The following is a 71,448-nucleotide window of genomic DNA, read 5'->3' as shown; positions in this document are numbered from 1 at the left end:
AGAGAGAGGGAGACACAGAAATCTGAAACAGGCTCCAGGCTCTGAGCTGTCAGCACAGAGCCCAACGCGGGGCTCGAACTCACGGACTGCGAGATCGTGACCTGAGCCGAAGTCGGACGCTCAACCGACCGAGCCACCCAGGCGCCCCTAGAAAAATGTTTAAATCACATACGCGATTCATACACCTTACACAAAAATTGGAAAACATAAATAAAAAGAGAAAAGAAAAACAGTTCAAAATCCCGCTCCCCCCGGAAATCACAATTATTACCATGTTGATGCACCTGCCTTTACCATATACATATTTGTACGCACATATTTACATTTTTCTTATTAAAATGGAACCATATCGAAACAACTGCTTGTTTCCTTAACATGCAGGCAGGTTTCCCAGATGAGTGGGGCCTTCACAAGTTCTCCAAGGGGGTTTTCACTTTTCCCATATGAAGCATAGTATGTTTCGGGAAAACAAGCCAGTACATGGGCTCAGGGCATCTGGATCCTGGTCGCCAGTCGGCAGAGTCTTAGATGATCGGACATCTGGTAAAGACACTGTAATTTTCAGAACCTCAGTTTCCCTTTTTGTTAAAAGGGGACAAATGGCTATTACCAGTCGGCAAAATAAGTTTGGTGGCTTCTCCCTTTAGGCACTAAAATGTTACAAAAGAAGCAGCATCTCCCTGCCACCCCTGGCTTACTGGAGACATTCCAGAAACTGCTGACGCCCCAGGAACGGCTGAAGTTCCTGCCATGTGTGTTCAAAAGCCAGGTGATTTACATGCTGATTTACGTTTCCTTGCGGAAAATGCCATTCATTCATCCACTCACTCATTCATTCCTTCTCTCCCTCAACGAATGCCCATCAGGCAGCCATTCTGTGCCAAGTGCTGGGGAGAGAGAAAAAGGTTAGAGAGATGCCTGATACCCACCAAGGAATTGGTCTAGTGAGAGCAGAGAGGCAAAGAGATTAGAAATCACAGCCCGGCCCAGTGATCATTGTGGAATGTGTCAAGGGCCACTAGGAAGGGATGGCTGGACTGCCGGCGTTGACTGGGACGTCCACAGAAAACTTCACGAAAGAAGCGACACCCTGAGTCTTAAAGAAAGAACAGGGTACCAGAGCACAATGATGATGGAGGAGGTTTGGAGAAGACAGACAGTGACAGGAGAGGAAAGAACTTTGAGGAAGGGAAAACTACCCCGTGCAAAAACCCACAGCATGTCTGGAAATTACCAGTCATTCAGAAGCACCAGAGTAAGGAGTGTGAAGTGTGTCCAGCCACAAATGGGACACAGAGTGGGGCAGTGAGCCTGACGGAGGGACACCTGCTTTAGAATCACAAGAAACTCGGTGGGATCTTGGACCCTCTACATCTCATCTCTGAGACATTTCTTTTCTCCAAAATGTGAAGGATAAAACTCACTCCTTGCAGGGTTCTTCTAAGGATTAGAAAGAGTACGTAAAGTGCCTAGCACCCAGGAGACACTCAATATGCTAATGTTGTGGTCACTGTTACTAAAAGTCAGCTGGAGTCAGATTGCCACACTGTAACCAATGTTTGATCCAGCAGGCAATAGGGGTCACGGGAAAGATTTTAAACAGGGAGTTACATAATTATATTTGTGTTTTACAAAGATCTCTGTGGACCATGACCTTAGAACCTCTTGAAATTCGATCTAGGATAGTAGTCTGTGTCATTGTATGTGTGCTTTACTGGAGGAGGGTCCCCCAGTCCTCTTTAGAGCTCAGGGGGCCTGAGGCACAAAAAAGGGTCAAGGACCACTGCTGAAGGGAAGAACGTGGTGAGGGGAGAGGGTGGGGGCGGGGGTTGGAGGAATGAGGAGATGGCATATCATGAAAATACTCGAGGTGACCCATGGAGAGGACCACATGGTAAGTTAGGACTGAGGCCTCCTGCCAACAGCCAGATGAGAGCGCCATCTTGGAAGTGGGTCCCCTCCACCCCCGGTCCCAGCCAGCTTCTTGAGTGCATCCTCCTAAAAAACCCCAAACCAGAAGCACCCAGTTAAATTGCTCCAGATTCTTGACCCACAGACACTGTGTGAAATAATAAACGTCCATTGTTTGAAGACAGTACACTTTGGAGTAATTTGTTACAGACTAACCATTTTCTGATCCCTCTAATGCATTCCAGCTCCATTCCTGGGCATCACTGCCTTTGGCTCATTTGAGAATCAAGTTTTCATGATATTCTCCTTCCTGATATTCTCTTTAAAAAAAAAAAAAAAAAAATATATATATATATATATATATATATATATATATATATAAAATTTATTGTCAGATTGGCTTGCATACAACACACGGTGATCATTCCAACAAGTGCCCTTCTCAATGCCCATCGCCCATTTTCTCCTCTCTCCCCACCCACCCTCAGTTTGTTCCCTGTATTTATCAACGTTTTTTATTTATTTTTGGGACAGAGAGAAACAGAGCATGAACGGGGGAGGGGCAGAGAGAGAGGGAGACACAGCATCGGAAACAGGCTCCAGGCTCCGAGCCATCAGCCCAGAGCCTGACGCGGGGCTCGAACTCACGGACCGCGAGATCGTGACCTGGCTGAAGTCGGACGCTTAACCGACTGCGCCACCCAGGCGCCCCTATCCTCTGTATTTAAGAGTCATCCTTGATATTCTACATGTGGACCCAGGAAAACGAACTGCAGGGCCTAGATCTCAGCCACTGCACTATACTACCTCTTGCTACATAATAACATCACATTTTCACAGTGCTCTACTGTGAACAAAATGTGCTTACATACGTGATCACCCTTCACCCTCACAGGAACCTTGGGGTAGGGGAACTCTTACTTTTGCATGTTTCCATTGGCGATTGATAAAAATGGAGGCTCAGAGACACTGAAGTGATTTGTCCACGGTCACACAAGTTGTTAAGTGGTAGCTGGGGTCCTGACTCAGAATCCCAGACTCTCTCTGCATTAGCTCGTTGAGGCCGTCGTAACAACGAAGCACAAATAAATGTCAAACGGGCAGACACTTACCCTCTCACAGCTCTAGAGGCAAAATCAAAGTGTCCACCCAATTGGTTCCTTCCGGAAGCTCTGAGGGAGATCTGTTCCTTGTCCCTGCCCGAGCTTCTGGTGAGGCTGACAATCTTGCGTGTTCCTTGGCTCAGAGCTGCGTCACTTCAGTCTCTGCCTCCCTTCTCACATAGCCTTCTCCTCCCCTGTGTCCCTCTCCTCTTATAGAAGGACAGCAGCCATATTGGATTTAAGAGCCCACTCTACTGGCCTGATCTTAACTTACTTCTTAATTATATGCGCAAAGACCCTATTTTCAAATAAGCTCACGTCCACAGGTATCAGGGGTTAGGACTTCAACATATCTTTTCTGGGGAGGTCACAGATTAGCCCACACCACTTTCATGAATTACATTCTTGCCTAATAGACAATCCACAGAGAACCATCAGACTGGGCCTAAACCAGAAGTAATCCTTGCTGCTGCGGTCTTGCGTTGCCAGAGCCAAGGTTCCTGGAGAGTACATCGAAGCACCCACAAGGGGGCACCACTTGACCAAGAAAGTAACAAAAATACCTGCGCTCTTATTAAATCCCTCGCTGAATTTGTTCCTCAACTTTTTTTTTTTTTTTTTTTCCTGAGTTTATTTATTTTGAGAGTGTGTGCATGAGCGGGGAAAGGGCAGAGAGGTGGAGGCGGGGAGGAAATCCCAAGCAGGACCTGCCATCAACACGGAGCCCGCCACCAGACCATGACGCGAGCCGAAATCAAGAGTTGGACGCTAAACCGACTGAGCCACCCAGGCGCCCCATCTTAATTCTGTTCTTTAGATCAGGATCTTCAAATAGGACAGCCCAGAGAGATTCAAAGATTTCCTGATTTCCCAACGATGATTTCCAAGTAGCTTCAAAACTCACTGTTCCCGTCGTGTAGCAGTGGATCTGCCCTGTGCTGGTAGATTTTTCAGGAAGAGAGAAGTAGCTCCTCAGGGTCCTTACCACGGGGCACCCTCTGGGGATTCCAGAAAAGCTCAATTAGAGGGGCAAGAATCTTCCACTGAATCCAAGATTCAAGTGAAATCACTCGTGAAAAAATAAGTTGAAGAGTATGATGGCCACCCTTCCAGGGACGGACCAACCTTGCATCTCTGAGCTAATTTTCAATGCTAAGCAAATCTGTCCAAGAAAAGTCTGCATGAGGCCACCACTTCCTTGTGGACCCCATCACTCCACCCCTTCTTCCATTCAGACACATGCTCCAGCCACCTTGTTCCCACACCCCCATTGCACATTTGTTCCCACAGAGCCCCTCAAGTTCCGAAGCCACTTTTCCTGCAAACAAAATTTCCATTCCTTTAAGCTCAGTAGTGAGGAAAGACGCCTCTTGACTCAAACACAGTGTGAAGCCTTCTAGGCTGAGCAAACAAAGGAGGCTGGAAGGAAAACCCATAGAAAGAGCCTCAGTAAAAACGATCTCTGATTCCTACCCCTAAGTCATTCACCGGTTCCTTGGTACTCTGGCACTTAGCCTCCACACAGCCTTAACATGGACTGGTCTGAAATGGTTTAAAGGCTCCATATATTCTCCACGGTCAGCTCTGCTGTTTACAGGTGGTAACAGCATTCATTTGTTCATTCATTCATTCATTCATTCATTCAATTCCACAAATACTTTGAGGCACCTAAAATGTGCCTGGCACTAGGGCAGGTGCTAGTGGGGGGAAAAGAGTGAGAACAATGAAGGTCAAGTCTCTGCACTCAGAGAGTTTACATTCTAGTGTCAGAGGCAAACGCCTTGCCCAGTGAATCCGGAACTCTTGCTAAATTGTGGGGGCAAGCAGAGGAAAAGAAAGAAAGAAACCAGATTGTGCTCTTAAGGAGATTCACCATCTCAACAGAGGATCGAGGGTTAAGTCTTTGAGTCAAGATCCTCCTTAGGAAGGATCAGTCGGTAAAGTGTCCAACTCTTGATCTTGGCTCAGGTCACGATCTCACGGTCCGTGAGTTTGAGCCCTGCGTCGGGCTCTATGCTGCCAGCTCAGAGCCTGGAGCCTGCTTCAGATTCTGTGTCTCCCTCTCTCTCTCTGCCCTTCCCCCTACTCATGCTCTGTCTCTGTCTCTGTCTCTCTCTCTCAGGAAGGAATAAACATTTTTTTTTAATTTTTTTAAAAAGAGAAGAAGCACACTTCACCCAGCTGTTGGATGGAAATGGTATTGACTGCTGTTTGGGCTCAGAGAGCAGCAAACACAAAAGAGATTAAAAGAGGGAGAAGGACAGTCTGTCAAGATGTCTGCAGTCAGAGGAAACAGTGGTTAGTCTCTGCAATGGGAAATCCCTACCCAATCTCATACGACATATTTTCTCATGTGACAGCCAGTAATCCTCTATCAAAGCTTCCTACGTCAGCCCAGAAGGCATTGCAAAGGGACGTGGAAGAAGTTTGTGGGTGATATAAAGGTTCTATATCAAAATTGTGTTGTCTTTTGTCACACAACTACGTATAATTTGTCAAAACTTACAGAATTGTATAGTTAAAATTGTTGAATTTTATTGTATATAAATTATACCTCAATAAAGCTGATTAAAGTAAACAAATCAGCTCATAACATAAAATTCTGGCTAAACGTATTTGGTAATCAGGAGGAAAATCCAAAAATAAAAACCACTCATTTTGCAATCTTTTTTTGAAAAAAAAATTTTTAACATTTCTTTCTTTTTGAGAGACAGAGTGAAACAGAGCATGGGTGGGGGAGGAGGGGGGTGGGGGGGACACAGAATCTGAAGCAGGCTCCAGGCTCTGAGCTGTCAGCATAGAGCCCAATGTGGGGCTTGAACTCACGGTCCACGAGATCATGACCTGAGCCGAAGTCGGATGCTTAACTGACTGGGCCACTCAGACGCCCCTACAATCTTTTTAACAAGAAACCAGACTGGAAATAGGCCAGTTGATTCAAAATGTGTAGAAAAGTTTAGATCTAAAGATTTAGAAAAGAAATGGAAAAATAAAACAAAGATAATTGTAGTTTTAACAGAAAATGGGAAGAAAACACATGTATTCTAGCATCCTCAGTCAGATAGTTAATCTGAGATCTAAAACATGATTAAAAGAGGGGTGCTTGCAAAATGAACAAATCAGGAGACTATAGATGCTGGCGAGGATGTGGAGAAATGGGAACCCTCTTGCACTGTTGGTGGGAATGCAAATTGGTGCAGCCGCTCTGGAAAACAGTGTGGAGGTTCCTCAGAAAATTAAAAATACACCTACCCTAGGACCCAGCAATAGCACTGCTAGGAATTTACCCAAGGGATACAGGAGTACCGATGCATAGGGGCACTTGTACCCCAATGTTTACAGCAGCACTCTCAACAATAGCCAAATTGTGGAAAGAGCCTAAATGTCCATCAACTGATGAATGGATAAAGAAATTGTGGTTTATATACACAATGGAGTACTACGTGGCAATGAGAAAGAACGAAATATGGCCCTTTGTAGCAACGTGGATGGAACTGGAGAGTGTGATGCTAAGTGAAATAAGCCATACAGAGAAAGACAGATACCATATGTTTTCACTCTTATGTGGATCCTGAGAAACTCAACAGAAACCCATGGAGGAGGGGAAGGAAAAAAAAAAAAAAGAGGTTAGAGTGGGAGAGAGCCAAAGCATAAGAGACTGTTGAGAACTGAGAACAAACTAAGGGTTGATGGGGGGTGGGAGGGAGGGGAGTGTGGGTGATGGGTATTGAGGAGGGCACCTTTTGGGATGAGCACTGGGTGTTGTATGGAAACCAATTTGACAATAAAAAGTATTAGAACTAAAAAAAAAAAAAAAAAAAAAAAAGAGGGGTGCCTGGGTGGCTCAAGTCAGTTGAGTGTCCGACTTTGGCTCAGGTCATGATCTCACATTCCGTGAGTTCGAGTCCTGCTTCGGGCTCTGTGCTGGCAGCTCAGAGCCTGGAGCCTGCTTCCTATTCTGTGTCTCCCTCTCTCTGCCCCTCCCCTGCTCATGCTCTCTCTCTCTCTCTCTCTCTCTCTCTGTGTGTGTTAAAAACAAATAAACACTTAAAAAGGTTTTAAAACATGATTAAGGGGCGCCTGGGTGGCGCAGTCGGTTAAGCGTCCGACTTCAGCCAGGTCGCGATCTCGCGGTCCGTGAGTTCGAGCCCCGCGTCGGGCTCTGGGCTGATGGCTCGGAGCCTGGAGCCTGTTTCCGATTCTGTGTCTCCCTCTCTCTCTGCCCCTCCCCCGTTCATGCTCTGTCTCTCTCTGTCCCAAAAATAAATAAACCTTGAAAAAAAAAATTAAAAAAAAAAAAAAAAAACATGATTAAAAGAAGAACCAGAAAACCCTCTTTACTAAATGCAGAACAAAAATCAAAAGGACTCAGGAAAAAAAAATCTCTGAGTACCAATGTTGTTAAATGCAGAAATAAGCAGAGAAGCATTCCCATTAGAACTGAGAAGATTTGCTGGTAACTTTCCAATTAAAAGGTGAAGGTGAGGGACTATTACGTCACCGAACTAAGCACTGTGCCCACAGCTCCAGCCTCTACCCTTCATACTGTTACACGGAACATTTGCAGTATATTCTTGTTGGGTAAACACAAGTCTGTTTGCCTTTAGAAACAGGTTCAGAGACTTGAGTGGAGTACTGGAGAATTGGATGTGACCTTCAGGGTTCATGTTCTAGCTCAGAGCTAGCTTGAGCTTATGCTTAATTTATAGAGGTGCTGAGGGAATTTTTTTCTCCAGGAAACACTTTCCCACTCCTGTCTCCGTCTTTATTTAGCATCATAGTGCAGTAAAAAAAAAAAACAAAACAAAAAAAAACCCTGGCCTGGAGCCATCCTCGACTATACAAGGAGGGTGAGGAAAACCACCTTGTCAGGAGACGGTCAGGGAAGTTACATAAAGCATCCAGTACAGGGCAAGACCCCAAGGGCACTATTTTCCATAGGTTCCCTTCCATTGAACAGTTTGACGCCTTGTGAAGTCACGCTTGTTTGGGATGTTTTTATACTGCATTTTCTTCCCTGTTACACACTGTCGATGAAAAGGAGACGTGTCTACTTTAGCGTGGGTTTAGAGAAAAATCCAAACAAACACACTAGCCCTGAGAATTGGGGCAAACTATATAATGCACCCGGACCTTTGTTTCCTCGTCGACAAAATAGGATAACATCTCGTGAGTCTGTAGGAAGAAGCAGGTTTTGCCATAATACATGTGAAGCAGGAGAATCTCAAGCAGGCTCCGTGCTGTCAGCACAGAATCCAACGTGGGGCTTGAACTCACGAAACTGTGAGATGGTGACCGGAGCTGAAATCAAGAGCTGGGTGCTTAACCAGCTGAGATACCCAGGTGCCCCGCCAAATGCTATTTTAGGCACGAGGACAGACCTGAGAATGAGAGAGATACAACCCCTTCTCTTATAGACCGTGCCATCTAGAGGTAGAGTAGACAACATACTAATAAATGATATATGTGTTAGGTGGTGGTAAATGCTATGAGGGGGCACCCGAAGTAAGGAGTGTATGAAATGCTGCGCGTGGGGCGGGGGGGGGGGGGTGCAGGGGAAGAGGGATCACTGTTTTATATCTGAAAGGGAAGGCCTCACTGATGAAGTGCCATATAAGCAGAAAACATAAAGGCCACGAGGGCACAAGCCATGTAGAGATCTGGCACAAGAGCATTCCAGGCAAAGGAACGGGCACATGCAAAGGCCCTGAGGCCAAAATCTTCTTGATGGGTTCCGAACACAAGAAGGCCTATGTGATCAGAGATAAGAGAGTAAAGTGTGAGAGTGGAAGGAGAGAAGGTGGGAGACCATAGACGATCTTTCAAGCCAGGGTAGGTAAGATGAAGGGTTTTGAGCAGAGTGGCAGGATGGAACTTACATTTCCCTTCCCTCCTTCTCCACCCACCCACCTGCCCCCAACCCTGGCTGCCTTTAAAGCGGTATTGTTCTTCTTGCTTTTGTTTTTGTTTACTTACACTCACTAGGATCGCTCTGGCAGCTGTGTAGAGAACCGACTCCCAGGAGACAAGGACAGAAGCAGGAAGGCCAGTTAGGAGCATAATGCAGAGAGAGGTGACGCAGGCTTGGATCAAGAGGGAACGACACAGGGGTAAAGTGGCCGGGTTCTGGATGTCTTGAAGGCAGAAAACTTGCTAATGGACCAAACGTAGGCATTAGTGACAGTGAGGAGTCGAGGAGGAAATCAAGATTTTGTCCGGCACAAACTGCCACTTAACTGAGATAGGAAAGATTGCACAAGTTCGGCTGGGGAATTTGGATGTTTGCTTTTTATTCTTTTAGCGTGAAGAAGCCTAACAAACGTTCAAGCGAAGGTAGCAAATGAACAACTGTATGTAGGAGCCCAGGCAAGAGAGAACTTCAGGAAGCATCAACTTTAGATGGTATTTAAGGCCCTTGCAGCTGGATGAGATCCACTAATGAGTAAGTGAATTGGACACGGGAGGAGAAGGTAGCACTCCCTGAGCTCGGGAGACGGTGCTGGGAGGCCATGGAAGCTGAGAGGTAGCTAGGGTCCTCAGGGCCCAGTAAGGGAAGGAAGGAGCTGTGCAGAGGCACAGCACCAGAGATTTGAAAGGGTTCCCTTCCCGCCCTCACCTACTGATGGGTGCAGGCACCTGGGGGAAGTACCCAGGGCCAGGTAGAATCACCTCTAGGGGCGCCTGGGTGGCTCAGTTGGTTAAGTGTCTGACTCTTGATTTCAGCTCAGGTCATGATCTAGCGGTCTGTGAGGTGGGGCTCTGGGCTGACAGTACAGGGTCTGCTTGAGATTCTCTCTCCCTCTCTCTCTGCCCCTCCTGCACTCGCTTTCTTTCTTTCTTTCTTTCTCTCTGTCTCTCTCAAAATAAATGAAGATTAAAAAAAAAAAGATCCCCTCTAATTTTTACATCAATCCCCAGCACACACACAAAGCCCAGAAGAATTCCTAATCCTTATAGATTATACATACAATTAAACAAAGTAAACTCCTCAATGTCTGGCATCTAATCAAAAATTACCTGGCACGTAAAGCAGGAAGACACCACCTATAACAATCAAGGGGAACTGTGTCAGAAATTCCTCAGATGATAACATTAGTAGAAAATGACGTTAAGAGCATTATCATAACACATTCTATACGCTCAAGAAGCTAAAGGAGAAAATGAGAATAAGTACTGAACGTGACAGGCATATATGCAAATGGAAGTTCTAAAAATGAAATTACAACGTCTGAAAGGGAAAACACACTGGATAGGATTAACAGAGTAAATATCGCAGAAAAGATTAGCGGACTTAAAGACATGGCAATGGAAGTGATCTAAAATGACACAGAGAAAGAGAAAAGGTTGGCAAAAAATGAACAGAGCATCAGTTACCTGTGGGACAAATTCACATGGCCCGGTATATGTACGATGGAGTCACCAAAAGAGAAGAGAGGGAGGGGCAGAAGAGACATTTGAAGAAATAATGGCTGAAAAAAACAAACCAACGAGCCCCGCGTCGGGCTCTGTGCTGACAGCTCAGAGCCTGGAGCCTGCTTCCGATTCTGTGTCTCCCTCTCCCTCTGTGCCTCCCCTGCTCATGGTCTGTCTCTTTCTGTCTCTCAATAAGAAATAAGTGTTAAAAATTAAAAAAAAAAAAGATAGCATCTTTCAAAAAGGCAGAGATTTAAAAAAAAAAAAAAAACAAATGCAATGCATACAAAGGAATAAAGAATGGCCATAGACTTATCAGAAACAATATAAGCCAGAAAACACTGTGTTAGAAGGGAAAAAAAAAAAAACTTCTGAGAAATCTAAACTTAAGAAAAACATCACTCAAAATAGAAGTGAAATAAAGATATTTTTAGATATATGAAAGCAGAAAGAATTCATCCCCAGCAGACCTGCCCTTCAGGATCTGCAAAGAGAATTACTTCCAGCAGAAAGGAAATGACACCACATGGAATCTGAATCGACACAAGGGATGGAAGAGTGCTACACATAGTAACTAGGTGGATACATTGAAATATTTATTTAAATCGATTGAGGACAGAATTTTCTGGAAACTATGGTATATATGTGTATGCGTGTTTTATAGATCTCATACACACACATGCAATGCACACACACACACGCACACACAGGAACATTATTCATTCTCGAAAAGGAAGGAAATTCTGACACATGCTAGAACATGGATGAACCCTAAGGACATTATGTTAAGTGAAAGAAACCAGTCACAAAAGGACACTGTTTGACTCCATTCATACGCGGTACCAGGTTCTTATGCTCTGCATAAAATGGCATGGCACTTGAAGGTGGACTGTGACAAGTGAAAAACCTGTACCATGAACCCTGAAACAGCCGCTAAGATAACCTTCCAAGAAGGTATTCCTAATCGGCAACAAAGAAGATAAAATGGAATCGTAGAAAATGTCTCCACTGAAAAGGCCCACAGTAGTGACATCCCAGTGGCACAAGCTTAGGTAGACGCGTATACCAAAAATCATCACTTGTGTACTTCAAATGCACTTCAACAAAGTTGTTTCAAACCGAAGCAGACTGAGCTGCCCCGACAGGTACAAAGCCCTGTGGTGGTCATCACATCTTTCCAAATACACCCTCTTCTCCTTTCCTTCTGGGACATACGATGTGGTACTCCCCACCCTCTTCGAAGTCAGGTGTGGGCACGTCACTTGCTCTGGCCCATGAAATATAAGCGGAAACGATTCTATCCATTCCCGATGGAATCTTCATGAGCGGATGCACAATCGGTGCTGGTTCCTTCTCCTGCCCGGGTAATGGTGGAAGCGTGTGTTTATACGAGACTTGGGTCAGCCTGGGTCTATGAGTGCTCACACGGAGCTGAGTCTCTGCCACCATGAGTGGGGCAGGTGGTCTGAGGGATGAACGCCATTGTGTCAGTCATAGGCATGTTGGGAGATCTTTGTTACTGCAGACAATTTAGCCCATCCTGACTGCATATTCCCGAACAACAGGCGTGTCCAATGAGAGATGTAGTCTTGTTCAGCCCTGGAGCGCAAACTGGTCTAGGGGCCTCTGAGGTCTCTTTCAACCTGAAGAGTTATAGGTCACAGGTGTCACCAGCCTGGGTGTTTAACTGAGGTCACCTTTTCAAGCCTCTACCTACCTGGGCAGAACCTGGGTCCTTCTTTTTGTTGTTGTTGTTGTTGTTTTAATTTTATTTGAGAGAGCATGCAAGCAGGGGAGGCAGGGGAGAGGGGCAGAGGGAAAGAGAGAGCGAATCTTAAGCAGGCTCCACGCTCACCACGGAGCCTGACAAGGGGCTCGATCTCACGACCATGAGACCATGACTTGAGCCAAAATCAAGAGTCAGACGCTTAACTGACTAAGCCACCCAGGTGCCCTTCTTAAAGTAACACCAAGGTATTTCTGAGTCTGCAAGGACCCAGACATAAGTTGGCTCGTGTTCTTCAACTCCAGCCATCAAGTAAAGTCACCAAACCACATAGGCTGTAACCAATGCTCTCCACCAAGCCTAGCCCCACCAAGGATGCCATTTCCTTTCATTCCCAATGCCATTACTTTCTGGGCCATCAAGGCTATGCTGGATTCTCATTCCTAAGCCTTTTTAGGGCTCCACGCCATGGGACTGGACCACTGGTCTCGGTCCAACCCTTGCCTAGGAGTCTAAAAGGCCCCTTCAGTCATTGTCCATCTGTGCTCACTGTTCCCTACAGAGACCACTGTCCCTACCCCTGTGGTCCTCTGCTGGTCCTGGAGAACATGAATCCTTGTGAGGCCGGCAGCCCCCTGAGATTCCTAATTGCTCATCTCATGTGAAGCATTGCCAGGGAGCAAGAAGGAAAGTAAAGGAGGCATTGGAGGAGCGGATCTTCTGGAAGAAATCCTTCTCCCTTCATTTCCTGTGGACATATCCCCAGTGTGCTGAGGCTTTTGGAAACTTACTTTTACTCCATCACAACCCCCCCCCCTCGAAAAGAAAGGAGAAAATAACTGGAGAAAACACTAATTCTGCAATAAGTTCTCCTTCCACAATCAACAGCACCTCAAAATCAAAGGCGGTCTCGAAGAGATTTTAGGAGAAATTTGGTTTCTCTCAAAGATCCACAGTTACTGAGATGCAAAGAATCTTCCACACTGCTATTCCAAAACTGTGGCTCCTTCAAGCCTCAGCTTTTGCGTATTTCCTTTTCTAATTGTGATATGTGCCTTTGTATTTGCAAACTAGATTTCTTCGGGTAGTTTTTCCAAAACAAAGACTTTTCCCCAAGGGTCTAAGTCTTCATGGTCCACAGAATAGATAACTTCTCTCAGCCTTGAAACAGCAGCTTAACTTTTTTATGTCTACCACTCTGTCCAGGTTTCAGAGATCTCGAGGTCCAGTTTTAATCAATAACCCAAGCAATCACTGTAACTCGGTGATTTCTTATCCACAAAAACTTCTGGCAGGAAGAAATCTTCGATTTAAAGAATGGGATCCCTGTCTTTCGTTGGAAATAGTTTCCATCAGATGAGCCTGCTATACTCAGGAGTGTACATCCGAATTAACATGCAGAAAACCAAATTAAGAAAGCAACAAAGTATCTCAGCCACCGAACAAGAAATATATGCAAAATAATTCTAGATTATAGTCCTCACAATATTTCAGCATGGGGCTTCTCTGTGATTTAGAAGCAAGGGTATCTATTTGCTATTAAGATCAGAGAGAAGAGTAAAATGTAGAGCCAAATGGCCATTGGGGAAGAGGGGAAAGTTCTCAAAGTCTGATGCCAATTTATGAGGAGGATGGAGCCAAAGGGACTCGAAAAAAACGTATTTACTAGCCTTTTCCCCACAGTGCACGTTACTTGCGAGCTTAGCCAAGGCATATTTTAGTATCCTACTATACCTTTTGAATAAGGTTGGGTCTTAGGACATAGGATGTGACTCTGGTCATGCTCAGTCGAAGCAAACTCCCAGCCAAAATTCTCTTCCTAATAAACATTTACCTCTGCACTTCCAGCAGAAGGGGACTCTGAATTCAGCTTTGCGCCTTAAATCAGAATACCCAGCCACCGAATCCTAACCTAAGCTGAGGTCCGGGAGATGCTTCTCGGCTGCCCGTAAGCCAGATTCCCCTAACATGGGACGCAGAAGGGCCAATGTCTACAGTCTTCTGGGGACTCTCTCCAGCACCAGGGCACCTTAAGTTCTGACCGTTTTCTCCAGATACCAGCTTAGCCCTACAGGAGAGGGCCTGGCAGGTCTGCGTAAAGCTGTTTCCCGGCTAAGCCAGCCTCCTCGGCCACAGGGGCTGGTCTTCTAGCTGGACGACTGGGGCTACCGCCTCCTAGTTACCCATTAACCACGTTCCCCGGTTGACCATAATAGTTTAAAGAAGTCTTTTCCTGCCTGAGAGCCGCTAACGACGACGACGACAAAGTCTTTACCGCGGAGGGCCAACCCGGCAGGACTGTCTTCCCACTGCAGGCATTTTGCCGTCCCTGCCCAGGAGCTAGACCCCACTGTCCCCAACACTCGGTCACCCCACAAGCCTGCGGATCGCAGGCCCCTCCCCACCCCTGCAACCCGACCTCGGCCAGCCGCAATCCCCCGTCCGCGCCCTGCCCCACCCCCGTGCTCCCACTCCAGCCCCCGCCTCCCCGCGCCGGGCGCCCCCCGCCCCCGCCTCCCGGCGCTCCCCGGCCCCGCCCCTGGCCCGGGCCCCGGCCTCCCCGCGCCAGCTGCCCCCCGCCCCCGCCGCGGTCTGCGTGCGCACGCGCGACCACGGAAGGGCCGGGCCTCGCGCCCCCTTTCCTCCTCCTCCTCCTCCTCCCAGTCCCCGTCCGGGCCCGGCGGGGGGCGGAGGCCGTGCGCCTGCGCGGAGCCCGCAGTCCGGCAGGGCCGCAGCCGCGGGGTGGCCGGCCGTTGCCGTGGGGACCGCGGGCCCCTCCCTCCTCCGCTCCCCTGCCGCTCGCCGTTCCCACCGAGGCGCGGAGGACGACCCCGGCCCCCCACGCCCGCCGGCCCGGCCGGAGCTGCAGCCGGTGACCCGGCGAGAGGCGGTGCCGCTCCCAAGATGTCGCAGACGGCCATGTCCGAAACCTACGGTACGAGGCGGCCGGGCGAGGCGGGCGGGTGCGCGCGGGGCCGCGGGTCTCGGGGGCGCGTCCGGGCCGCGGGAGGTCGGGGGCGGCCGGGGCGCGGGGGCGCGGGCCCGGCCGTGCGCCGCCCGTTTACGTGATCTGCTTTCTCAAGTTTCCTCCGGCCTTTTCTACGCGCTCACACGCGGAGGGTTTTCCAATTATCAGGAGCTCCGGGTCTGGAAAGCCAGTTGAAGACTTTCCTCTGCGATGTTGTCCCCGGCGAGGGGCCGTGAAGGACTTAGGGCGACGCCTGTATTTCAGTGTGTTCTTCGAATATTCCAGCATGACCTTTCCTGGGTTGGAATTCCTTTCTTTGCCCTGGGATTGCAGTGAGAAGTAATCGATAGACTAACCCGTGTCTTCGTGCGGAGACCTCTTGCCTCATTTATTTCTCTCTTGCTCCGTCTCTCGGGTGTTTAGTCCTTTCTGGGTTGCATTATGGCTGTTTATAAATGTGCCTTTTTAAAATCCTAAACACCCTGGAAGCAGAGCCCTATCTGCTTAATCTTTGCTGCCCCTGTAGCACCCACACCTGGATGCTATAAGGGAATCATTTTTTTTGAGTAATCGAAAGCCTTCCCAATTCATATACTGTGTTGTTGTGCTTGGTTTTAGTCCTGCGTGGTAAAAATAACTAATATCGTACACGTCTCCTTTGCATCAGGCTCGAGATGTTTACCAGTCTCTGATTACTTGTTCGGAATTGTGCGTTCTCAGATTAAGACTTTGATTGGGAGTTTTACAATCCCAGGGAGAGGTTCAAGTTCAAAAGTATGTGCCCGGACTCAGATCACTTGTGGTGGCCCGCTGCTCCTTCAGCAGACACGCGTGGAATGGCAGGGTGGAGCCAGCAGGGTGCTGCAAATACCGCAGGCCACGCGACAGGCGTGGTTCTGGGCTCATGGAGCATGCAGTCTAGTGGCGGATACAGGGTTAATGCCATCAGGACACTAACAAATGAGTAGTTAAAACTCCGGGCAGGAGTTCTGGAGGATTGTGCCTTCGGAAAGTATGTTAGAAGGAACCCTGGCCCAGAGTGGGGAGCCTAGGAGGTAGCAACTGGTCAGGGCGGCAGAATGGCAGATGCCCAGGGCTGGGGAGACATGGAGTTCCAATAAGGGGAGCCTAAACAGTGGTACAGAGGTGAGGGCGAGGTGGAGAGAGCCTATGGAAGGTTCCATCTTTCTCCTAAGAGGGGTGAGGTCACAGTGCATTTGCTTCACCTTCAGCCTCTCCTGTGACTTGTGATTGCCCTGTTCTTGGTGCCCCTCGGGGCATTACACCCATTCCTAGAAGACTTAGGACATCCTCCAGGAACCCGATGGCTTTTGAAGTGTTGTCAGAGCCACAAATGGTCCCGTTCATCCATGTGGTCGGGTCCTCCCTGTACAGAACCACAGTCGGGAGATTTTGCAAAGAAAATACGCTTCTCTAGCGATTTTTGGTTGTCCTTGTGCTTTTCTTTGTTTTCGAGTGCTCCTTACCCCACACTTTTTTTCTCTGACCTGGATAGGAGCCTTAGGGAGGGGTGGAAAGTCTGAATAAGAAAACCAGGTGGGGATTATGAATGAGGAAGAAAGGACTGGAAGAGTTCGGGAGACGGAGCTTTTACATTTCATTTGTGTTATATGAACTAACCTTCATAAAATATCGCATATCTCTATTACACTTTAGATGCAGTTAATTGAACTTTTGAGCATCACAGATTAACTGATTAAATTATGATCATAAGGGGGCGCCTGGGTGGCTCAGTTGTTTGGGCGTCTGACTTCAGCTTAGGTTATGCTCTTACAGTTCGTGGGTTCGAGCCCCACATCGGGCTCTGTGCTGACAGCTCAGAGCCTGGAGCCTGCTTCGGATTCTGTGTCCCCTCTCTCTCTGTACTCCCCTGCTCACGCTCGCTCTCTCTCAAAAATGAATAAATGTTAAAAGAATGTAATAAATAAATAAATATCATAAGGCTTTAAGCAACAGTGTTCTTTTGTCATGATTCCGTCCAAATATGTTTTTACTCACAATTTAATCTTTTTCTCTAATAGAGAAAGTTAGAAGAAACTAATGGAATAGAAAATTGGTTTTTAGGGGCACCTATGTGGCTTCAGTTGGTTCAGCATCGGACTTCGGCTCAGGTCACGATCTCGCGGTTTGTGAGTTCGAGCCCCGCGTCGGGCTCTGTGCTAACAGCTTGGAGCCTGGAGCCTGCTTCGGATTCTGTGTCTTCTCCTCTCTCTCTGTCCCTCCCATGCTCATGCTCTGCCTCTGTCTCTCAATAATAAATAAACGTTAAAAAAGAAAAGAAAAGAAAAAGAAAGTTGGTTTCAGAAACAGCAAATGTGGCAGTTGAAACTGCCAGCCAAAAGTCGTAAGCTGTCACCTTCATTTATCATTGACCATATTTGCACAGCATTGTTCCCCAAAAGTAAAACAATCGGGTTCCACCTTCCAGACGTGTGCCTCTTGGCTAGCTGGTAAAGGAATGTTTGCCTAACCTTTAAACTCCTTTGTGCTCTATACTTATTTTCTCTTCCAGAAAAGGAGGCTCTGTGTAGCTTAACAGCAATAGGGTGAAAAATAAAGAGCCAGTGCTTATAAAGTACTAGTGATGAGCTATATCTGCCTTTAATGCTTTTTAGCAAATTAAGGCAATATGTCTTCTTCCATAGACTGAGTAGTAAACATTTTGCCCGCCCTGAAACTAATAACCACATGAATACTGTATGTAAGATTGTAACACACAGTTAAAATCTAAAACAGATCTGTTTCCGTTGGAAACCCTTGTCTAAGTATATCTAAACTGAAACAGTGTTTCCCCAGTGTAGATTTCAGAGCATTCTTAAAGCCAGTTAGTATGGCTAAAGAACTCCAGCCATCTGAGACTTGGGAGGTGACACAAATTGGCTTTAAGTAATTCCTGACACCAAGATTTGCGAGACAAATTAACAAGTGGATTAGGTAGTCCCAAGCAATGATGGCCAAAAGGGGGCTAAAAAATATAAGTGGTGCAGAAAATGCTAGGGGAAAAAAAGTAAGGACTAAAGCAGGCTAAGACTGAGGGAAAAAAATCTAAGATCAGTCTCTACACTTTGGACTTTATGCTTTCTACAACGAACACGGTTTAATGAAACAAGAACGCAAATTGTTAGTCGTGTGCTGAGTTTATTACAATATAGTCTTCATATTTTTATTTTGTGCCTTATTTGGAAAGCACAGTATTATAGTATTTACCACATCACTTGGAGAATTATCAAGATGTTTTCTTTTAGAAATATTTCATTGTAGGCCGTTGCGGGTTGAATTGGATCCCCCAAAAGATACGCTCATGTCCTAACCCCAGGTACTTGCGAATTGTGACTTTATTTGGAAATAGGAATGATGTAATCAGGTTAAGATGAAGTCCTGTTGGATTCGGGGAGGCCCTAATCCAATGACTGCTACCCGAATAAGAGGGGAGAGATTTGGGTATAGACACGTGCAGGGAGAATGTGATACGAAGGGCAGGCTGAGACGGCAGTGGCCAAGGACCACAAAGGGGGTGGGCACCCACCAGAAGCTAGCAAGAGGCAGGGATGGGTCCTTCCCTAGAGCCTTCAGTGAAAGCATGGCCCTCCTGACATCTGATTTCAGACTTCTAGCCTCTAGAACTGTTGGACAATAAATTTCTCTAGTTTTAAGCATCCGGCTCATGGCATTTTGGTATGGCAGCCCTATGACACTAAAACATGGGCCTTGGTAGTCAGAATATGACTCCTGGAGAAATTTGGGCTTAATAGGGGAAGTAGAGTAAGGACATTTGGGGTAAAGGAAGTAACATCTTCAAAGGTACGTGGTGCCAGTAAAGTATAAAATAACTTACTGTTAGAGAAATCACCAAAATAACCATTACCTGAATTTCATAAAAGACATAAACGTCAGTCAAGGAAGCGTATAACAGCGGCATAAAGGACCTTTCTCCAAATCGAATCTATTTGTCATTTCTAACGTCTGTGTTTCCTTTCCTCATGTGCTGAAAACGGGTGACCATTTAAAGGACTAGAACGTGGGGAACACTGCACCAGAGGTCCTCAAACTGCTGGGCCCCCGAGTCCCCTGGTGCGTAAAGTTGCAGTTCTGATTCAGCAGATGGGGGGTGGATGGCGGCTCCACGGCTGATCGGCTCCCAGCCCACGCAGATGCTGTTGGTCCGGGGACCTGATAGAAGGTCGAGATCCTGCGCTATGTAACGGCTCCCGTGCCCAGACCTTTGAAAACTTGTTTGTTCGCTTTTTGGTGGTGTGTTTGTTTGTTTGTTTGTTTGGGGGCGGTCTTGAGATCAAGGCTGCCCTTTATTTTTTTTTAATTAAGTAATTTATTTTCCAATTTATATCCAAGTTGGTTAGCCTCTGATGCAACAGTGATTTCAGGAGGAAACCTTGTTCTTTAGAAAAGCAAAAGTGGACGATAATTTTCACAGTCACTTGAACTATAAAGCATTCCCTCCCAATCCTTGCCTGTGACTTCTGCCACTCCTGAATCTCTGTTTCCAGTCATATCAGTCCCTCAGGCTTAAGAGCCTGTTTTGAACTCCATACCTAACTATTCCATTTGGATGGCCTGGGGTATCGTAACACACTGCATCCCAAACCCAACCAACCCATTCCTACTCCCCAGCCTTCTCTTTGTCTCTGGTACCCATCTGCCTGAGAGAAAGTTGGAATCTTTAATTCTTCATCATCCCATCTCCTGAATCCAGTTGGTTTCTGTCTTTTTTTTTTTTTTCAAAATTTTTTATTTATTTTTGGGACAGAGAGAGACAGAGCATGAACGGGGGAGGGGCAGAGAGAGAGGGAGACACAGAATCGGAAACAGGCTCCAGGCTCCGAGCCATCAGCCCAGAGCCTGACGCGGGGCTCGAACTCACGGACCGCGAGATCGTGACCTGGCTGAAGCCGGACGCTTAACCAATTGCACCACCCAGGCGCCCAGGTTTCTGTCTTTTAAATAGACCCCTTAACGTAGTTCAAGTTACTGTTAACCCTAGAGGAGGCAAGGGAAGGTTAGCGGGGGGGGGGGGGGGGGGGGGGGGGGGGCCAGATTAGTGGATTATAAAACAATGCCTGTCTCCAGGCACAGCAACCTGAGTAGTTGGACCAGTTGTTTGCTGCTGGTGGTATGGCGTCCTAGTAACTGGCGGTAAAAGCAACCTCTGTAGCTCCCGCATGCAGGAAGGGAAACCGACCGCCTGGGCAAGGGTGAGGTGGGTTCCGGTAGGGGTAAATTAGAAGGGGTCCTGGTAAAATCTCTCCGGGGACCCCGACTACTGGCAACTTAGGCCACAGCTTCACGGGAATATCATCATGATTTAAGTAAATGGTGTTTCCAAAGCCTCTTGTGCTCCATGAAAAATAATTCCACGTAAGCCTAAAATGTGAACTTTCCTTCCTAACTTAGTAATAATAGTAATACCTCTTCTGTTAAGAACCACGTCACTAATGTGTTTTGAAAAGTATCTCACACTTTGGGCCCCGAGGCATGGAATTAGCCGTAACAGGATTCTTTCCACTTTTAGCATATCTAATCAGGGAAGCGTTTTGCTCTGAATATTTCTTTGGAGTGAGGAGAAAGCTGATGTTGTTTCTTGAATGTCTTCTCATAATCCACCCTCTAGAGATTGGTTAGGCTAATGGAATAGATTTGCTTTTTTCCCGTTCCTGAAAACTCCGTTAGGATACATGCCAGTGAAAATAGTTTGAGAGAAAAACCTTTGAATCCTCTGTGCTCTGTGTTCTCTGAATATCGCTGCTTTCTCTACCAGTCTGATCTTAGTAATGGACCATGCTCTGTATGTTTGAAGAATACTTTTGTGCTTCTCTGTAGCTGTGAATGTAATTTAAAAGCTAAAATGACATGCAGGGTACTGTTGTTTAAAGGGTGGATAAAGTTGGGTAAATGTGAAGAATAAATAGCACTGCAACATATGAATCAAATAAACGCCGTGTAACTACAAGTTTTCTCCCTTTGTAATCCCCCTCTGAGCTCCCCAAACCAGAGTAAATTAATGTGGAGAGATCAAGAAGTCCCTGATAATGATGGCTGTGACACCTGGAGAAAGACTGCTTTGTACTCTGCCACAGCCAAGTGCATTCCTGCACTACTCAGGATGGCAGACTCCTTTATGACAACGCGTAGTTATCTTAGTCTTCGTTTCTTTCTGTCTCTCTTCTGTGCTGTGTCTTTGGCATCTAAGTCCTTAAAAAAGCAGCTAACGATATTTAGGTGTGCAGGGTAGGGTACACCGTTCATCAAGGGCTACTAAATTATGGGCGAGTGGACGTATGTTAGAGGGAGGCTTGTAATTTTTCAAATGTGAATTTTTAAGCATGCAGAAAAAATTTGGAACTTAAAAACAAAGTATCTCTCTCTTTTGTTATCATTTAAAATGTCACTGTATGTGGTGTGCTCCCTTAGTTATAAGACTGTTTGTCTTGTTCATTTGCTTATGCCCTGTTATTGCAGAAGTCCTCATAAAATACATACTATCTTTGCACTGGACTTTGCATGTCTTTTTTTTTTCTATGTTTATTTTTGAGAGAGAGAGAGAGAGCAGAGCATGACCGGGGGAGGGGCAGAGAGAGAGGGAGACCCAGAATCCGAAGCAGGCTCCAGTCTCTGAAGTGTCAGCACAGAGCTGGACACGGGGCTTGAACTCACGGACTGCAAGATCATGACCTGAGCCGAAGTCGGAGGCTTATCTGACTGAGCCACCCAGGTACCCTGCATATCTTTTTTTTTTTTTTTAAGATTTTATTTTTTAACCAATCTCTACACCCAGCGTGGGACTCGAATCCACAAGCCCAAGGTCAAGAGTTGCATGCTCTACTGACTGAGCCTGCCAGGTGCCCCAGGACTTTGCATATCTCTTTAATAATCTGCTCAAATCTCAGTTGCGACAAAGAGAATGTTTCTTTCAAGATGAGACCATGAGCTCTTTGAAAGCAGGGGTCTGCTGAGACGTCTCTGTGTCCCTGGTGCTCCTGGACACGGCCTTCTGGGACTGCTAAAAGCACCTTTGATTTGATTCCGTTTGAGAGGTGGCGTTTTTCTTCTAAGTTACAGAGTATGAAACAAAAGGCCAGGTTAATAGGAAAACCGACTTTAAGACATAGTTTTTTTTCTTTATGGTAGAAACCAAGCAGTCTTTACATTGTGTGTAATATAAACGCGAGACTAATTAAAACGTCTTCCACAGACCACGTTTGCTTGACTTAAAGAGGTCACACAGGGCATCCTTTAAAAAATAGATTTCCCTTCTGAGAACTCGGATCTGAAATCAGTTCACAGTGCACGGGGGCCAGAGAGTTGTGGAGGTACTTTCACGGCTTTCTGGAGCTTCAGGGCCTCACGGCTGCCCAGTGGTGAATGTACCTAGGGAGAAAACAGGTTGATCAAGTGGAAGGAGGTTGGTCGACCGTGGAGGTGAACGAGCCTTGAGGGCAGGCTTTGGTGTATCCATCAGGCACTTCAGGGGGAGACTGGCACCCTGCTCAGTGGCCCGGGAGCACTTGGGGGCAGACGTAACCCTGTTGTGATGGCAAATGTCTCAGACGATCTGAATGTGTGGTTCCTAAGCATTCAGATGCCTGGCACTGGGTAGTTACCAAGTAGCCAGTGGTTGGGTGAACTCCCCTAGTCCTAAATCCCGGCTTACTTGACCGCCTTTTGATTTTAAACCGATTCTATATGACCAAAAATAAAAGAATTTTTGAAATTGTGCGTACCACAGTTTCTGTTTAGTCGATAATAGGTGATGAGCCCTTTGGGTCATTTCATCAGGCGGAATGCTTCCAACTGCAGGGGGCAGAAAACCCAACTCACAATGCTGGAGGTAATATGGAAATGTATTTTTTTCAAATAACTGTCAGTGAGGAGGGTGTTCAGGGTTGGCTGAGTTGGGAGCTCAGCTGTGTGGGCAAGGACCTGTAGCACTGTCATCCTCACCCCTGCAGAGCCATAAAATGACTACTCTGTAATCCGAGTTCCTTCCTTTCCTTCCTTCCTTCTTTCTTTCTTTCTTTCTCTTTCTTTCTTTCTCTTTTTCTCTTTCTCTCTTTGTTCTTTCTTTCTTTCTTTTTCTTTATTTATTTAGAGAGAGACAGAGAAAGTGCAACCGGGGGAGGGGCAGAGAGAGAGAGAGAGAGAGAGAGAGAATCTCAAGCAGGCTCTGCACTGTGAGCGCAAAGCCCCACTCCTGGGGCTCAAACTTGAGAAACTGAGATCATGACCTTAGCCGAAGTCAAGCGTCAGATGCTTAACTGACTGAACCACCCAGGCGCCCTTCGGTCACTTTCTTGTTACGTCCGTAGGAAAGAGGAGCTCTTCCCTGCATTGATGGAGTAAAAGTTCTTCCTCTCCACCCGGTTGAGCCACATTGGGTCAAGTCCCTGTCCCTGGACCCATTATGTGGCCAGGGTAATAACACTTTGCACTGATTAGCTTAAGGCTGTATATTTTTCTTTTTAAAATTTTTTTAAGTTTATTTTGAGAGAGAGAGAGAGAGAGAGAGAGAGCGAGCAGGTGAGGGGCAGAGAGAGAGGGAGAGAGAGAATCCCAAGCAGGCTCTGCACTGTCAGCACAGAGCCCAGTGTGGGGCTCAAACTCATGAACCTCAAGATGATGACCTGAGCCGAAACCAAGAGTCTGACGTTAACCAACTGGGCCACCCAGGCGCCCCAAGGCTGTATGTTTTTCTAATCCAGTCTGGCAGGGAGGAGGGGGCTGGGAATGGCCATAATTGGCTTAAAATAACCAATGCCTGTCTCCAGCTTTGGGGTCACATTCACCTGTTCCTTTGGCTCCTTGGGGAGTAGCTGTTAGGCAGTTATCTGCTACGATAGCATCTACCGCAGCCTCCAAAACATGTAAGCTGCAGTTCCCTTTCAACTGTTTGTTCCAAGTAAGGATCTTCCCGAAGAAGATGATGGGCTTAAACGTTCCTTCACGCCTCCCCTCCTCCGGTGAGGAAGCAGTCCGAGAAAGCAGCACAGTAGTAGAAAGCGTGGGCTTCCACGTTGGCCGTATGCACACACGTTAGAATCCCTTGTCTTCTTAGAAAACAAGAAATTTCTCCTGTCGTTTTGCAAACGGGATACACTTGCACTCGTTCTTAGTTCTTACGGTCTTTGTGAATGCATTAAAAATATTTGGTGTTTTGAAGACTAACGTTCCTCTTCAGAGTCACTTTGACCGTGGTAATATTTGGGGGGGGAATGGAAGTTGCCATTTGGTGGCCATCGCTATTTTCCCACTTTTCGTATATTAGCACCTTGAATAATTTTGTCATAAATATGTATATAATCTAGGATACTATATAAGAATGAAGTCCAGGGGCTCCTGGGTGGCTCAGTCAGTTGAGTGTCTGACTTCGGCCCAGGTCATGATCTCACAGTTCGTGAGTTCAAGCCCCGCGTCGGGCTCTGTGCTGACAGCTCAGAGCCTAGAGCCTGCTTCAGATTCTGTGTCTCCCTCTCCCTCTCCCTCTGCCCCCCCACTCTGCCTCACTCACGCTCTGTCTCTCTCTCAAAAATAAACAAACATTAAAAAAAGGAGAATGAAGTCTATATTTTAGATTATCCTTTTTTCAATTTCATGGAGAACTCCATAAGTCTAGACATTGACTGGTAAAACTTTATTGGTAAAATTGATTTTGAAGTGTCTTTTGTTACTATGTAAACAAGTTCCTTTAAACGTTTACAAGTATAAAAACATGGTGAGTTAGAAGTGACCCATCTCTGTATTTCCTCTGGGATGTATTATACAATAATAATTTTCCCTGTTACATTTTGCCAAGAACAGTGTTATTTCTAGCTATTGCATGACCAAAGAAGCTTTTAGGTCAGTATCTTTGAATATGTACTGATTGAAGATTCTTCTGGTATTAACGTGTTGCTCTGTTTCCATGGTTGTACAGGAAATTTTTCCTTACTGAAAAACCGATGGTGTGCCGAGCCTAAATTATAACTCTTACCTCTGGATAAAGATGAAGTTAGGGCACGTGGTTGGTTCAGTGGTAGAGGATGCACCTCTTTTTTTTTTTTTAACGTTTTATTTATTTTTGAGGCAGAGAGAGACAGAGCATGAGCAGGGGAGGGTCAGAGAGAGAGGGAGACACAGAATCTGAAACAGGCTCCAGGCTCCGAGCCATCAGCCCAGAGCCTGATGCGGGGCTCGAACTCACGGACCGCGAGATCATGACCTGAGCCGAAGTCAGACGCCCAACCGACTGAGCCACCTAGGCGCCCCGAGGATGCACCTCTTGATCTCAAGGTTGTAAGTTGAAGCTCCACGTTGGGTGTAGACATTGCTTTAAAAAAAAAAAAAAAAAAGATGAAGTTCTAATAATCTATGCAGAATAATCTACTGGACTTTGTGTCCAGTGTCTCTGATCCTTACAACAACAGTGTAAAGGTAAACACTATGTCCCACTTACAGGTGAGGAAACTGAGAGGTTCGGTGCTCTGCCTGAGTCTCAGAGCTGGGAGTTGTAGAGCCAGAATTTGGGCTCCAATTTGCCTTGTGTCACATTCTCAAGGGTAGTTAGGTTTTTACTCTGCATGTATCTTGTACAGAAATCTCTTCCATAAAACCTCCGCTCAGTGGTGACCCAGATTAAACATGGCCACTGGATGTCATTGCTCCCCTGCATGTTCTAAACAAACATGGACATTTAACATGAGTCAAAATCTGTCTCTGAACTCAGGGTAAAACCGGGGGGTGGAGAGTAACGGGGACCAAAGCTTATACCTTCCAGACCAACGCGGAAGACCTTTAACATTCACAAGGGATGCTTTCACAGATGTTTGTAAATGTGCAAATACTGTTAACGGTATTCAGGTTTGCTCCAAAGTCGCAAGTCAGAAAGACAACATTTTGTGTATGTATCCTCCAATAAAAAATTAACTGTTCACCTTCTCTTTTTTAATTACACCAGTTGGAGTGTTCTCTGAAATATTTGACAAACCACTTGCCCTTACTTCTTAATATGATTTTATCTTCTCATGTATCAGAATCAAATGGAACATCCTACTCTTGGAAGTATCCAGAACACCTGGATGGCTCAGTTGTTGAGCACCCAACTCTTGATTTCAGCTCAGGTCATGATCCCAGGGTCATGGGACTGAGTCCTTGTCAGCTCCGTGCTGAGTGTGGAGCCTACTTAAGATTCATTCTCTTGGGGCGCCTGGGTGGCACAGTCGGTTAGGCGTCCGACTTCAGCCAGGTCACGATCTCGCGGTCCGTGAGTTCGAGCCCCGCGTCGGGCTCTGGGCTGATGGCTCAGAGCCTGGAGCCTGTTTCTGATTCTGTGTCTCCCTCTCACTCTGCCCCTCGCCCGTTCATGCTCTGTCTCTCTCTGTCCTAAAAATAAATAAACGTTGAAAAAGATTCATTCTCTCTTTCTCTCTCTCTCTCTCTCTCTCTCTCTCTCTCTCTCTCTCTCTCTGTCTCCCCCTCTCCCCCCCCTCCCTTTTCCCCCTCTCTCTCTCTCCTTCCTTCTCTCAGTCACTCCCCCACCCCTCCCCCACTCCTGCATGGTCTCTGTAAAACAAAATGAAAAAAAAAAATGCTTGAAGTATCCAAAACTTGTTCCCTGCTTAAAGATGATTGTTTTTATCAGGTCTCTTTGTCTCTGTGCACCGCACTGGTCACTGATTTCCTTTTCGGGACAGTTTTGCACGTTGGGAGTATTCTTTCTGTTTTTATGTTATTACATCACGTAGAAAGCAACTAGGAACTCACAGCTTCAGTGCTGGTGGCTGACCAGGCTCATTCACCTGCTAACTACCTTGCATCCACACCCCCGGGCCCCACAGTGGATTTGATCCAAATGAGGTCTTCTGCAAAATCACAGAGCCCGTCACCGGACCTTGAGCAACCATCAGTCTGTGGTGCAAATGTTAAATCCACAGACGTCACGGTTCCTCTCTGCTGGCATTTAACTCAGAGTACCAGAGTCGGGCTTTAGGCTTTGCCTTCTTTCCCACCTCCCTTGCCTTATTTTTACCTGCCCTTCACAGGTCACGTGTTCTTCCACCGCCCAAGCCATCTCTCTCTCCCAAGCCAACACTTCAAGCTTTTGCAGCTTAATTCCTGCCTGACCAGCGTTACCAGAACGTTTTTCTCTTTGAAGCTCGTGCCATCTTGCGTTCTGTGCCCTACTCGATCCTGCTCATCGCTGTGACGTGATGACCTCGGGGCTATCCCTTATTCTACAGGGTCCCCTGGTGTAGCATCTCATGCCCCACCCCCGCGCCTCACCGCTCCTGGGTGACTGCAGCGTCCGTGCAGAGGGGTCAGTCCGCAGCTTAGTGTCCATTTCGTCACTTCGTCTCTAGGCACCTTCTCTTCCCCGCCCCGCCCCCAGGTACTCACTTCCCCGGCTGCTCATTGGACACAGTCCTTCCACCCGTCCCTTCTTGGTCCTTCAACCGTGCAGATCCCCGGCCCTGGCTTCCCAACCCGCGTGACCTGCCACCGTGCAGACAGAGCGCTCTTTAGATTAAGCTCACTGCGGATTTGGGGTCTGCTTCGAAGGGGCTCTCGGTAGTACTTGGCGATCCCCTCTCATCCTGGCCATCTTGCCCTTTGTCCCCACCTTCACTAGACCCCTTGTCTCCTGTCCAGTAGAAGACAGGGGAGAACGTGCCACGCCCAGGAAACCACCTCTCCTCCCCTGCCCTTCTCCAACCCGTGAAGTGACTTACCTCCACGCTCGCTCGTCCTCCACCCTTCTCTTGCAGTCTTGGAAGAAGGGAGGTCTCTCTTCCTGTCTGCGACCAAGCCCTCCCTCCCACCTTGGACTCCCCCCTCGAGTCTTCAGACTCGCGCCACCGATCCACCCTGGAAGTTCCACTTTGTTCGCCCTACACTCTGCAATCCCCCCGGACGCCCAGGCTCCTTGTAAGGCTGTCAGTACTTTTCATCCACAGCGTCCCGCCTCTAAATCTTCAGCCGACTGGCTTTGCCCCGTCTCAGGCAAGGATGAATTCACCTGGGGTGCTGGGGCCTCCTCCCTTGGGAGCACCGCTCCCCCCACATCTCCACTGTGTCGGCTCACCGGTATTTTAAACTTCACCTCTCTGTATTTGCACTCGTTATTTTGCCACGAAATGGATTCCTCTTCCAAACCTTCAGTATCTCTTATCACAGGTGTTGGTGTCCCACACCAGCTGGTTGCCGAAGCCAGAAACCAAGGAATCCTCTCAGATGGCCCCACTGTCGCAGCACGCCACATTTCTTCTGCCCGGAAGTGAAACGTGGAACCGGTCCTGTGGCCCGGGCCACCAGCCCTTGCCTCCTTTCTGACCTTTGGAAATCTTAAATGCCAAACCATTGCTCATGGGAGAAACTAGGAAGGCAAAGGCCATCTTGTCTGCTCACTATGACTTAATTTTCTGGAAGACTCAAGGTCATCGTTGGCAATCAATTGCTGAATAAGTGTGCTGTGCTCTTAGAGGCACTTCCTGGCTCATTTCCTGGTCCGTGGTTGCCTTTGCTGTGAGCACTTGATTGTCCTTGTGCCTGAAGTTCACAGTCCTACTTAGTATATATGCTTCTAACCTGCTCTGGTCTGAGAAGTTAGAGGTTCTTGAAAGGAATGTAAAGACAAGTCAGCAAGTCCCCAATGAGTGAGGTTTCTCCCATAGAGTTAATCCTTTGGCTCTCTGTTAGCTATTTCACTTGGCATGGAGGCCATTTGTTCCTGATCTGTACTTTGTCCGTGTTCCTGAATTGCTGACTTTTAAATAGGAACTGATTTTTATTTATGTGATACCTTTCCTATTATCACATTTAAATTTCTTGTGAAAAATTAAAAGTTCATTGGTAGCATATATTCATTTTAGATTTTCTACTTTGGGATATGGTCTTTCTCCCACTTCTAGGCTTAATTCATGCCAAGGAAACCCTCATCAGGTGAATGTAATTATCATAGATTCGATGCAGAAAACTTTTTTGTGATTTTGAGCCCCCAACTTAGCAACCATTCTAATAAAACTACATCAGGTCTGCTTGAAGTAAACCTAATTATTTCACAAGTTCTCTTTAGGTTATCTTATACAACCCACCTGGGCATTTTTCCTTCCTTAATTACTCTGTAATATGGTTAGTTACCTGCTCCTAATTAAAGCCTTTTGTAGCCGTTAAGCACCGTCCGCTTGACATATAAAACGTATATGTACTTTATATTTGATGTGTATGTCCTTCAGTTTCAAAGAAAAGAGAAAAAGAAAGTAAAACCCCACGGTGATAAAAAACAAAATAAGTCAGTAAAATCAATTCAAATTCTACCCTACCATGGAATGGGGGCATGAGGCCATCAGACCTCAAATACTACCTCTCTGAAGAGAGAACATCAGGCTGTACTCCTGACCCCGGGGTTGAACATGAGCACACGGGGCTCCCGTCTCCTGGTGCTCAGTTACAAGGAGGTGTGTGAAATCCAGATCCCCTTGTAAACAGGAGGGGCATTAGCTGAAACTCCTCACAGAGTTGGATTCTTCTCACCTACAAAGAATAACTCATTACCCATTGTGGTGCTTGGTTTTATCTGTGTTAGCCAAACACCTCTATCTCCAGGCAGAAAATAACATACTGACTGGACCGCTTGGCTTTGTAGCTGCCCTCCTTCCTTCTGGGTACCATTTCCTTCTTGAAGTACATCCGTTGGTAACTCTTCCAGTTTAGGACTGTGCATAGTAAACTTATAGAATCATTATTTGATATGTTACCTATTCTTTTTTTTTTTAATTTTTAATTTCTGTTTATTTTGAGAGAAGGAGACAGCACATGCAAGCACAGGGGAGGGGCAGAGAGAGAGGGAGAGAGAGAATCCCAAGCAGGCCCCATGCAGTCAGCACACAGCCTGACATGGGGCTCCATCCCCCCAAACCCAAGATCGTGACCCAAGCCAAAATCAAGAGTCAGATGCTTAACCAACTGAGCCACTCAGGCGTCCCTGTTGTTTTATTTTTTATAAAGCTTTTTATCTTGAGATAATTATAGATTCACATGCAGCTTTAAGCAAAATTACAGAGATCTCATGTCCCCTTTGTGTTTTTCCCTGGTGGTAACATCTCGAAAAACTTGTAAGACACCACAACCAGGATATTGATGTGGCCACAGCTGCAGGTACAAAACATTCCTATCAGCACAAGGATCTATTGCCCTTTATAGGCACACACTGTTCCTTCCTGCCCCCACCCCCTCTGGAGGCCCTGGCAACTACTAATCGGTTCTTTATTTCTATAATCTTGTCACTTCAACGATGCTGTATAAATGGAATCATGCATGCATTGCGTAATGTCTTGGGATTTACTTTTTCATTCAGTGTATTTCTCTGGCGATTCCTCCAGGTGACTGCATATGCCAACGGTTCATTCCTTTTTACTGCCCAGTAGGATTCCCTGGTGTGAATGTACTAGAGTTTGTTCACCTGCTAAAGAGCATCGGAGTGTTTCCAGCTTGGGGCTATTACAAATAAAACTGCTGTAAACATTCATGTGCAGGGTTTTGTGTGAACATAAACCTTAATTTTTCTGGGATAGATGCCTAGGAGTGCAATTGCTGAGTGATACGGTAGTTGCACGTGTCGTTTTTTAAAAACTGCTGTTTTCCAAAGCAGCTACACCATTTTACATTTCCACCAGCAGTGTGTGAGTGCTCTGGGTTCCGAGCATTCTTGCCAGCATTTGGTGCTATCACTATTTTTTATTTTAGCCGTTCTGATAGGTGTGTAACAATACCTCACTACTGGTTTCAATTTGCATTTCCCTGATGAATGGTTAATGATGAGAGACATATTTTCACATGCTTATTTGCCATTTCTCTATCTTTTCAGTGAAATATCTCTTCGTATTATGTGCATTTTCTAATTGGATTATTTGAGTTTTTATTGTGGAGTTTTGAGAGTTGTTGTTTGTTTGTTTAACGCATATAACCTAGATGCTAGTCCTTTGTTGGATATATGTTTTGCAATCTTTTCTTCCATCCTGTAGCTTATCTTTTCATTCTCCCAACAAAACTTTCTACAAAGCAAAAGTTTACAGTCTTGAGGAAGACCATTTGATCAGTTTTTCCTTCTCTGGCTTGTTTTGGTTTGTGTTGTTGTTGTTGTTGTTGTTGTTGTTGTTGTTGTTTTTCCGAGTCAAGTCTAAAAACTCTTTGCTTTTTCCATAGATCATGAAGAATTTTCTCCTAATTTTTCCTAAAAGTTTTATAGTATGATGTTTTACCTTTAAGTCTGTGATCTGTTTTGAGTTAATTTTGCATAAGGCATGAGACTTAAGTCAAGTGTCATTTTTTCCCCTTATAGATGCCCAGTTGCCACAGCACTATGTGTTGAAAAGGCTAACTTTCTGGCACTCAGTTACTTTTGCAGTTTAACATCAGTTGGATGACTTCGTGTACGTCTATTTCTGGGTTCTTGATTCTGTTCCATTGATATGTGTCTCCTCATGTCAATACCATTCAGTCATGATTACTGTAGCTACATAATAAATTTTCAAATCAGGTACAGTGGTTCCTTCCACTTTATTCTTCTTGTTCAAAGGTGTTTCATCTATTCTAGTTCCTTTGTCTTTCCATATAAATTCTAGAATAAGCTTGTCTGTATGTACCGAAAAGTCTTGCTAGATTTCTAGTAGAAACTTTATTAAACATATGTATCAATTTAGGGAGAATCGACATCTTTACTGTGTCCAGTCTTCTAATCCATGAACATGGTATATCTCTCCCTTTATTTAGATTTATTTTGGGTTTTTTTCCATTATCATTGTATACTTGTCAGTATAGAAGTCCTCTACATGTTTTCTTATATTGAGACCTAAGTATATTTTTTGGGTGATTGTGAGTGGCATTATATTTTTAATTTTGATGCCCACGTGTGTGCTGTTAGTATTAGAAATACAGTTGATTTTTATATTCTCTAATCTTCACCTTGATGAATTCGCTTATTGATTGTAGGAGGTTGTTTTGTTTGAGAGTCCTTGGATTTTCTGTGTATACCGCCATATCGTCTGCCAATAGGAACAGTTTTATTTCTTTTTGATCTGTGTGGCTTCATTTCCCTTTCATGTCTTATTGCCCTGGCTGGAACTTCCTGTATGATACTGAATAATAGTGGTGGCAGCAGATATCCTTACTGTGTTCCTCATCTTGGGTGGGGGGAGTAATCTTTCATCATTGAGCATAAGGTTAGCTGTACAATTTTTGAAATGTTCTTGATCAATTTGAGGAAGTTCTATATTTATTTTTTTGAGGGTTTTATCACAAGTGAGCATTGACTCTTGTGAAATGCTTTTTCTGCACCAATTGGTATGATCGGCTGGCTGACTTCTTTTTAGCCTAAATAGAGTAGTGACATTGATTTTCAAATATTGAACCATCCTTTTATCCCTGAAATAAAGCCTACTTGGTCATAGTATATAATTTTATTTAAATTTGTAAATATAACATTACCGAATTCAGTTTCCTAGTATTTTGTTAAGGATTCGTGGGAGATATTGTGCTGTAGTATGTTTTGTTTTAATACTGCCTTCTTCCGGTTTTGGTGTCACTGTAATATATGTAAATAAAAATTTTTAATATTTTTATAATATGCAATTATGTATTTAATAATACATACTTAATATATTTTTAAGCTTAAAATATGTATATGTATATAAAACATACCATTTAATATATAACATTAAATATATAACATTAAAATATTTAAATAAAAATGTATAATAAATCAGGTAATAATAAACATCAGCTTCATAAAATGACTTGGGAAGGGTTCCCTCTTCTATTTTCTCAAAGAGGTTATATGGAATTGTGTTCTTTTTTAAAAATTTGGTAGAATTCTCTAGTGAAAGCATCTCAGCCTGAATATTCCTTTTTTGTGAGTTTTAAAATTACAGATTCAATTTCGTTAGTCACTGGAGGGCTATTCAGATTGTCTATTTTATGTCGGGTGAGTTGTGGTACTTTGTGTTCTCAAGGAATTGGTCCATCTCATCTAAGCTGTCGAATTAATGCGTATAGAGTTGTTCATGTTATTCCTTTGTTATCTTTTTGATGTCTGCAGGGTCTCTGGTGACATGCCCTGTATCATCCCTGAGATTGACTATTTGTGTCGTCTTTTTCTCCTTGTTATAGAAATGGGTTAAAGATGGCCCTGTATATTGGTCCCTCTGTTGTTTTCTTCCTCCTGGCAAGCTGGGACATCCGTTCAGAGTCTACCAGCACTAACCTCAAATTCTTACACACTCAGTTGCTTAAAATTCAGCCCAAATAAGCATATTTTTAGCCATTTAGAGACTTCCTGCTTTGCATACCCTGTGAAATTACAGGCACCATCTGCTAACCTTTGACAAACTCAAGGGCTATGAAGGATCTCAAGCTGCTAGCTGCCCCGCCAGACTGCTGGCGACATCATCTAGACACATAAATCCCCTCTCAAATCCCTTCTCCCCCAAAAGTCCCCTTGCCCTATTCCCCTTCTGGGCATCTTGTCTGGAAGTTCTCCTGCTGAGAGGGATATCCCCTCCGATGCAGCCTGTCCAAGTGTGCCCAAAAAAGTTTATTGTGCCATCTCACAGTCTTGCCTTTTTCCTTGGTCAGACCTTAATTCCTTGAACTCATTACGGTTTTGCCAGAAGCTTATCAATTTTATTGATCTTTTCAAGGAGCCAGCTTTTGTTCATGGGTTTTCTCTTTTGTTCTCCTATTTTCAGTTTCATTGATTTCTGCTCTTTATTATTTCCTTCCTCCTGCTTGCTTTATTTTGCTCTTCTTTTTCTAGGTTCTTGAGGTAGGAACGTAGATAATTGCTTGTGACTTTCTTTTTTTCCTAATGTATGCATTTAGCGCTCCAAGTTCACCTCTCGGCACTGCTTTTGCTGTATCCCACAAAGTTTGATAGGTTGTGTTTTTTCTTCCATTCGGCCCAATATACTTTTTCGATTTCCCGCAAGACTGCTTTAAATCATAGATTATTTAGAAGTGAATTATTTAGGAGCACCTGGGTAGCTCAGTGGGTTGAGCGTCCAACTCTTGATTTTGGCTCCGGTCATGATCCCGGAGTTGTGGGGATTGAGCTCCACGTCAAGCTCTGTGCTCAGCATGGAGCCTGCTTAAGATTCTCTCTCTGTCTCTCTTTGTTTTCTCTTTCCCTGTCCCTCTTCCCCACTCGAATTCTCTCTTTCTCTCAAATAAAAATTAAATAAATGTTAAAATTTTTTTTAAAGAAGTGGATTATTTATAAGTATCCAAGTATTTGAAAATATTCCTTCCGTCTTCATCTTATTGATTTCTAGTTTGATTACATTGTGGTTGTAGAACACATTGTATATGATTTCAGTTCGTTTAAATGTGTTGAGGTTTGTTTTACGGCCCAGGATATAGTCTAACTTGACGGGTCCCTGAAAAGAATGTGTGTGCTCCTGTTGGGTGGCGTATTCTATAAATGCCAGCTGGGTCCTGTTGGTTTACTGTGTTTTTGTTCTTTATGCTTGCTGATTTTCTGTCTCGTTCTCTTGGTTGTGAAGAACTCTCGGTGGTGTTGAAGTCTCCAACCATAATTGTGGGTTTCTCTGTTTTTCCTTTAAGTTCTCTCGGTTTTTGCTTGATAAGCTTTTTAGCTCTGTGATATACACATTTAGGATTCCTAGTCTTTTTTTTTTTTTTTTTTTTTGAGATATAAATGACATAGCATTGTATTAGTTGAAGGTGTGGATTCCTGCGTCTTACTGGTCGATTTATCCTTTTATCGTTATATAATAACCCTTTTGGTCGTAGGCAGTTTCTTTGCTATGAAGTCTGTTTTACCTGATAATAATATTGCTTTCCTTTGATTAATGTTTGCATGATACGGCGTTTTCTATCCTTTCACCTTCAGCCTGCCTGGGTCATTATAATCAAAGTGAGTTTCTTGTAGACAGCCAATAGTTATGGCATATTTTTAATCTAATCTGCCAATTTTTGTCTCTTAATTGCTACACGTATACATTACCCAATTATTGTAATTACTGATATATTAGGACTTATTTTTGCCATTTTTTGTTCTGTTTTTCATTTCTCTTTCCAGTGTTCCTGTGGTTTATGTGAACATTTTTAAGAATTCTTTTTTATTTATGTATACTATTTTTGAGCATCTCTCTTTGTATAGCTTGTTTAGCGGTCGCTCTAAGTATTACATTGTGTATACATCTCAGTCTACTGGTGTCACCACTGTATGCATTTGAGGGAAATATAAAAACCTTACCTTCTTTGACATCCCTTTACAGTAACCCACCTTTAACAAAATTGTCTGAAATGTTTCCTGCACTCATATTTAGAATCACATTGGACAGTGTTAATCATTGTTGCTTAAATAGCCAGACATAATTTAGAAAACTCAACAGGACAAGAAGAAAAAGCCTATTGTAGTTATCCATGGTTTTGTGTCCCATGGTCCTCCTTCCTTTGAGGATAGGTCTGTTGCTGACAAATTCTGTAGTGTTCCTGCCCCCCTCCCCAAGAACATCTCGATTCCCCTCTTCATTCCAGAAGGTCACTTTCACCATATATAAGATTCTGGCTAGAGAGTTCTTCTGTTCCAGCCCTTGAAAAATATTGTGCCACTTCTTTCTGGCCTCTCTGGTTTTTGATGAAAACTCTGCTGTCATTGGATTACTTTTTTCCCTGTTAGGTAAGCTGTGATTTTCTCTGGCCTGTCATTTTTCTCTGGCTGCTTTCAAGATTTTTTTTCTTTGTCTTTAGCTTTCAGAAGTTTAGTTATGATGTACATTGGCATGGATTTATTTGGATTCATCTTCTCTGTGATTTACTCAGCTTTTCAAATCTGGGTTTATGTCCCTTGCCCGATTGAGAAAGTTTTCAGCCATTGATTCGTTGAGTATCTCTGCAACCTTGTTGTCTTTTTCCTCTCCTTTTCTGACTCCAGTGACACAAATATTAGAGCTTTTTTTTTAGAGTCTCAAAGGTCTGTGAGGCTCTACTTATATACTTTCAGTCTATTTTCTCTTTGTTGCTCAGAATTGGATATTTTCTATCATTTTGTTGTCCAGTTCACCAATTGTTTCCCTGCCCCTTTCCATTTTGCTGTTGAGCCCATCTGCTGAACTATGTATTTCAGTTACTGTATTTTTCAATTCTAAAATTTCTATCTGATGGTTCTTCCTTATGTTTTATTTCTTTGATAAGACCTTCTCTTTGCTGAAGATTTGTTTTTCATTTGTTTAAAGAGCAGTTAATGTGTAAAAGTTTTCTCTCTTGCTAGGTTGCCCTTGCCTAGTCCTATGGCCAGAGAGAGCTGACTTTTGTTTATGTTTTTTATTTAATGTTTATTTTTGAGAGAGAGAGAGAGGCAGAGCGTGAACAGGGAAGGAGCAGAGAGAGAGGGAGACACAGAATGTGAAGCAGGCTCCAGGCTTTTAAGTTATACTGAGCAGGAGGAATAGGGAAAAGTCTCCTATTCTATCTCTTGGAAGCAAAAGTCTACCGTGGCATTGAGTATAATAGTGCGTGCATTGAATTCTACATTAGACAGTTTTTGGTTTTGTGCTCCTTCCTTCAGTACTGGGAAGGTATTATCTCATTGCCTTCTCCTGTTTGGGGTAAAGAACTTAGTTTCTTTATAGGGAGTTTTTCCATTCTTTCTGATCGCCTTTATAGTGTTTGTCTGTAGTTTCACTATGGTAATGAGGTGTTTAAGTGTGGATTTACTCTCCCTGACAGTCCCGTATCTGGGCCCCTACTGCTTTTTTTCTGTTTCTTCTCTGTTCCAAGCGTCTAGAATTTTCCTTTCTTTCCTGAAAACTCCGCTGTGCATTTTTTGGGGGGGGTGGGGGGAGCGGGAATGTGATCTATTTTATCCAGCATTTCTAGATGGTGACACAAAAGGGTTTTCCAGCGAAAGGGTTTTCCACTAAAGTATGAATACTTAACCTGTTTGAGCTACAAGACAGAGTATAAAGAGTTTTTGGAGGAGCTTTTACATCTGGAGACTACATATCTTTTGTCCAGCAAGGTGCAGCTCAAGCTCCTTTTGCCTTTTGGAGCTATGGGACAACCCGGGTAGCAGTTACCGTAGTAAAGTACATTTGGCAAAATTTCCAAAGGAGAAGAAAACAGTGGAACAAGAGTCAAGCCAAAGTCTATGTTTAGCTGTCCGAGTTTTTGTTCCAGGAGCACGTAGATTTGTGATCCTCAGTTTTCTGTGTAGACATAACACATAAACATTTCAATTTGCATATACAGATTCTTTTCTTTTTCAGTACTTACTGTTGCCTGCATATTGGCAGCATCTTTATTTAGCCCTCACCCTTTTCTGTTTCTAACTTATAGGGTTGACTCTCGAACAACACAGGGGCAAAGGGTGCCAACCCTCTGGACAGTTGAAAACCTTCATATAAATTTGACCACTCAAAAACTTAACTACTAATGTCCTCCTATTGACGGGGAGCCTTACTGATAACATAAAATACCAGTTGACATGTATTTTCTATACTGTACGTGTTATATATCACGTTCTTATGATTAGGCAAGCTAGAGAAAAGAAAATGCTACTAAGAATATCACAAGGAAGAGAAAATACGTTTACAGTACCGTACTGTTAAAAAGATCCACACGTAAGTGGACGCACTCAGTTGTTCAAAGGTCAACTGCACAATGATCGGGCTTTATATCTTAAGAAGAAGAAGATATTGAACAAGATTGAAAGATTCCAGTGTTTTCATTTTAACCTGGCAATCTTAACCATCTTCCCTTCGACGTCTTAGGTTATAGAAGCTGTTTGATGAAAATGATTAGATTTGGCATGTTTTAGTGTGTGTGTGTGTGTGTGTGTGTGTGTGTGTGTGTGTGGTAGAATTACGTAAGATTTGCCATTCCCCCCATTTTTAAGTCTGCAGTTCATTTGCATTTAGCACATTCACATTGGAGTACAACCGTTACCACAGTCTGTCTCCAGAACTTTTTCATCTTTCCAAACTGATGCTTGTTTCCATTAAACAACACCTCCTCGTTTCCCCTCTTCCCCAGCCACTGGCAGCCACGGTTCTACTTTCTGTCTCGGAGTCTGATTACTCTAGGTACATTATAGAAATGGAATCATAACAGTATTTCTCCTGTCGTGACTGGATTGTTTCCCTTAGCGTAATGTCTTTGAGGTCCATCCGTGTTGTGACATGTGTCAGAATTTCCTCACTTTCAAGCCTGAGTAATATTCCGCTGTTTGTATGCACCGTATTTTGTTTATCCATTTATTTATAAATAATGCTTCTTTCTGACTACTCCGAATAATGCTGCCGTGAACCTGAATGTGCATGCTTTCAAAACACACAACGAGAAGCATAAAACTTGTTATTTTTAAGCGCCGACAAGTCTCATAGCACTATCCACTAAGCTCATTGCCTGTAACCTTGTGGAAATCGTGAGAGGTTGAATTGGCTTAATCTGGGAGTGATGATGAATATAGGTCTTAAGAAACAGGGCTAGGCTAAGCTTCAGCAAAGAAATGGGCTGTTTGAGCTTCCTTGGGGGAAAGAGGGAGCCAGGGCTCGGAGCGCTTGGTCTGGGTTCGGAAAAGATGTATGGAGGCAACACTTTCAGAGGTGCAAACCAGGGAACCCGCAGTACAGACTCATCAGGGCCACGCAGTGAGTCCAGCAGCATGGGGGCTAGCGGTCGATGGGTTCTGATCAAAGTGGGAGGGGTCGGGGTGGGAGGGGTCCTCTGCAGCACCTGGGCTCCGCATAACTCAAGTTCTTTGCTAACAGCAAAAGCAAAATGGATTACTAAGGCATCGTGGGGCTACCGATGCTACATCATGCTGATTAAATAACAAATTGCACTGGAGAGTCTTCATTTCCATTTCGTGTAAAATAATATCCCAAATTAAACATATTACTCTGTAAAGAAGAAATGAGAAATTCTTTCTACGCTGAATGAGACAAATTTCACCCTTGGAATACTGACTCAAACTTGGCTCAAGCTGTCCTTCCCACAAGTTACAGACAAGGGGATAGAAGCAAGACCACAAAAATCCGCAAGGGCGGGGGGAAGCGTACCTATTTTTTTTATCTTTTTAAAAACTTTTTTTAATGTTTTTATTTTATTTTTGAGAGAGGGACAGAGTGCGAGTGGGGGAGGGACAGAGAGAGGAGGAGACAGAATCCGAAGCAGGCTCCACGTTCTGAGCTGTCAGCGCAAAGCCCGACACGGGGCTCGAACCCACAGAGTGCGAGATCACGACCTGAGCTGAAGTCGGACGCCCAATCGACTGAGCCACCCAGGCACCCCTGGAAAGCATACCTATTTTTAAAAGGAAAGGAGTGAACTTCTCAAAGCCTAGAAGTTTCCCAGGGTTTTCCGTTTGTACAGAAACACTTGAAATTTCTAGGCTATTTTTTCTTGTCACTGCTTATGCGTATTTCTTAGAATAGTGACTCGCAAAGGGACAAATTTTATACATTACAAGAACAGTCGCCAGACTTCCAACATGAAAGGAAGTTGTCCCAGGAGCACAGTTTGGGAAACCACTGAATTGGCATGTAAGCCAAATATCCAAGAGGTGAAAAGGTAAGTTGACACGTGTATTGTTGTTTTCACAGGGTAGTTACCTCTCTTTTCTGTTAACAAGTCAGGTCTTACTAACTTTTCTTTTTTTTAATCATAGTCTAAGAATAAACATAGCACGTTTTAAAGGTTTTTTTCATAGTCTCTTTTTGTTTTTCAGATTTTTTGTTTAAGTTCTTGGTTATTGGAAATGCAGGAACTGGCAAGTCTTGCTTGCTTCATCAGTTTATAGAAAAAAAATGTAAGTGACATCAAATGGTCAGTGTTTCGTGCATGTCTTTTTCTGAGAGTGCTCCCTTGCTCAGATTTGTTTGTAGTAAAACTTGTGAATATTATTTCAGCAAAGAGTTATAGTTTAAAATGTGTTAAAATAACGTTAAAAGTTTATGTCGTATTAAGCTTTCAGCAACATGCCTGTGGTTTTCGTCAAGTTATTTCAGTTTGATGATGGCTCATCATTCGGCATATTATCATACCATCCATTTTCCCACATACTCAGATACATTCCAGACACTGAGCTACAACATGGTGAAGCGGAAGGCAAAGGAGGAATGTCATTCCCTGACAGGGAGCCAGCCGCCCAAAGAGCCCTAGCGGCACATTGTAGATAAGCCAGTCATGTGGGGTCCTCGGCAGCCTTGTACTACAGTGAAGGCAGCTGTTGTCCTCAGTTCCGTTCCGCAGGTAAAAGGCGCAGGTTTAGAGAAGTGGGTGTGTGCTCTTGGGACAGTCATCCCACCACCTTGGGAGGGTAGTTGATTAGACTCAAGCCCGGACCTTTTGACCACAGACCCATCTTTTTGCCATTGACTTGGCGCTCTTTTGGTAAGGGAGGTTGGATTTTTTACTCCGAGGTATTGTAAGAGACTTGGTTAGACCTAGAGACCCTGAAAATAAACAGTGCTCTTAGAGCCATGGAAAGAATGGTGGGGAATGACCTGTTTCGCGGCAGGTGGGTAAAGGCACGGAAGCAGAATTAACTGCCCTTGCTGAAGTGGGGGTGGGTAAAATGGGCAAAGAGACGGCAGAGGGTATCCAGGCAAAGAGCTTCGAGGAGTAAAACTGTAGAAGCGTATTCCACTATTTCCATTTTCAATCTCCAAGGACTTGTTGGAACCTCTGTCCAGTGACACGGCCCCAGCATGGATTAGTCACAGAGCCAGTCCTTACCGAGTGGAACACATATTCCCCCCCCCCCCCGGGGGCCCAGGCCCCCTCACAGATTGCCAACACTGCATTGTAGCATCTCAGAAGAGAAGGCCCCCAGGACATTGGGCCCACTGCCCACCTGCTTATTAATCCTTGTGTCCTCTCTCTGTGGCGAGCTCTCCCTTGATCGTCCTACCCTAAGGCCTCGCCACAGAGACCGGTACCTGTGTGGTGTTAGTCCGCGTGGTCTAGAGCATCACGGGAAAGGTTTCACTTTATTCCTCTTGTGGCCATGTTGTAATCAGGATGCCCTCCGACCTTAGCCATCACCCTTTGAGCCTTTTACTCCGAGGTTTCTCGGTAGCTTAAATTCTAGAACGTCCACACTAGCTCCGCACTGTCTGGGACAGGCCTGTGTGGTCAGTATGAACCTGTTTTGTGCACCCACATGCGCGCGCGCGCGCACACACACACACACACACACACACACACACACACACCAGGAAACTCAGCACCCCGTCACGTGGCATCCCTGACTTTGGCCCTACGGCTGTAAAGTGGAAGCCAGTCACAGGCCATGGAGCCACAAAGTGGAAGCCGGTCACGGGCCGTGGAGCCATCCTCGGTGTTCATCACCACAGCAGTGTTCCTTCACAGACCGCTTACTCAGGGTGGGCTTAGCAAGCTGCTTATTTTGCCCGCCTCCTGGCACAGAGAGTATTGACTTCTCCAACAAGTTCACTCCAAGTTATTGCCACACAGTACTAAAATCCACGATAATATGCATAGAGGCTTTGGGTTTGGGGTTTGTTTGTTTTTGTTTTTGTTTTTGTTTTATCTTTTCCTCTTTTTCCCTTCATCTCTGGTGTCCATCAAGTTTCTTTTGGGGGCTACGGTGTTTTTCCTCCCCTTTGATTTCTTTGGAATATTTATCCATTCAAATAGTGGGAATTCTCACCTCTTCATTACTGACTGAGGTGCAGTGGGCCATAAGCCCTTTCGGGGGGCACCCGGGTATTTTATGCAGTCACCATTTGTGAGTACCCTCCCCGTGGACGGGTAGATGTGGTTCTCATGTGATGTAGCCATTTCCAAGCCTAGACTTTAAAATGTATGGTTTGTTTTGGGGCTCCTGGGGCGCCTGGGTGGCGCAGTCGGTTAAGCGTCCGACTTCAGCCAGGTCACGATCTCGCGGTCCGTGAGTTCGAGCCCTGCGTCGGGCTGTGGGCTGATGGCTCAGAGCCTGGAGCCTGTTTCCGATTCTGTGTCTCCCTCTCTCTCTGCCCCTCCCCCGTTCATGCTCTGTCCCTCTCTGTCCCAAAAATAAATAAACGTTAAAATGTATGGTTTGTTTTGGGGGTCTTGCAAAAGAGCCTTATCGCCTCCTTCAGAAGAGGAAGTGTGTGTGTGTTCTGTTTAAAACAGTGAGTGCTTCGTATCAACTGACTGTTGGAAAAATGAAAGGCTACAGTAAATTACATTTCCGTTGACTTTAACCCTTGATTTCACTTGTTTAAATCTGTAAGCCTGTTTCCTTAATGTTCTAAAATTAAATATCTTGTTCTTTTTCTTTTTCAGTCAAAGATGACTCAAATCATACAATAGGAGTGGAGTTTGGTTCAAAGATAATAAATGTTGGTGGTAAATATGTAAAGTTACAGATATGGGATACAGCAGGCCAAGAACGATTCAGGTAGCTTTCTCTCTACCTTAATAAAAATATTTGAAAATTGGATTTGAAATAACCAATTATAGCCTTTTAATATGTGTAGTTGTCTTCTCCCCTACACAGATTTCAGAACCTTCACCTCTGGAAGCTTAAAGAGCAGCTTCTTGTCTTAAAGGACTGTTTTCTCCAGGTGACACTGACTTGCTAAAGAACGCGTTAGAATCTCTTTTGAGCGAACGCATCCTAACGTAGAGGCTGAGTTATTCTTTGGGACTAGCGAGTACATTTGGAGGATGTGACCTTGTGTATTCTGCAGTATACTTTGAGATTAAAATTAAGGCAAAGTAATAGCACAACAATTTCTTCTCTGTCTTCCACTTTTAAAGGAGAATTTTTAAAAACCTCTTTTGCGGTTTTCTTTTGTTTTACATTAACTAGCACGTGCTGATGGCTGGTATACGTTCCACCAAATATTCTCTCCTGCACATTTTTATTACACTATAGTCATAATTGATGTTTGAAATTATGACCCCAGATCACTGCATAGGAGGTTACATGTTTAATAGTCTGTAACTACTAAAGCAAGAAAGTAGATTGATATTTTAGGTGTGTTTTTTGAACAGATACACAAAGTCAAAACAGAACGGATATTCACGGTCTTAAAATTCAGTTAAGTAAAACTCACTCTCACTATAAGCATTTCATTTCATTAAAGTCAGGAGTATATTATATTTTAAATGTTCAATAATTGTTTGCTTCAGAAATATCGAAACCATTTTTAATCACGATCATTCTTCTGGAACCACTCATCAAACACGCAGACTTGTGTTTTCTCAGCCCCGAACCCTCACCGGAATGACTATAAAAGAACAGAAATGGCATTAACTCGCAAACACCCAGAAAGGGAGGGTACGTGATTAGTGGATGGTGACTGACTAAAAGCTACATCTAAGTGCCCATAATGGGGGAGGCCAGGTTGCTGGAGGCCACATCCTCCTGCTGAGTCCCAAGAAAGGTCAGGATCTGGAAGCTTCAGGTTCTACAGGAGGGAGGTTTAAAGTGTTTATGTGTGCGCACACACACACACACACACACACACGATGAGAAGTTCAGTCTCTGAGTTAAAGCAGGGTCTAGACGCGAAGTCATAAGGCGCAGCAGAGGACAGGGACGAGGGAAGGACTGAAAAGAAGGAAATGGGTGAAAGTCTGCGAACCCTCGCCCTCTTCTCCCACCTCTTCCCTGGCTGCTGGCCGCCAGGTGCGTATTCAGGAGAAACAATTTTTCTCTGCAGAAGAATGAGTCTTCTTTAGGCCTTTAGGAAAGGCCTAAATATATTAACATGTTGGCGTCTCCAATGAAATAGCCCAATCTCTGTGATTTTTCTACCGAAGAAATGAGATTCCAGATGTATCGGGCCCGCCTTAGACCAAATGCGAATGAATGGGGCAAAAAAACCCCAACCAGCGTGCGTGTCGTGTGAAATTTCAGAGGACAAAGAGGTAGTGGAGATACAAAAAGATCCCCAGAAGAAAAACACAGTCACATTAAAGGAGCAGAAATGGGGATTGCATTTCACCATTCAGCAGCAGCAGGCAGAAGCCAGAAGATACTGAAGCCTCACCTTGCCAACTCAGCATGAAAAATCCCATTCCGACCTTCGAAACTTAGCCAAACTATCAATCAAGTGTGACAGATAATAAAGTCAGAAGACCTTCAGATATTCAAGAGTAGGGGAAACAAAGGTTGTCTTCCACACACTCTTTCTTAGAAACTTCGGGAGGGTATGCTTCATCAATACAAAGAAGTAAACCCTGAAAGAGGATGGTGAAGTCCATCCACCCAGCTGGGGAGAAGAACAAGGAGGCACCGCAGGCCGGTTGGGGGCAGGCAAGGGTGCTCCCCGGGAGGAAGAGGAGACGGAGGGAAGGGGGTGGGAGGTTATGAGTGTGCTAGATTCTTATCAAAGCAGGAAAGCAGTAAGCCCTGAAACTCACAAGTCGAATAGTTTCGTAAGCATTTTACAGAAAGATGAAAGCAAATGCCGGAGAAAGGAAACGAAGATCCATGAGAGTAGGGACGTTTGTGCGTTTCTTTGTTGCTTCTCCAAAGCCCTGGGGAGAAGATAGCACGTAGGTGTTCAACATGTATTCTGTTAGTGACTTCATTTCGGAAAAAAGTCAAGTGCAAGGGAAGGAACTCGCCTCGGGAGTGGGGCTCCCAGGAAGAGTGAGGCGGGAGACAGTGGAGTTTCATGTTGAGACTTTCAGCGCTATTTCCTTTTCAAACTATGTACCTGTATTACTCTGTTTTAAATGACTTTTGAGAAACACTAACTGCCTCAAAAAAGTACTCTTAAATGCTTAAATTTGTATACTTGAATAATTTGTTAGACACCACATGTCAAAATACCGTGTTTTAAAGTGAATGACGCAGCTGATAGAATTCAGTTTATCTTGAGGAAAACTCTTACCCCTTTCTCTGGAAACTAGATGTCTGCTAGTTTCTGGAAACTAAAATAGAAAAGAGTTGCCTCCGCGTATGTGGAGAAGAGGCCTCCCTCCAGTCCGAGAGGTGGCCCCAGGAAGCACTCACAATGCGGCCCTTCCCACGCTGCACCTGTCCGCCAGGTCTCCAAGCATATGCCCTGCAGAGCGCAGTCTACGGATAGAAGGGAAAAGCCTACAAGCTATCTATGTGCCTTTGGAGTTTAAGAGCCGAAAAATACATTTAAAAATAGCTGCCCTTTTCAAAGTATCAAACTAATCATGAGTCATCTTGTTTGTTTTTGATAAGTTCCCCAGTTTTCTTTTTGCCCTAAAGATAGGCACTGTTCTGTGATGTGTATTTTCTGACACCAAACGGGGGGTTTTCCACACCTGTTCTCCAGTTTTCCGATACCAACTCGGTGTCCAACAATTCAACTCCAATTCTGACTCTCTCTGGAGTTAGCATCCGACCCCACAGGCTAAGGGGTCCCACAGACCTGCTCCCACTTCATACACTAGTCCTAAATTAGGTGCCCAGGCCATCCTCCCTTCTGCCCAGCAAAATACAAATTCACAGGTTCCCACAACACATCCCCCAGGTTCAGTAATCTGTTAGAACAGCTCACAGAACTTAGGGAAGGACTGCATTCACTGTCACCAGCTTATTATAAAGGGTACAACCCAGGAACAGCCAAGAGATGCATTGGGCAATGTATGTGGGAATTGGGTGCTGAGCTCCCAGGACCTCTCTGGGTGCTCTGCCCTCTCTGCCCCTGCAAGTGATCATGAACTCAGAAGCTCTCTGAACCCTATCATTCAGGGGTTCTTACGGAGGTGTCGGTGGGTGAACACGGTTGATTCAATCATCGACCGTTGGCAGTTGAGGTCCATTTCCAGCGTCTGAGCACAGGAAGCCTTGTAGGTGTTGACGAGGAATTTGGATGCTCAGGAAAATGGACCAGGGGACACAAGTGGCCGTGGGGACACGCGTGGTAGTGGGTGACTGCAGGGATCCAGGCAGAGACCGGTGGTTTGGGTTAGGATGGCCCTGGTGAAGCTGGAAGAACATGGACGATGCAGGAGATGTCAGTTAGTGAGCCAAGACCTGACTGGTGGGTCCAGTGTGGAGAAGGTTGAGGATAAAAGCAGAGTTTTCTGGCTGATAAACAGAGGGGTGGTGGCGTTCCCCACCCCCCAAACCAGAATGGACGTGGCGGGTAGGAGCCAAGACGTCCTGTCTTGTAAATGTTAAGTGTGACATGTTCATTAGGCAGTCATGAGGGGTTGTTGGGGCAGCAGCCGGATCTTCCAGAAGTAGCCCGAGCCGCAGATTACTCTCGGGTCAAGGTGTGACTAGAAGAGAGAACCCGGGACTGAGCCCCAGCTCCGAGGAACTCTGGGACAAACAGGGCAGGCTGGCTCGCGAGAGTGTGACCCCGAGCTGAAGGAGGAGAAGTGGCCAGTGAGGGAGGAGAGGGGGGCGGCTGGTTCAGGGAGGGGTGAGGCGGGGTGGAGGGATGAGGACCCAGAAATGCCGCCGGACTCGGAGGAGCGGACACGGACTCCAGAGCAGTGGTGAAGAGAAGGAAACAGCTGCTGGGGACAACTGCTTTGGAGGAATTGGGGTGCAGAGAGGAACAAACAGCGGGACGGTAGCCGAAAGGACTGTGCCGCACGTCTTGCTGTTCGAGATGGGACGTAGCGGAGCACATTTTATGTTGCTGATGGGGGGTGGAATCTAACAGAGAAGGAGAGACTGATACTGCTGGGGAGAAAGCGGGTTACTGAAAGAAAATAATCCTGAGGACCGTGAGAACGGATAAGATGTGTCAGAGGCACTCAGTTGGCATAGGCGAAGCGGCCTTTCCTTGTTAGGAGTGGGGAGGGGAAAAGAAGGTGAGTACGGGGGCGGGGGGGGACAGTGGCTTCCCGGTTGGAAGATGGAGTGGCTTCCCACCCGAGGACTTCCCTTTTCCCGGGAAAAGAGGGGGGCAGCTACGCAGGGCCATGGAGAAGGCCTGAAACTCCCCAGAGGAAGCAGGGCAGGAGTGCTGGGTGCTGAGCGCCCGCCTAGGGGTTCTGATGGCTCCCTAAGACGCTTTGCCCCTCCTTGTAAGTTCAGAGCCTATCTTGGGTGCTGGGGGAGAGCTTCATCTACCTGTTAGGAAATGTCATCGTTGTCTCAGCCGCACGTCCCCCCACCTCCCCAGCGTTTCCGTGACGTGATTTCAGACAGACGAGCTGCCCCCCCCCCCCCCCCCCGTGCGCTCGCTCAGATGTCTGCATCATTTCTGTTTTAATGCAACACCTGTCCCTGCGTGGTGGTCTGCAAAGCAAAAATAGGTGACAGTGTTCAGTGGGAGAGGGTCTTGATTGGCCGGAAGTAAGAGTAGTGTAACTCTTTCAGGTCTGTGACGAGAAGTTATTACAGAGGTGCCGCGGGAGCACTCCTCGTCTACGACATCACCAGGTAACGTGACCCCCCCCCCCCAATCCCCACCCCCGGTGGAAGAGGCAGCCCTGCTCCCCGGAGCCTGGTCTTGCCAAAGCGCACCTACGTGCAGTGTGTGCTTTGTGCCTGGGATTCTGGAATCCCCTCTGGCCCCTTCATCCGGGGCTTTAGAGGTGTCTGAGCCAGCCGCCGCCGCCCCTTTGCCACGTAAGGAAATGCAGCAGTGAGGTTTTAGATAAAGCATCCCCAGCGGTTCATTATGTTTCTTAGCTTGATGCTTTGACACATTCCTCAAGGTTCCCAAAGTGAACGTTTCCGTGTGGTAAATTATTAGAAGTCATCGATGTCGACGAAAGGTGAGGGCCCAGGCTCTGGGCTCTGACCCGGGTTCACATGCAGCTCTGGGCGGCTAGCTGGGTGGTCCTCGGGGAGGGTGCCGTAGCGTCTGGACTTCAGTGTCCTGGTCCCTTACAGGGAGCGCTGATAATTGCGTAAGACTTGGGAGGTTTGCAGCTGGTTAAATCGGTTGGTGTTAAGGCTCTTGGCACATCATAAGGATCTGAGTGCACTGTCACCCACGTATCACGAATTAAATTAGAAATCTGGTTCCTTGGTCTCACTTGCCCCATCTCGAGGGCTCAGTAGCCTCACGGGACTGGTGGCTGCTGAATTGGACGGTACGGATTATAGAACATTCTTGTCCTTGCAGAAGTCCCATCAGACAGCACTGATCTCAGTGTGTGCCGGCACCACCTTAAAAATGTCATCTATACCCTATCATCTGGCAGCTCTTTCCGGTAGGAACTTGCCCAAAGAGTATCACCTTGCTGCTGTGACACCCGGTCTGTGTGTTCGGAAGGAGGCACCCTGGCAATGAGGTGGCAGCTCCTGGCCCGGCCCTGCCTCACTTGCTCAGGCAGTGAAAGGCTCAGCTTGCCAACTGCAAAGTCATCAGGCTAAGTAATCTGCCCGCAGGGCAGATGTGTCCCTGAATGTATCAGGACAGAAGACGGCAGATGGCGGAGCTGGTCCTGGAGTCCGACGGACCCAGTCAAGTCCTGGCTCCGCCACTGGCTGCTTGTGTGACTTTGGGCAACTTAATTAATCTCTCCGGGCCTCAGGCTTCTCATGGAAGAGGGAGGTAGAGTTTATGCACAGAGTCTTTATAAAGAATGTGATAAACTCCTACAAAGTACGAACATGCCGCACAGACCTGCTACATGATAGCAGCTACCTGTTAGAACTTGCTTCCCCACGTTGCACACAACTGAGCCTAGAGCTAAGAGCTCAATAAATATTAGCAAAATGAATAAAGGAACTTCTGTTTCCTTTTGCACCGATTGGGCAAAAACAAATAGCAAAATATCTGACTTGCTGTCGCCATTTTTCTGGAAGAAAAACAAACCCTATGGCGTGGTGTGTAATTGAGCATTCAGGTTACCTGAGTAACCTTAAAGGTTGTTGACATTACCCTGACATGTTTAAAAGCAGTGTGAGTAGTGTGAATGATTGGAAAGAGTTGCTAGTTTTATAAAAAACATGTATTATTTTCACAATCTTATATTATGCAGCCGAGAAACCTACAATGCGCTTACTAATTGGTTAACAGATGCCAGAATGCTAGCGAGTCAGAACATTGTGATCATCCTCTGTGGGAACAAGAAGGACCTGGATGCAGATCGTGAGGTTACTTTCTTAGAAGCCTCCAGATTTGCTCAAGAAAATGGCAAGTGACCTTTTACTTAATATTACCGCTTTTCAAATGGGCGGATCTGGGGGTAACAACATTGCTTTGGGTTTACCGTATCTACTGAAATTTTAGGATTAAGCCGTACTTAAGAAATGTGAGATCTCCTGTGGTTTTTAGTAAATTTAGACTTACTTAACCTATTTTCACTGTATTCTGCCCGCCAGGTTACGATGAGGATAAAAGCAAGTGTGCTAATACTGTGTAATGACCTTTCAGTGCAAGGTCTTTGAACAGCCCAGGCTTTGGTCTAAAGTGAAATTTATACTAATAATTTTTAAAGGCCCTAATCAGGTGATGTCCTGTCCTTTTGTTTTTTTTTTTTTCCCCTCTCTAATGTAATTTGGAGCTAAGTTGGTAAAATGTTAGATCTAAATAGAAGAGGAAGCAGTGGAAGAGATACTAGGCTTATTGGCTTTATTTTAGTTACATTAAATTAAAGTCATTTGGTTCTAGATGCCTTTGAAACCTCTGTGATTTTCCATACAGAACACCAGAGAGCGACACATAAAATTAATGGTTGCTTATAGATCACAAAACGATCAGAATTTAGACATTTTAAATAATTTTTAGAACCAGTCAAGAACTAAAATATCCTAGCGCCAATTGTCACTTGGAGTCTAGGACTACCAAATTATACTCTTACAGATTGACTGGTGTTGTGCTAAGAAAATAAGCATGGGAGAAGAACCTGAGCCATCGTGAGTTTGGAAAGAAACCATTTAGAAATACAGAAGCAAGGCGAGCCCGCCTCCCCACTGGGGTAGTAAGCGCCCTGGTGGATACGAAGAGTGTTAATTCATAGAAGGCCTCTTCGCCGTCAGAATGACAAGCTGCCATGTAGTCCCCTCCAAAATGAAAAACCTTTCGGTTGTATCCATGGTGACATGAAGAATATTTGGAGGATCTCCATCTCGTGTCGACAGCTGGGCCCTTTCTAGCAGCCTGCTTCCTTACCGAACGCTGGAGCTCGCACGGTCTCTCCAGTAGACTTAAGTGCTAGCACAAGGCGTCTCCCGCTTTTCAGGAAAAGCGTAGATGTCTTCTGACATTTAAAAAGCCGTATTTACATTTATTGATTTTATTTGCAGAAATATGTGGTTCGTAAGTAATAAATTGCTTTTTTGCCTGCCGTTCGAAGAGAATTCTGAACAGGCTGTCCGTTATTGAATTGTGATCGTCCTCTAAACATGGCTTCGTGTTTTGTTTGATGTCACTTTTAGAGCTGATGTTCTTGGAAACAAGTGCACTAACGGGGGAGAACGTGGAAGAGGCCTTTGTACAATGTGCAAGAAAAATACTTAACAAAATTGAATCAGGTAAAAAGTTTTCCATCAATAAACTTTTCTTCAGCATATTTTACTGTCTAGCCCGGTAGTATCACCTTTTAGTTTTCCAGGAGTGATTTAGTCCCGGAGTATTCTCTCTACATCCGCCAACCTCACATTGCCACTTATGGTTTTGAAGGCGTTGTGCACGTGGCTGAGGTGAAACCCCACCCTTGTTCATAGTGGCTTCCGTGGCCCACTGGTGACAGAGGATGGGCAGTCGGGGCCTCAGTGGGTGTTGGCTTTCAGAACCCCGGCCCTTTTGGGATCCATCGCTTCGAGGAGGAAGATTGGAGCTCTGTTCGCTCTCTGACAACAGCTTACTATCCCTGCTGGGCCACGGTCATGTGGCGTGATGGTGGACCGCCTGCGTGAGGTTAAGGAAGTTATGGGTACATGCACGATGTTGGTACTTGCAGCTTGTACCTCGTGGATAATTTATTTCTGAAGCTAACCGAGCATGCTTCGGTAGTAACGCGTCTCGTTATTTTGTTGTATTTGTCGCTTCAGTAAAAATGAGTTTAAAATAACCTGGGGCTCCGGGGTGGCTCTGCCAGTTGAGTGTCCGACTTTGGCTCAAGTCATGGTCTCACGGTTCGTGAATTCGAGCCCTGCTTGCGTTCTCTGCTCTCGGTGCAGAGCCTGCTTCAGATCCTCTGTCTCCCTCTCCTCGCCCGCTTGCACACACTCTCTCTCTTTCTCTCTCTCTCTCAAAAATAAACAGTTTTTAAAAAAAAACATAAAAAAATAAAATAACCCTGGTTTAGGCAGCCGACAAAATAGTATGTAGTTGTCATTATAAAAGTTGAGTTTTGTTAAGATACCGAAATTATATGTAGACGTTCACTTTTTAATCGATTCACTCAAATATCCGAAGGTTGGTTCTTTGTCAGGTGCTAGGATACAAAAACGAATTAATCACAACCCTTGCCCTCAAGAAACTGTCTTTCATGAGACACATCAAAAGATCATTACAATACGGTGTGGAGGATACAATAATTGGGAGGCGCATAGAATCCTGGGGTCGCACAGAGAAGGGGACCCTGCCCAGCCAGGTCACGGAAGTGGTGACCCTCCAAGAGGAGGTGATAACTGAGCCCAGTCTTTCAAAATGTAGGAATGAGCCAACCTAGGGAGTGGAGAGGAGGGTAGTCCAGCAGAAGGGACAGCAGGAGTTGAGACTGGCAGAAAATGACCGCAAAGTTGAAATCACTAGAACAGAGAGACTACAGTGTGTGTGTGGGGGGGGGGGGGGGGGTGTGGCAGAGGAGAAGGTTGGAGAGAGGCACCCGCCAGGCCAGTGATTCTCATCCAGGATCTGGAACTTTGTCCTGTGGGTTACTGAGTCTCACCTCTGGCTGTCCACTAGAATCACCTGGGACACGAAACTTCAGATCCCAGGCCCCACCTCTTGAGATGCTGATTAATTGGGCCAAAGCGTAGTCTGGGCATCAGCATTTCTAAAAGCCCTCGTATGTGATTGACTCTAGCGCTCCTCCAGGATTGAGAACCACGGCTGTACGGGATGGGAAGCTATTCAGGGATGGGATCAGTGAGTGGTAAGGTCAGGTCGCGACCTGAGATACATCATGCATGTAGGCGGCCACGTCGAGGACGGAGTGAAAGAACAGGACTAGAGACCAGGAGAGCAATTAAGGCATTTTTGAGTAATCCAAGTAAAATATGACTGATTAAAGCTTTAAGGAGGATGTGGAAGTAAAGATAAGGAGATATAGAGGAATCTAAGAAATATTTTGGTAGCAGCGTCATGTGACTCCAACGCTAAATAGTAGGGCAGTTGGTTTTGGGGTGAGGGGGGCGGTGAGGCGGTGGGGTCAGGAAGGCATGAGGAGCCAAGGATAACTAGATGTCACACTTGGGTAACTCGGTAAAGAGATGTCATTAAGCCAGAGGATAAGCGGGCTCAAGGGAATGAAGGGGAGTCCGTTTCTGATGGGTTCCCTTTGCCGTGCCACTGGCACAACAAGCACGTGCAGTTACAAGCTCTGGGGAGAGGTCTGGGCTGGCGGTATCCATTTGGGAGTCATCAGTACGTTGGAGTAGTTGAAACTACGGAAGGAACGTGATCATCCGAGAGCAGTTGAGAGTGAGAAAAGCAGTGATCAAAAGCAGAGCCTTGGAGACCGAGAGAGAAGACGAGGAACCTACAAAAGAGAAGGAAACGGTCGGAGATGTCTGGAAAGAGCCAGGGGAAAGCGGGTATCGTTTCAGCCCAAACACTAAGCGAGTCAAAGACTTGTTCGCGATCGAGTGAGATGGAGACCAGTCTGATGAGCTAAGAACTAAGCTAAGAAATAGCCACAGGGGTGGGTAATAGGAAGTCACTGATCATCTTCATCAAGAACAGCTCCAGCAGAATTATGAAAATAGAAGACAACAAAGGAGGAACAAAGAGGAAGTGAGAAAGCAGAGTGAGTTTTGATTCCTCTCTTGAGGAAGAAGGTACTGGTATGGCAGGGTACAAAGGAGTAAAGAGGTTTCGGTGATGGAAGACATTTAGCATTTCTAAGTGCCAAGAGAGAAAATGAGGTAGAAAGTAAAGGAGGGGAAGTAGGGAGAGGGCATGACAGAGAAAGTAGGGCACTGGGTGAGGTAGTGGGAGAGAGGGTCGAGGGCCCAGATACAAGAGAGGGACACTTCATCCTTCTGGATTTTCTTGATCTGAGAACAGAATATTTTTTCTTTACGAAATTTGGCACAAAAACTGTTACTTTTAAAGACTCTATAACATACGTTGTTATTAAAATTGACTTGGTGTTGAGTATTGTCAAGCTCAGCCTGAGGTTTTATTTAATTACCTTGCCGCCTTAATACTGCATCCATGAATATAGTACACATAAGTTGACTCATATAAAACTTTCAAGGTCTATTTCTTCTGAGATCCTCAAAATCATAATTATGTCTAGGTGAAAGAATATCAAGATATTAGTTAAAATTTTTCAGTAGTATTTTTTAATATGGTTCAAAAGCCATCATTTCCTCCTCTTTTTTTTTCTTTTTGTACACAAAAGTTAGCATACTATAAATTCTGCTGCATCTTGCTTTTTGTACTTACTAGATCTACGGATTTTTACAAATCAACATACAGAGACTTCCCTATACATACATATGCTAAGGTACACATGTACGTATTTTGTGTGCACATGTAATATTCAGTTGTCTGTGTTGCCATAATTTATTTAACCAGTCTACTTTGGACATTTGGATTATTGCCGACATCTTGCTGTCACAGATAATACTGCAGTGAATAACTTTTTATATTCTCGTTTCGCATGTGTGGAGTGTGTAGGATAAGTTCCCAGGAGTGGAATTGCCAGGTCAAAGAACCTAAGCATTTGGATATTAGGTCGAGGCTGTCACATTCCTGCTATATATGAGGAATGGAGCCCCACTAGAATGAATAGAAGTGCTTATTGCACTAAAGCCACGCCCACGGGGGATATTACCACACTTGGGTTCGTACCATTCTGGTAAGTAGGCAGTGGTCTCCTTGTAGTTTAATTTGAAATTAATTTAGTTTTGTGTACATACTACGTTCACATAATTCCAAATTCAAAAAATACAAAAGAGGATACAGTGAAAGTCTCCCTCCACACCCCTCTCGCGGCCCCTAGCCATCTAAAACTCCTTCTTTTTTTTTTTTTTTTAACATTTATTTATTTTTGAGACAGAGAGAGACAAAGCATGAATGGGGAGGGTCAGAGAGAGGGAGACACAGAATCTGAAACAGGCTCCAGGCTCTGAGCCATCAGCACAGAGCCCGACGTGGGGCTCGAACTCACGGGCTGCAAGATCATGACCTGAGCCAAAGTCGGCCGCTTAACCGACTGAACCACCCAAGCGCCCCTAAAACTCCTTCTTAAAGCCAGCCGTTATTATCACTTCTTTATATATCCTTCCAAAGGTATTTTTATGCCCATGCAAGAAAACGTGTATATGGTTTTACTCCTTTATTCAAAACATTGGGTTTTTTTTTTTTTAATGTTTATTTATTTATTTTGAGAGAGTGTGAATGGTGGAGGGACAGGGAGAGAGGGAGTGAGAATCCCAAGCAGGCTCCACACTGTCAGTGCAGAGCCCGGTGCAGGGCTCAAACTCATAAACCGTGAGATCATGACTGGAGCCAAAATCAAGAGTCAGATGGTCAACTGACTGAGCCACCCAGACCCCCTCAAAACACTGTTTACACACAGTGTTCTGCACTTTGCTTTTTTCACTGAATATATTTGGGGCACCACAGAAACATAAAAACTTCTTTTAAAGAAGACTTGCTTGGTCCTCAGGTGAGCTGGACCCAGAAAGAATGGGCTCTGGTATTCAGTACGGAGATGCTGCCTTGAGACAGCTGAGGTCACCACGTCGCGCACAGGCCCCAAGTGCTCAGGAGTGTGGTTGTTAAAAGCAGCACGGGAGTGCACAGGTAGGTGCTCACATCACAGCATCTTTGCTGACACAACCTTGTACTCTTCGTTACTTGGGCGTTCTATACATGCTTAGCTGTAAAGGTTGCTGTCGCTTTGTGCAGCTACGTTGAAATGGAGAGGTGATTGTATAATTAAAAGTAGGTATTTTCAACAACAGCATTGAAACATTCTTCTCAAGCTCACATGGAACATTCACCAAGATAGACAACATTCGGAGCTATAAAACACACCTTAACAAATTTAAAAGAATAGAAATTACACAGTGTCTTCTCTTAGACTGCAATGGAATTGAACTAGAAATCAATAACAGAGAGATAACTGGAAAATCCAAAATCTGTGGAGGTTAAACAACACAGTTTTAAATAACTCGTGGGTCAAGGAAGAGATCTCAAGAGGAACTTAAACACATTTGGAATTAAATGAAAATCAAAACACTGCTTATCAAAATGTGGAATGTGGTGTAAGCATTGTTAGAGGGAAATTTATAGCATTGAATGCATAATTAGAAAAGAAGAAAGATCTCAAAATCAGTCATCTAAGTGTCCACCATCAGAAACTGGAAAAAGAAGAGCAAATTAAATTCAAAGTAGGCAGAAGAAATAATAAGAACTAGAGCAGAAATCAATGAGATGAAAACCAAGAAATCAATGGAGAAAAATGAACAAAATCAAAGCTGATTTATTGAAAAAGATCAATACAATCAATAACCTTGTAGCCAGGCTAATTAAGAAAAAAGAGAGACATAAGTTACTAATATCAGAGATGAAAGAGGGGAATCACTGCAGAGCCTATGGACATGAAAAGGATAGTAAAAGAACACTATGCCCACAAGTTTGATAATACAGATGAAACAGACCAATTCCTTGAAAGACCTATTTGCCAAAACCCAAGAAAAAAATAGACAATTTGACTAAGTCTACATCTATTAAAGAAACTGAACCGATGATTAATAATCTTCAAAAATAGAAAGCACCAGGCCCAGATGGGTTCACTGGTGAGTTCCACCATTTAAGGAAGAAATTACACCATTTCTCTACAATCTCTTCCACAGGACAGAAGCAGATGGGATACTTGCCACTCGTTCTACGAGACCAGCGTTACCCTAATTCCAAAACCAGACAAAGACATGAGAAGAAAACTACAGACCAGTATCTCTCATGAATATAGATGCAAAAATCCTCAATAAAATTTTAGCAAATCAAAGCCAACACTGTACAAAAAAGAGTTCTATGCCACTTCCAAGTGGGATTTATCCCAGGTATGCCAGGCTGGTTCAACATTCCAAAATCGGTTAATGTAATCCATCACGTCCATGGGCTAAAGAAGAAAAATCACCCGATCACATCAAGAGAAAAATCATTTGACAAAATCCGACACCCATTCATGATGAAAATTCTCAGTAAACTAGGAATAGAGGGGAATTTCCTCAACGTGGGGAAGAGTATCTATAGAAAACTGCTAACATCCTTAAACTTGAAGCTTTCCAATTCATAACAAGAAACAAGGAAGGATGTCTGTGCTCACCACTCCTTTTCAGCATCATCCTGGGAGTTCTAGCTCATGCAGTAAGACAAAAAAGGAAATAAAAAGTACACAGATAGGGAAGGAAGAAATTAGTGTCTCTGTCCGCAGACAACATGGTTATCTATGTGGAAAATCCAAAAGAATCCACAAGCTCCTACGCAAGCGGTTATACGGCAAGGTTATATGGCAAGATACAAGGTTAATAGACAGAACTCAATCACTTCTCTGTGTACCAGCAATGAACAAGTGCAGTTTGAAATTAAAAACACAATACTGTGTATATTAGCATTCAAAAAAAGGAAATACTCGGGTCTAATTCTAACAAAATGCGTGTAAGATCTGTATTAGGAAAAACCAAAGTGATTCTAAAGTTGACACGGAGTGACAGAAGACCCAGAACAAGCAGCACTGTATTGAAGGAGAAGAACAAAGCTGGACGACCATAGATCCTGGACTTCAAGACACTATACAGCTATGGTCGTCCAGACAGTTTGGTATCGAAAGCATGAACAAAGAGATCAGTGGACCAGAGCGGAGAGCTCAGAAATACACCCACGTCAATACAGTCAGCTGATCTTTGATGAAGGAGCAAAGATGGTCCTTTCAGCAGACGGTGCGAGAACAAGTGGCTAGCCACGTGCAAAAAATAAATAAAAAAGACTCTAGACACCACACACACACACACACACACACACACACACACACACACAGACACACACACCCCTTACCCCCCTTTTCACAAAGATTAAATCAAAATGGATTACAAACCTAAATGTAAAACATAAAACTATAAAACTCCTATAGGATAACGTAGGAAAAAACCTAGGTGATCTTCAATGTAATGATGACTTTTTAGATACAGCACCAAAGGCGCCATCCACGAAAGAACCAGTCAATAAGCTGGGTTCCGTTACAAAACTTGTGCTCTAGGAAAGACACCAAGAGAGTGAGAAGACAAGCCACAGACTGGGAGAAAATATTTCTGAAAGACATCTAGTTAAGGATTGTTATCCAGATAATACAAAGAACCCTTAAAACAGGTGGCAGTGAGTATACGAAAAGATCCTGCACATCATATGTCATCAGGGAAATGCAAATTAAAACAGCGATGAGGTACCACCACAGCATACTTACTAGAATGGCCAAAATAAAAGACGCGCACAACACCCGATGCTAGCAAGGACGTGGAGCAGGAGAACTGTCATACGTCCCTACTGGGAATGCAAAATGGTCCGGCCGCTTTGGAAGACAGCGCGGCAGCTCTTACAAGACTAAATATTCTCCTACAATGTGATCCGGCAGTCTCACTTCTTGGTATTTACCCAGAGGAGTTGAAAACACAAAAATCTGCACGTGAATGTTTAAAGCAGCTTTATTCATAATTACCAAAACTTGGAAACGAGTAAGATGTCCTTCAGCAAATGGATCACTGAAGTATGGTACATCCAGGCAATGGACAATTCAGCACTAAAAAAAAAACCAAAAAAACAAAAAAACTCTCAAACCATGAAAAGGCTACATATACTGTATGCTTCCAACAAGATGACATTCTGGAAAAGGCAAAACTATGAAGATAATTAAAAGATCAGGGGTTGGGGTTGGGGGGGATGAATAGGCAGGGCCTAGAGGATATTTGGGGCAGTGAAAATACTATCTATGATACTGTAACGATGGATACATTTCATTATATATTTGTCCAAACCCATACAATGTACAGCATCAAGAGTTAACCATAGTGTAAATAATGGACTCGGGGGGATGACGATGTGTCAGTGCAGCTTCATCCCTGGTAACACATGTTCCACTCTGGTCTGGGATGCTGATCACGGGTGAGGCTCTGCATGTATGAGGGGCAGCGGGTATTTGGGAAACTGGGAAATCTATGAACTTTCCCCTCACTTTTGTCGTGAACCTCAAACTGCTCCCAAAAAGTAAAATCTTAGTAAGAAGAAAGTCCTAAAGCAACCACTACAATAACATGACGAAGAGTTTTGGCTCATTAACCAACATAGGAATGAGAAGGAAATAAACACATAATCTAAATAACCAAAAAGAAGGCAGAAAGAGGAAAGGGAGAGTAAGGAACAGATCAGACAAATAGAAAACAAATAGGAAATGGTAGATTAAACTCTACAAATTAAAAAAAAATGTTCTGCTTAAAAGAATGTAAACTATAGGCTCTTAGAAAGAAAGGAAGGGTGGTCGTTGATGGGAGTAATTGAGATAGAGATTCTTCTGCCTTTGTATCAATACGGAGAGTTTTTTTGGTTAACTGAAGTCTAAATGTGTCTGTTGCTAAAATAGGCTTTTTTTTATAAAATTTGCAAGTAGAGATCGTAGCTTTGTAAAGCTTCCCTTTTCCCATTTGCCACAGTGGACTTTTTTATGCACCTGCAACATCATCTAATAGGTGTACATGACGTTTAAGTGGAGTAGGAAGATCTGTTCACCAAGTCCCAGTGGGACTTTAAGCTGTATTTGTCTGCACATTTATAGTTATGCGGATTTCTAAATTGTTCTTCATATTTTTTAGGTGTTCAGGTGTTATTTGGGGCACAGTTGTCGGAGCTTGAAGAAGAAGTTTTTTACCACCGTCTTTTTCTACTTTATACAGAAGTAGATATTCCTGCGAAGAAGAATAATTTGGGGTAATATGCAAGCTAGTAGATGTGGCACAGCAAATCATATAATAAATCTCATTAAATGGACAGTACCGTTAGAGGTATACATGTATGTAAAAATTTTTTGGTCCATATTTTCCCTTTCATCTTTGGTTTAAATCCTCACTGTGTGCTGTATATAGACTCTTACTCAATACGTCTCCACGGCATGGTATCTGATGTAGGATCTGATAGAACGTTGCTCCCAGTGCAGTCTAAAATTTTATTTTCCTTAATCGTCTGAACTAAAACTTGTCGATGGCGAGTGTACTTTGATCATCCTGTCAGCTACATTGCACAGTTGGTTATATTGATGACCCGGTATTCGAAGACTCTGGCATTGACGGCCAGTGAGATGCTTATTTACTTCCCATTTGCCACGGTCCACAAAGTGTTTACGTAACCCACACTTGAAATACTAGACCAGTAGTTACTCAGACACGGAAATAAAATGGAAAATGGAGTTTTTCCATGAACTTGACGCTTTCCAGCACTCTGTTGATTTTACAGCACCTTCGTCCAGATCGATTCAGGAAGTGTAGCCAGAGTACCTGCTGTGTTTTAGGCACTGTGATCAGCACTAAGGATTCTGTTACCTTTACCCAAACTTACCAGGAAATCGATTCTACTTCTGGCTGTTGGTAAATGCGACGGACGGTATAACTGGGGCCGCTCACCTGTTCCCCGTTTGCTGCCCTGTCTGGTCTCCCTGCTGGAAAACACTGTTCGTTACTGTGCTTTTCCTAGGATTCGGTGTATGACGTCACTGCCTCTTTTTTAAGTCTTTTATTGTTTCGTGTTCATTTTAAGGAAACCCACTAAATCAAGTTAATAGTAAAGGAATACCACTCATCAAGAAATTTCTGTATAGCTTTTGCTGAATACTTAAATGCCTTACTACGGTTATCGAGTTGACATGTTTTTAATTCACATAAGGTATATCGAAGTGTAATATATATTACAAAGACTTGTTCTAATATTTTAAAATGTCGATGCAAAAAACGTACAACAGAACTTTTCTTTAAAGTTGAAATACAGTATTACTTAAGGCCAAAAGGTTAAAAAGCATTCTTCACCTTATATATGTTCTTTCACTGTGACTTTTCGCTGCAGACTGATTGGTGAATTTCACTGCCTTTCAGTTAGAAGCTGCCACTGCTTTTGTTGTTCGATTTAATCAACAGAGCACAGTGGCACTAGAAACTCTGGGAGGTGACTTGGGTAAAAAGATCAGTATGTATCTGTGTTAGGCGTCTTAATTTTGCTTTTTTTTTTTTTTTTTTTAATGCCTGGAATATTTTTGTTTTGAAAAGTCAGAAAATGAAGTAAGTTTTCAGACTGAACTACTACATGGACCTCGCTGGAAGAATGTTCGATTCGGCGTCTCATTTGTGATAGTTCTGCAGGCTGCTCACTTTTGAACAGCCTCTTTGCATGGGATAGGAGCATGTCTGTCCTGCCACATCGCTTGATTCAAAAGCAAGAATTTTTAAAATAAGATGTTAACTTGGTTTACAAATGAGCCTATTAATTAAACCACAGGTACTGCATAGAATTCCACATCGTTTGACCAATAAAAGTTGCTGGAGAACCAAACCATGGTGGTTCTTAATAAAGGCCTTTCAGGAAAAATGAAGAAGGGAGATAATTTAGTATATTGGTCAGTGGAGTGTTTTCCAACGCCCTCAACCAGTTCTCTGATTCTCCAGAGGTATGAGGGGGGCGGCCTACAATTCAGTTCCAATATTCTGTACCTAGAGATAGCATCAGATCCCGCAGGTTACGAGCTTCGTCTGCCCCACCCCAACACACACACACACACACACACACACACACACACACACACACACACTTCAGATACCACTAGCACAAGGATGTGTTCTTGTTCCCCAACCTGGAACCTCATCATATCTTGTTGTTCAAGAGTTCAATCTCCAGCCTGCACCCACCCTTCCCAAGTTGAGGTGGTGGGCCTGGAAGTTCCAGCCCCTCTAATCGTTTGGTCTTTCTGGTGACCAGTCCCATCCTGAGGCTCACGGGACCCCACCCTAAGTCACCTCATTAGCATAAACTCCAATGTGCTCCAAAGTGACACTTGGTGATTAATAGCAGACGCCCCCATCGTGGAAATTCCAAGGGTTTTAGGAGCTCTGTGCTGGGAATCAAGGACGAAAACCAAATACATGTTGTTATATCATACGCCGCTAAATGTTATGTGTACGCTTTCCACAACTCACTACGTTTTCAGGATGCTCTCAATTCACATTTGTAGAGAAGCGTTTTTTCAGTCGTCCTCGAAAATTCTCTAAACTCCATTTAGACTTGAAATTGTTTATTTTACAAGCCCAGCATTTAGTGAAAATGAGAGCATCCCAGGGTGGGAATCTGTAATGGTTTTTTTTTATTATTAAAAACATTTTTTGGGACTTATAAAAGAGTCTTTGAAGTCTCAAGGAACAGTGATATTACTCAGAGTGAAGAATCTGATGTTAAAATAAAAAAAAAAAAAAAAAACTTAAATGATTAGCAATTCACACTGCAAGCCAGTAGGGGGTTCTTAATTCTTAATTTTCTGTGAAGTTTATCCGTTTTTGGTTTTTTTGGTTTTTTTTGTTTGTTTGTTTTTTTGTTTTTTTGAGGAGAGGATTAGAAGGACTTTAAAACACCTGTGAATTTTTTCATAATTTTTTTTCTGTGCCACTTGTAGAGTGAATCTCTTTAAAGACTAATCATTCTGCCTGTCCGTGGACAGTCACAATTTGTCCCAGCTAGCCGTTGCTTGGTTAATTCCCAGTTGTATGAAATTCTTCAAGGAGTTGTTTTTAGACTTTTAGATTCAGCCGAGAACACTCACCAGACTCAGGAAGACCCGTGGCTGAGGAAGTGACGGCCATCACCCTCTCAGGTTAGAAAATACTGCTTGTTGGAAAAGAACAGTGTGATCAGGGGATTACCTTTGTTTTCAATCGACCTTTGCCCCACATTTTAATGCTGTAGCATTTGGAAACACCCAAGGCATCTGTCGTTTCACCCAAAAATAGTTGAGTGTGCATCTCTGAAAAGAGTTTGTGATTTTATATAACACCAGAGCATCGGGGACTTCTCGAAAGATATTGATAACAAAGCCAAGAGTGGTTATGTTTATTGTTACCTTGCACTTACGTAACGTTTTCTGCCATGTGTGGAAAAAGCAAAATGCACGTCTTTCATACAGTATTATCAGAGCATGTGGCTGATTGGACCGGAAGCTCTGTCCCTCAGCAGGGACAGCAGGGCAGCGGGCCTGCTCCCCACGGCCGGCATAGCATCGGCGTGGTTGGTGACCTTGCCGTATTGGTTAAGTATTTCCAGTATCCCCTCTGCCGGTGCAGTAGCATGAGAAAGACTTCATTGAAATCATCCTAATGTGCTTATATCCCATTATGAAGAATGCATTTGACTTCGACTTATGCCAGCCAACTATGAGGTGGGGTGAGCCACACCATAAACTTGCAATAATGTCAACTTCTTTGTGTTAGAGGACATCGTCCCTAAACTTCTGTGTAGATAAGCCTCTGCTCTGACTACTTGTTTCTGTGACTTCTGGGCGATGTGTTTCATTTTAAAGAAAGCTGGTGTGAAACACACAGATTGCTAAGTTTCTGAGTATTTTGCAGCCCCAAATATGGAAAATATCCAAAACATGGAAATAATTGTGTTCACGAAATATTCAAGGACCAGCTAACAATGTATGAAGGTGACATGCTGATTTCTTTATGTTGGGTGGAGGGCCCTCAAATCATTTTACATTGAATTGTTTTGGTAAGTCAGAGTAAGTCTCCCACATTATTCTCTTTTCCAGAAAAGTCACTGTAGTAGTTTCCATGGCCATAAATCTACATCACATACCCCATAGTACCTGTTAGGCCCATTTCCTGGGGAGAATGGTGCTTTTATATGACACTCGTGTTTTTCTGAATGCCCCCTGCTTTCTCATTGCCGCGGTGCCTTTGCATGGACTGTTCTCCCTCCCTTGGAACGCACCCCGCTGGCTCTCCAAGTCAGGTAGTGGCCCTGTTGCCCGATAGGGGGCAGCGTAGAACTTCTCCACTGGGAGCTTTCTCTAAGCCCCTCCCACCCCCGGACACCTGCAAACACGCTCTGCTCCTGTCATTCTCTGTCGTAACCTTTCATTTATGTATATGTTATCCTTATTTGTCTTCTCTCCTGGGCTTAAGACCTCCCTGGGACAGCGCTGCACTTGTGCGCCCACTGCCTGGCACGTAGGAGTGCTTGTGGGAAGGACACATGATGAGTCAGGTCTGTCCCCAAGGCTTTCTAACGTACTTGGATGTCCAGTCTGTCCACTGCAAGATCCCCTTGTTCAGACTCTCCAAAAGGTGGTCATACGATCCTGCTTAATTAAATTCCTTTCTGTCTGGGAGGGAGTTTCATAACTCCTAGCTCGCCTTTCCAGATGAGAGCACCGAGACGGTGCAGTAGAAGTCCCCAGCCTCTGTCCCCCAACAAAGACCGACTTAGACAACATTAGACAACTGTCCACAAAATCCATTCCAAGCGATCTCAGGAGGCCACGGAAAAACTCCAGCATAGTGGGACAAACAGCCTGAGAATAACTACAAAAAAAGGTAAGGAAGAACTTCATTTTGCCTCTGTCATCTCATCCTCCAAGGAGGAGTGCCTCCAGCACTGGCTCAGCACCGAGAGAACTCCCCGGCCTTTTGGGGCACCACACAAAGGACCCACTTCGGGTCCCCCCGCCCCCAGACACTAGCAACACTGAGACCTACGGGCATGGCTAAGAACGAGGAAGGGGGACAAGGGCTATAGTAGCAGCCACTCTGCAAGAGTAACCACGGTTGCCAGTGACCTGCTCTTCCGGAGGACCCCAGCGGCTTTCACCACTGAAGAAGTAAACAGCCCTCCCACCTGCATGGAGCCCCTACACATTTCGTCCTTTTTTGCCCCCGGGGCCAGATGCCTGAGTCCCGCTCTGCTCCTTCCCGGTGCCCCCACCAGAGCCCCGGATCTGCACTGGCAGCCTGCCCAGGCCTCTGCGGCTAAGAGTGCAAGATGCCAGCCCGGATCCCCTACCCGCCCCCCCCCCCCACCCCGGCCATAGTTGACTCCCACTGCCATGCGCACCCTCGTGGCTAGCCCCACCAGCGGTGCATTTGCAGACTGCCAGCCTCTCATCACTGGCCGATCCTACCACCGTGGAAGTGCACACCGACAGCCAGGGACCCCCAGCTGCTTGCTTATGGGCCCCGCAGTTGGCCTGAGCCCTTGCTGCTGGCTGCGGCCCCAGCCCCTGCCACCACACGGGCAGCTGCAGCTGTCTTCCACGGCCAAGTGCGTGCACACCACTAGCCTGGCCACCACTACTGCCTGCCCTGGTCCCTAGCTTCTCAACCTGGAGGCGGCACTGAGGATCCAAACAGCCCTGGAAGCCACTGCGGAACCCCCATGGCGTCCACCAAGGCTCATGCGCTTGATGCCGCGGACCTCGTAGCAATGCAACCCGAACCAATGCAGCATCAGACCTGGAGCTGCCACACGCCCTTGCACTTGGACCTTGCACCCTGCGCTGCTAGCCTTGGAGACACAGCCTGCTCCAGCAGCCCCCACTCGCAGGTGAAGGTCTTTCCTTACTGAAGCCGGTCCATAAAGTCTGGAAGAGGTGACTGCTTCCTCAAACGCCTACACAAGGTAACGGGGATCACAAAGAATAGGGGGATCATAACACCACCAGAGGAATACCATAAACTTCCAGCAACTGACCCCAAAGGAATGGAGATCTATGAGTCGCCTGATAAAGAATTCAAAACAGTTGTTCTAAAGATGCTCAAGAGGACGCAAACGGTAACAAAATCAGGAAAATACAGGAACAAAATGAGTCCAACAAAGAGAAAACCTCAAAACCAAAAAAAAAAAAAAAATTGGAGCTGGAGAATACAATTATTATACCAAAGAATTCAGTAGAGAGCTTCAATAGCAGACGGGGCTGAACAGAAGACAGAATCCATGAGCTTGGAGAAAGTGGTGTGAAATTACCCAGTCAGAGAAGCAAAGGGAGAATGAAAAGGGATGAAGAAAGTCTACGGGACTTACAGGACGCCGTTAAGAAACAATCTACGCGTCACTGGAGTCCCAGACGGAGGGAGGGAGGAGGGAGGGGGAGAACGCTTATTTAAAGTAGTGGCTGAGAGCTTCCCAAACCTGGAGAGACATTTGCACATCTAAGTTCATGAAGCTGATGAGTCATACCAAAATTTCTTCTCTAAGGCACATAAAAGTGTCTAAAATCGTATCTCCTGGTGCAGCCTACACCCTTTCCAAAAGTTGGGTAATGAACATAGGTACCCAGTTATTTTAAATTCTAGGGGCAAGAGCTTTGACTCTGGGGCAGCAGGTTTTGTTGTTTGGACTAGCGTTCTGTGTACCCTTGGCTAGCCTCTTGGCACCTCACGGCACAGCCCGTGGGCAAGCAGGTGGCCAAGGTCCACGCGCAATTGTCACCAACCTGCTGCTGCAGTCACCGAGCTTTAGGCTTGAGGGCTGTGGGAAGCCATCGAGCGTATGATCACCCATAAGCCCCTGCTTTCAGGCCTAGGCATGCTCAGCTGTCTAAGGATTGTATGCTGGGTCCTAAATGCTTGGGGCTGCAATGTGTCAAATCTCTCCACTTTGTTAATCACATAACCCTGTTAACAACAGACAAGTCCCCGTGTTGGAGGAGCCAGGGCTAGAGTCAGATCTTGAAAACTCAGTACCTGCAGCCTTGCCAAAGGGGTAGAGGAATGGCAACGTTCAAACTTTGTATTCTCCTTAAATTGTTTATACAGGTTTTTGACTGGTTCTCCGCACCTTCACCCTGAGCGATGAGAACTGTACTTTTGCACTTGGAGAAATCCAGTTCCCGTTGCCGAGCGCTCGTTGGGTCGTTCACGGTCTCTCTGATCAAAGTGCAGCCGTCCCCCCGTCATCCACGGGTGTACATTCTAAGACCCCTCAAGTAGGTGCCTGAACCTGCAGCTATAGGGCTGAGCCCTACATACTGCGTTTTCTCCTGCGCGTACATAGCTACGATGAGGTTTAATTTATAAATTAAGCACAGTAAGAGAATGTCCAAATTGCCAGCGTCACCACCCTTGTGCTTTGGGACCATTATTAAATAAAACAGTACTTACTTGGACGCAAGAACCACGGTACAACAGCCAATCTGATCATCAAGTCAGCCAAGTGACTAATGGGTACGTAGCATGCACAGCCCGGATATGCTGGAAAAACGGATGATTCACCTCTTGCGTAGGACAGAGCAGATTGGCACAGGATTTCATCATGCAGCTTAATTTAAAACTAATGAATTATTTATATCTGAAGTTTCACGTTTGGTATTTTTGGACCAGAGTGACCACAGGTAACTGAAACCGCAGATGGCTGGCAGGACAGGTGGTGGTGACCACTGATTCTTTAAAAAAGAGTTTATTGGGGCACCTGGCTGGCTTAGTAGAGCGCGTGACTCTTGATCTGAGGGTTGTGAGTTCAAGCCCCGCGTTCGGTGTAGAGATTAAAATCTGTAAAAAAAAAAAAAAAATTGTAAAATAAAAACACTTACTCGTGAAATTACCAGAAAACTTAGTTTAGCAAGCTCATTTTTTTTTAATTTTTTTTTAACGTTTATTTATTTTTGAGACAGAGACAGAGCATGAACGGGGGAGGGGCAGAGAGAGAGGGAGACACAGAATCGGAACCAGGCTCCAGGCTCTGAGCCATCAGCCCAGAGCCCGACGCGGGGCTCGAACTCATGGACCGTGAGATTGTGACCTGAGCTGAAGTCGGACGCTTAACCGACTGAGCCACCCAGGCGCCCCAGCAAGCTCATTTTTAATACTGTCAATTAAAATGTCCATAACATTAAGCCCTGGAGAGAGCTCTGCGGTTTTTTGCAGCGGAAAAGTATTTTCACATTAACGCCTGATTTAGCCTTCAACACAGCCCTTTGCAGTTAGGGCCCAAAAGGCAGAGGGTAGCAGCCGGCCACCCCTAGGAAGTGACAGGAGGCCCTGAGTGCAGGCTGTGGACCCCACCGCACAGCAGTTGGAAAAGGCACTGGGATTTGTGTTGATTGGAATCCTTTCTTCCCTCAAAATTTCAAACACACATTTACTGGAGTTTTTAAGAACTTATAAAGAGTTTTTATTTTACATAGTAAAATTTTTTATTTTAAAAATAATCTTTAGTGGGGCGCCTGGGTGGCTTAGTTAAGTGTCCGACTTTGGCTCAGGTCATGATCTCGCAGTGCGTGAGTTCAAGCTCCGTGTCAGGCTCTGTACTGACAGCTTGGAGCCTGGAGCCTGCTTTAGATTTTATCTCCCTCTCTCTCTCTCTCTATCCCTCCCCGACTTGCACTCTGTCTCTCAAAAATAAATACACATTAAAAAGAATAATAACCTTTAGTACTTGAGGCGCCTGGGTGGCTCGGTTAAGCAACCAACTTCGGGTCAGGTCCTGATCTCCCGGTTCGTGGGTTCGAGCCCCGCATCAGGCTCTGTGCTGACAGCTCAGAGCCTGGAACCTGTTTCGGATTCTGTGTCTCCCCCTCTCTCTGCCCTCCTCCTCAGGCCCCCTCTCCCTCTCTCTCTCTCTCTCAAAAAATAAACATTTAAAAAATTAAAAAAAAAAAAAAACTTTAGTGCCAAATCGTTAGAGGTGGGGAAGATATTGATGTCATCCTTGTGACACCATGTTTTGATTTACAAAACAAACAAACAAACAAAAAAAACTTAACAAGTTTGATAGCTTGCCTTTTGGCCCCGCCTTCAGTGAGTTGAAAATATTAGCAGGTGAAAAGCGCGTGACCGAAAGCGCATGCTAACTCTTTTCAGAATGCTTGTCACAATCTTCTCGTTGGCTCTTAAAGCTGTCCAGTCCTGAGGTTGTTTGCGAGTTAAATATTGCTTTGGCAAAGGTAAGAATGTGCCTGTGAGGCCTGTGCTAACGGCGGTTGCCCCCCTCATGAGAGTGTCCTCTACCTTATACCTGGGGCTTACATCCCTCACCGCAACATTTCGTGTATTTCCTGTGGCCACATTCCTGCGCCGTGTGTGTGTGTGTGTGTGTGTGTGTGTGTGCACGCACGCGCAATAAACTCTGGACCCAGGCTAGTCGTAGCCTCTGCTGCTTCTCATCTCTACTTATTTCACTTAGTCTTCGAGCAAGAGTAAAAGAGAAACCGCCTTACTTAGGATTTCACTTAATCTATACCTATCGGATTATTCTACTTTTCCCCTTTTTATCTCCGGAAGTAATTTTGGCGGGAGGTGCAAGCCTGTTGCTTCAAACTTTTACCAAATGTAGTTATATCTTGGGACCCGTCTAGTGACCTCCACTGTAGCCCAAGTCTGGGATTTGTTCACAGGGCTCTCCCGTTGGCGCGAGATTTTACCCCCATGTCGGGTCTGTTCTGTCACTGGGTGACACAGCAGAGTCCTCGGCTGCGGGTAAAGTAAAAGTCCAGTCCAGCGGGTGTTGTAGAAAGCAGGAAGGGCGGCAGGAATCAGGCACCAGTGAGCAGGGTGCAAAAGCCCCGGGTGCTGAGCCGGCGTGCGGGGCCCGCCCAAGAAGCGGGTGGCCATCCGAGCGTGGTGAGCCACTCGAGGAGGCTCTTGGCAGGAAGCAAGCGTTTGATCCCAACTTCCCAGGGTTCCTCTCAATAGCAGGGCAGCACAAAGACAAGGTAACGCCCCAGTTGTGAAATCCTCAAGCCATAAGAATGTGAGAGAGAAACCGATGCTGTCATCACAGATATTAGTCAACACCTACGCCATAAAAACTAAAAGGTAACTTAATGGCAAGGCCAATGGTTAGAAGTAGTTACTCTGGCCCGGGTCAGACTATCTGTCATAGTTCAACACAAACTGAAACCATATACACATAGCAAGATTCCTGCCCCAGGCTACCCCGTACATCTGTGAGCAGTTAGCAATGGTGCAGGGAGCCTGTATGCTTCAGGACTGCTGGGCACTTTCCTTTCTTCATCCCCGCACCACCCCCCCCCCCCCATTGGTCTAGTTCATGGCGAGAGGCAGGCAGTCTGCCCGCTGTGCTACCCTGGTGAATTCCCTCGGCCAGCACACCTGCACTCGGGGATATACCAGGAAGTGCTTAAGAGTGGACCTGCCACGTCAAAGATGTGTTCCGATAAGGCCAAATTGCCCTCCAGTGAACTTAACGCCAATTTATACTCCCACTCCTAGAGCCAGAGGCCCAATCTTAAATCCACACATTAGAAAACAACAACAACAAGGTTTATATTTTGTCATTATTAACCTAGAAAAGGTTAGTCCTTTTAGTGAAAATTCAGGATTTATATCTCACTGTTCAAAAATCCCAGTGTAGGGGCGCCTGGGTGGCTCAGTCCGTTACGCGTCCGACTTCGGCTCAGGTCATGAACTCGCAGTTTGTGAGTTCGAGCCCCGCATCGGGCTCTGTGCTGACAGCTCAGAGCCTGGAGCCTGCTTCAGATTTTGTGTCTCCCTCTCTCTCTGCCCCTCCCCTGCTCATGCTCTGTGGCTCTCTGTGTCTCAAAAATGAATAAATGTAAAAAAAAAAATTTTTTTTTTTAAATCTCAGTGTATACTTCGTTAACAGTGCTGCTGGATAGACTGCTATTTGCGGAGTGGAAGTATACTTTCTTCGTGGCTGCTACAGTATTTATGGAAAAGCTAAAATGTAACAAAGACGAATCTTCAGTGGGAGGACCTGTCTTTGGAGAGGGGTATTTCGTTTGTGTTCTCTCTAGGACTTCTTTAAATACCGAATACGTGGGGCGCCTGGGTGGCGCAGTCGGTTAAGCGTCCGACTTCAGCCAGGTCACGATCTCGCGGTCCGTGAGTTCGAGCCCCGCGTCGGGCTCTGGGCTGATGGCTCAGAGCCTGGAGCCTGTTTCCGATTCTGTGTCTCCCTCTCTCTCTGCCCCTCCCCCGTTCATGCTCTGTCTCTCTCTGTCCCAAAAAAATAAATAAACGTTAAAAAAAATAAATAAATAAATAAATACCGAATACGTTCTTATCGTTCAAAAATCAAAACGGTATGAAACGTAAACATTGGCCTCTCTCCCCAACCACCACTCCATTCCTTCCCTCACCTCTATAGGTAACCACTTGTTAGTTCGTGCCTCTTTCCGGTTTCTTGATGTAGAGACAGATATTTTTTATTCTTTTTTTTTTTTTCTTAAAGAAAAGGTAACGTATGACCTACTCTCCATCTATACTGTATCCTGGAGCTCTTTGCCTAAACACTGAGAGCTTTCTTCTCACTAAAGCTTCCCTTGTGTGCATAGACCATGTTTCTTTAACCAGTTCCTAACCGATAAGCAATTGGGTCATTTCCAATTCCCTGGTTCTTTGGAGGTAATTCCAAAATACTCAATTCGACAGCATTGTTAATTTCTCAGTCCTCGCCTACGTTCTCCTTCCCTCATTTATCAAAAAAGTAATAGCGTTCCTTTCACTTTAACCCCTTTCCTATATATAGGAAAGAACCATTTAGAAAATTTGCTGGAAGGGGGTGGGGGAGATCCAGCAAGAAACGCGCAAGACATTTTTGCTGAAGACTTTTGAAATAAATGTAAGAAGATTAACTCAAATGGAGACATACTATATTTGGGGATAGAAAGACCCAGTATTATTAAGATATGAATCCTTCAAAATTAGCAAATTTAATGCAGCCTTAATAAAACTCCCACATGGAGGCACCTGGGTGGCTCAGGTGTGCTTGGGCGTCTGACTTCGGCTCAGGTCATGATCTCACAGTTCGTGGGTTCAAGCCTCGCGGCCGGCTCTGTGCTGACAGCTCGGAGCCTGGAGCCTGCTTCGGATTCTGTGTGTGTGTCTCTCCCTCTCTCTGCCCCTCCCCTGCTTTCACTCTGTCTCTGTCTCAAAAATGAATAAACGTTAAAAAAAAAAAAAAAAGTCTTTTTAAATCTCCCATATGGAATTTTAGAATTGGTAAGTTCATCCCAACGTTCGTATAAAAAAAAAGAAGATTGCCAAGAAAAGCAAAGAACAAGATGGGAGTAGAGAGGCTTGCAACACCAGATACTAAAGTATACTGCAAAATTAAATTAAACCAGTGGCAGGAGTTCAGATGTAGACAAATTGATCCACAGAAGAGCAAGCATCTAGAAACCTCACGCATCCGTGGCAATTTATGAAAAAATACGATGTGACATTTTATATCAGTAAGGGCTCTTCACTGGGCAGAGTG

General features: G+C 45.0%; 1 protein-coding gene and 1 long non-coding RNA gene across 3 annotated transcripts; one reads left to right on the top strand and one right to left on the bottom strand.

The window, feature by feature from the left end:
• The first annotated feature begins 14,809 nt into the window (after positions 1–14,809).
• On the top strand, positions 14,810–60,774 carry RAB4A (RAB4A, member RAS oncogene family). 2 transcript variants are annotated; one of them, XM_086679721.1, is made up of 8 exons: positions 14,810–15,088; positions 39,876–39,956; positions 42,443–42,557; positions 47,430–47,492; positions 49,046–49,200; positions 50,445–50,540; positions 54,854–54,990; positions 56,046–56,202. In XM_086679721.1, exons 1-7 carry the CDS (start codon positions 15,058–15,060, stop codon positions 54,967–54,969), a joined length of 657 nt encoding a protein of 218 aa, XP_086535847.1. In that variant the 5' UTR covers positions 14,810–15,057; the 3' UTR covers positions 54,970–54,990; positions 56,046–56,202. The 2 variants fall into 2 exon arrangements, with proteins under 2 accessions (XP_086535847.1, XP_086535848.1); XM_086679722.1 differs by lacking the exon at positions 56,046–56,202 and adding an exon at positions 59,052–60,774 and having other exon boundaries at positions 14,889–15,088.
• On the bottom strand, positions 43,069–47,442 carry LOC147575822 (uncharacterized). The gene is made up of 3 exons (XR_015241596.1): positions 47,181–47,442; positions 45,853–46,079; positions 43,069–45,194 (listed from the first exon to the last, which is right to left on the bottom strand). It is a non-coding gene; the product is annotated as an uncharacterized LOC147575822 (long non-coding RNA).
• Positions 60,775–71,448: the final 10,674 nt, after the last annotated feature.

Source organism: Puma concolor, chromosome D2 (genome assembly GCF_028749965.1).
Source record: "Puma concolor isolate L17-30 chromosome D2, mPumCon1.1.hap2, whole genome shotgun sequence".
NCBI classification, from domain to species: Eukaryota; Metazoa; Chordata; class Mammalia; order Carnivora; family Felidae; genus Puma; species Puma concolor.
The sequence above is the reverse complement of the archived record's forward strand: the minus strand, read 5'-3'. Positions and strand labels throughout refer to the sequence as shown.

Coding starts and splice junctions, on each gene's coding strand:
- RAB4A (XM_086679722.1), top strand. CDS start 15,058: ATGTCGCAGACGGCCATGTCCGAAACCTACG. Junction 42,558..47,429: donor GCAGGCCAAGAACGATTCAG/GTAGCTTTCTCT, acceptor TAACTCTTTCAG/GTCTGTGACGAGAAGTTATT. Junction 50,541..54,853: donor ACTTAACAAAATTGAATCAG/GTAAAAAGTTTT, acceptor CTTGGTCCTCAG/GTGAGCTGGACCCAGAAAGA.